The sequence below is a fragment of the Physella acuta genome, unplaced genomic scaffold (genome assembly GCF_028476545.2).
Source record: "Physella acuta isolate Inbredline_101_S28 unplaced genomic scaffold, ASM2847654v3 ptg000975l, whole genome shotgun sequence".
Classification (NCBI taxonomy): Eukaryota; Metazoa; Mollusca; class Gastropoda; family Physidae; genus Physella; species Physella acuta.
Genome location: NW_026732492.1, coordinates 122501 through 187500, shown reverse-complemented (window position 1 = coordinate 187500; position 65000 = coordinate 122501). Strand labels below are relative to the sequence as shown.

Here is a 65000-nt window from a genome sequence, read left to right as displayed (position 1 = left end):
TGTTATATTTGGTTTTGTGTTATATTTGGTTTTGTGTTATATTTGGTTTTGTGTTATATTTGGTTTTGTGTTATATTTGGTTTTGTGTTATATTTGGTTTTGTGTTATATTTGGTTTTGTGTTATATTTGGTTGTGTGTTATATTTGGTTTTGTGTTATATTTGGTTTTGTGTTATATTTGGTTTTGTGTTATATTTGATTGTGTGTTATATTTTGTTTTGTGTTATATTTGGTTTTGTGTTATATTTGGTTTTGTGTTATATTTGGTTGTGTGTTATATTTGGTTTTGTGTTATATTTGGTTTTGTGTTATATTTAGTTTCTTGGCTAAGCCAGACATTGCTTAAATCGATTTCAAACTATTTTAATTATTTTTTTTATAATTAAGAATTTATTTTGCTTTAAAATATTGCAACTTATTTTGCTTTGTATTTTAAGTTAATATGCAGATTTCAATACACGAAATTTGAAAATAGAAAATCAATAATTTACATTTTAAATTCTGCATCTGATATTGTTGCATCCCATCTAACTTTGACTCCTGGTTGTAGAGTGTGGTGTAACACAAGTTCTTGACTCTTAACAGATGTTAAAAAAATCATTAAAATATAATTAAGGACATAAAGTCATAATAAACATAAATAAAACTGTTACGATTCATACCATTCATTTGATCTAAACAACGAAATTCGCGATCAGTATAACCGTTTGATATTTTTAAAAAAGTGATTAGTTAATGAATCATGCTTCATTATACAGAAAATGGTATAAATTAATATTTATTCTATACATTATGTTTTCTTGAACATTTTCAACATTTTTTCATCAAACCTCATGAAAATTGCTGTATTAGGTTTCCTTTTTTAAATGAAGATGCAATCCAACGCTCATCCCTTAGATACACTTACTAATTGTAGAGTAGAAAGATTCAACCGATGATTTCAAATATAGACACCCCAATTATATTTTCGCAGTTCATAAAGTTGCGTCCGCACAGTATCGACTTTCAGCCATCCGCTTCGACTGTTTTTTACTTTCTCGTATAAATCGTGCAAAAGAAAATCGAGATTTTTACAAATCTCGACGTTTTACACCTCACTGATACGGAAAAACATAATTTTGCAATCTTGTCCGTATGTCTGTGTGTGTGTGTGTGTGTCTGTGTGTCTGTGTGTCTGTGTGTCTGTCTGTGTGTAAACACGATTACTTGAGTACCGTTACAGCTAGGTTGATGAAATTTCATATATAAGTATTATATCAAAATCGTAGATCCGTATCAACTTTTGAGCGATTTCCGATAACCGGAAGTGGTACTTTTTCTACTTTGAATTTTTCAAAAGCCTATAACTTGAGTACTAATTCAGATAGATAAATGAAATTTCACATGTGAGTAAAAGATCTAATTCTCTACCTTCTATCAAATTTTGAGTAATTTCCGTTGACCGGAAGTACTAATTTACGCTATTTCCGATTTCTCAAAAAACGCATGTAAATTTATAAAGTACTAATAATATTGCGCACTATTACGCACATTTGGTTTTGGTGCTCGCTTGGTGCGCAATTTTTTTTTCTACGAGATTTTATTCTATTTTAAAAAGTTTAAGTATTAAAAATGGATTAAAATTCATGTCTAAATCCCGAGTTCCCATCCTTCTGTTTTTTTATATAAAAATATTCGTGAAAGTTTAGGGGAGATCACTCCCGGTTCATTTATTTTTATGATCAGAAAGCTTTGTCAGAATCCATATTTACTTCACTTTAAAGCTCTTGATCTAGGCGTAATATAATGCAATCAATGAAAAATCTCTTCTCTCTCTCGCTCCTAATTTGAGTGAAAGGTAGCTTGTAAATATTTAAAACCATTTGCGTTGTCTTTCAAAAAACTGATTTGAGAAATCGTTTATTATGTGTGTGCTTCTTTTCTTTAAACAAATTGTTAGAGCAGGTTTTAAAGAAATAAAAATTAAATTATTATGACTGATACATTTTTTAAATGGCTGTAATCTCCTACAACCAGCCAAAACTGCGTTCACACATAAATATATAAAATAAATATATAACTTTACAAATACAAGACAAAAGCATTGTAACATTTACCAGGAGTAATAACATTTGCTAATAAGGCTTACAAAATATAATTGTAAGCAGAAAATCAGTTTTAAAACCAATTGTTATTGGTTACACTTTTATCAAAAGGTATCTCATTCAATTGCTCGTGACATACATTAATTTCTAAAAATACTTACGCTAATAAATATAAAAAAGTAAAAATAAAAATACCTTTGAAACTATACTTACATAATCGGGATACTGCGAAAATATTATTTTAAGATTTTTAGAGCAGTCAAATTGCATTAAATACAGTTTATTAAAAAGATAATGAGAAATTTGTAATTAATATTGAGTGCTGTTTTTTTTCCAATTTTAAATATTCGGTAATCTCAATGTTGCTTTTACTTTGAAAAGCAGATAATCAAAAAGAAACTAATGATTTTTATAAAACATTAAAAACATTCAATCTTGAGCTACTTACAATTTCCTGGATCTCATCTATAGTAACATCCTCACGCACGTTGATGTATCCGATTTCCCAGTGGAGATAATTTTGCGGGTATTTGGCGAAATACTTGTTGTTAATATATATCTTAGCATGCGTTGAATTTAAAACCGAAGTGAAAAATAAAAATCGAATTTAAAATCAAAACTGATATAAAATATTCAATTGCAACGGTGTATATATATATATATATATATATATATATATATATATATATATATATATATATATATATATATATATATATATATATATATATATATATATATATATATATATATATATATATATATATATATATATATATATATATATATATGGTGACAGGACAAATGATCTCAGGACAAATGATCTCAGACAAAATATCTCAGACAAAATATCTCAAGGACAAATGATCTCAACGACAAATGATCTCATGGACAAAAGATACCAGGACAAAATATATCAAGACAAATGATATCATGGACAAGTGATCTCAGACAAAATATCTCAGACAAAATATCTCACAGCAAAATTTTAATAATATGTACAATGATTTTTAGTTGATTTGAACTTTTTTTGTATTAACTGTCAATATGGTTTTGTTTACTCCTTTTACGCATAATAATTGATTGTTATAAAATGAATTTGTTAAACTTAACAAACAAATATAAATGGGTCTTCAGGTTCGTAACTTAAAACTGTTGTTTTTACTGCATCATCAAAACAAAAAAAAGTGTACGTTTCATTGCTGGCATGTACATCGTTATGATCACACATTTCCAATACTATGTGATTATGTATTGTGTGAGCTTTCGCTGTTGCCTACATGTTCTCACTTCACATTTCCAAATCTCTTTGCCTTCTGCACTACTTATGGCTTTTATAAACAGAAATTCATTAGAAACTAATGCCCTATACCCTATTTGCGAGGTAACGAAAGAGGCCTTAGCTGAGTAATCACCACTAATACTGCTTTGTTAGCATGCACACCATGAAAAGCTTCGCTCCGCGATGACCGCTGTCGTTTAAATAAGCATTTGTCACCTGATCACTAAGGTGTGAACGACGCATAACAATTGACATCGGATGCTAGTTGTATTGTCCATGGAGGGCGGATGTCTTTCCCTTAAGGCATGTCTCTGCTATCATAGCGGGCGGCCACCTTGATACAAAGGTGTGTCTTTATTGTTATTTCATCCTCTTGGATCTAGTTTCGTCCACCTGACATGGTAGGATTGTTTCATGTTTGTCAAGCCAACCTACACTTTCTATCGAAACAAACTCTTTAATCTTCGCATTCTTTATTGGTAATCTCTATTTTAAAATGCTTAGTACAATATGGCAAATTTATACGCAAACATTTCGTACAGTTATTATATAGGCCTATAAACAATATTAAACATAGTAAACAAAACCATATGACAGTCAATAAAAAAAACTGTTCAGATCAACTAAAAGTATCCAATACACTTTTGAAATTTTTCTGTGAGATATTTTGTCTGAGATATTTTGTCTGGGATCATTTGTACATGGTATCTTTTGTCCTGATATATTTTGTACTGGTATCTTTTGTCCGTGAGATCATTTGTCCTTGAGATCATTTGTCCTGAGATCATTTGTCCTAAGATCATTTGTCCTGAGATAATTTGTCCGTGAGATATTTTGTCTGAGATATTTTGTCTGAGATCATTTGTCCTTAGATCATTTGTCCTGTCAATATATATATATATATATATATATATATATATATATATATATATATATATATATATAATTTTATATATATGGGAAAATAGTCTAGCTGCAGTACAAGTACAAGTACAAGTACAAAATTAAGCATTGCTTTAAGTTGTGTGTTTGCATCTACATGGTAAGCATATTTATTTTAGAAAACAACTGTGCTACTAAAATAAACGAGCTTTTATTATTACATTAAAACTAGAAGATTACCAACTTCATAGTCAAGAGTCCTGATATTAATCACCATTTGAAATCTTTGACCCTTGCTAAAAGGATTTACTTTCTCAACTTGTATGTTTGACCAACTCTGACCCATTTTTCGTGCCATTACTGTTTTCCTTTCAATGAATCTTGGGTTAAACAATAAAGCAACATTTGGTATACAGTCCTTTTTTACACACAGTCGGATGCTAAATCTAGAAGGATTAAAAAATCGGTCTGTTAAGTTAGAAGAATTTAAAATATCAAATCACTTGTATGTGTAAGAATAAAAATGATTATGTTCAATATATAGGAAAATACGTTTATTTTGAAACATTTTGTGATCATGTAATGTAAATGATCAATATATTGCTACAAACCTATTTGCGTTGTGTGGAACTTGTCCAAGAATAACAATCGACCTCATGCGAAATAAATCTGAATAAAATCTTTTATGGAAAGGTACTTTGTGCTCAAAAAAAAAAGAGATAATGTTGGTATATTAATTAATGCGAGTGACAGATGGTAGACTTGGACATACGTAGTAAAAAAAATTTTGTTTTATTTTTGTTTTAATCTAAATACTAATTTGTGAAAATAAAAACATGCTGAGTAAATTAGGAAAAATTATATTTAAAACTAATTTTTACATAATTTAAATTTCAAAGTAGGTAATAAACAGATATTAACATTAAATTTCCGCGTAAAATGCTACGGCTCTAAACCAAATGATATATATTATTTACACACTACTTCTGGTGAGCAGCCTGTTACCTTTTTGGTGGTGTTTTCTGTATAAACAAGAGCACCATACAACAACAAACACAAGCTGAATGGCGATTTCATGTTAAAAGTACCAGGGAAATTTAGTCGTCTGATACAATGGCTAAAGTCTGGTAAAAAAATTTAACATTGACAGTTATGTGCTCAAATAGTGTCAGTAATTAAATTATTTCCACATTTTAAGGACAATAATACATTACATGATAATTTAATGTAAATTTAAATAAACCGGGAGTGATCTCACCTAAACTTTCTCGAATATTCTTATATAACTCGGAATATGGACATGATTTTTAATTACTTAAACTTTTAAAAATAGAATAGAATCTCGTAGAAAAAAAGAATTGCGCACCCAGCGAACGCCAAACAAAATGTGCATAATAGTTCGCAATATTATTAGTACTTTATAAATTTACATGCGTTTTTTGAGAAATCGGAAATAGCGTAAATTAGTTCTACTTCCGGTCAACGGAAATTACTCAACATTTGACAGAAGGTAGAGAATTAGATCTTTTACTTACATGTGAAATTTCATTTATCTATCTGAAATAGAACTCAAGTAATAGGCTTTTGAAAAATTCAAGGTAAAAACAGTACCACTTCCGGTTATCGGAAATCGCTCAAAAGTTGATACGGATCTACGATTTTGATAAAATACTTGTATAAGAAATCTCATCAACCTATCCGTAACGGTACTCAAGTTATCGTGTTTACACAATCACAGAGACACACACACACACACAGAGACACACAGACATACGGACAAGATTGCAAAATTATGTTTTTCCGTAACAGTAAGGTGTAAAACGTCGAGATTTGTAAAAATCTCGTTTTTTTTTGTTGTTTTTTTGCAAGATTACAAGATTTTATCTATACTTCGTATATACGAGAACGTAAAAATACGAGCGACTTCCGCTTTCGACTGATCGTTTTCATCTTCTTATTATATACTTAATGTCTCGATCAATTAGCATATCTTGGAAGTGTAGTAAGCTTAGGTAGGGAGCAGATGAGGACACACAGCTAAAAAGGGCAAATGTATGGGCAAATCATTATGTGTTTATTGAGACACGGATACACAATCAGGAGCCTCAACCAGGAGTCTCAATAACGAATCTCAATCAGGAGCCACGAATAGGAGCCACAACCAGAATGTCTGTGTGTGTATGTGTGTCTGTGTGTGTATTTGTGTGTGTGTCTCTGTGTGTGTAAACACGATAACTTGAGTACTGTTACAGCTAGGATGATGAAATTTTATATAGAAGTATTAAATATCAACTTTTGAGCGGTTTCCGATTACCAGAAGCGGTACTTTTTCTACTTTGAATTTTTCAAAAGCCTATAACTTGAGTACTATTTCCGATAGATAAATGAAATTTCACATGTAAGTAAAAGAGCTAATTCTCTACCTTCTATCGAATTTTGAGTAATTTCCGTTGACCGGAAGTAGTAAGTTACGCTATTTCAAATTTCTCAAAAAAGTAATGTACATTTATAAAGTACTAATAATTTTGCACACTATTATGCACATTTTATTTGGCGTTCACTTGGTGTGCAATTCTTTTTTCTACGCGATTTTATTCTATTTTAAAAAGGTTAAATATTTAAAATGGATTAAAATTCATGTCTATATCCCGAGTTCATATATCCTGTTGTTTTATATAAGAATATTTGAGAAATTTTAGGTTTATTTTTTACATAATAATAATAATTGTTATTGAAAACCAATATTTGCCCATAGAACACCGGCGCAAATATAAGCTTTGGGCCCAACTTGGTATAGTCACCAAGGGTTTCGATTACCTTACAAACAACTGATTAGGATTAGTTGTAATTTACATCATCGGGCTGTTAAGTAAGTAGCTTGGCTAGAAGACATAACATTGATTTTTTTAAGTTTGTGATAACCGATTTGTGGTAAGGTTTAATTAGGAATTAGGATAAATGACGTGTCTTATTTCTATCATAAGCTAACAGAAAAAAAGTTTTCTGTGGTAAACAGCTGCCACGTCTTGTCTTTATATCTAAGACGTTGTCCTCCTTACAAAACATGGAGCATGATGCCACATAATTTAAATATAGCTTTGTCAGGTCCCCGGCTATGTATGTTGTTATCACACAACAAATGTCTTAGTGAAAGCTCTTTGTTAAAAGCTCTTTGTTAAAAGCTCTTTGTTAAAAGCTCTTTGTTCAAAGCTCTTTGTAAAAAGCTCTTTGTTAAAAGCTCTTTGTTAAAATCTCTTTGTTAAAAGCTCTTTGTTTAAGCTCTTTGTTTAAAGCTCTTTGTTAAAACTCCGCTTCACGATCTGGCGCCCTCTCTTTCGCCCCCACTGTGGGTTCCACTCAAGCGCCCGATGTCTATGCACATTTAGCTACGTGTACAACACCCATCATCGATTCCCTCATTATGGGATTTACTGCTTTATACTTTTGCATTCTCGTTTACACAGAAAAATATTAGGCACTTTGTCTTGTCCTGTCGATCACAGCATCTGTCGGAAATAATTTGTGAAGTCTGTGTTAAGTAGGGGCTGGGCCTGGAGAATCTCTAACTTTTCATATGGTTTTTCACAGAGGCTAGTGCAGGGCCTGGCTAGTTTTAACTAAGTTCTAAAGTAAAGCTTTAGCGATACCTTTTTAAGTGTTCAGCAACAAAGAGTACCATTCAAAATCACCATCACATCTCTAAAATAAAATACACTTACCCTTTTCTTCAAATAAAAAACTGTTTTAAGCCGGTATTTCTACCCTGTGTACACGTATGAGTGATCTACGTGTGTCGTTTCAAATTAAAACCCCAAACACACAAGCTTAAACAGATATGGATCGCAAGTAGTTGTATTTATTTACTGAAGCTCTGTAAATTAGATTTGTAAACTAAAGCTGCGTTCATAATGGCCTGTAATTTAGGGTCTGCTTATTAAATCATTACAAAATGGAAATTAAATGAAATTAATTATAATTCATTTTACAGTTTAATATTTATTATGTAAATTTGAATCTAATTTATTTGTATTTTTACAGCCTATAAAATGTATCTTTAAACATTGTTATATTGTTATTAGTGTTTTAATATATTCTATATATGTTCTAACTACAGTTGTCACTTAGCAGTAGGTTCGTAACACAGCAATATAATCAAACGGTTGAAACATTGTAAGGTTAGAAGAAATAAATTATTTAAAAAAAAATAAGGTTAAAGAAAAAGCTATTAAAATGCACACAAAAAAACCATAGTTCACAAAAATTATGCACATTTTAACAGAAATAACCCTATGTACAAAGCTAATACAAATTCTAAAAACAAATTAACAAATTTAAAAACGATAATAAATTCTAACGGAATTAAGTTAATCTACAAAGCAACACACATTTTCCAACTGTAATATTCAAATACATACTGAAGAGTTAGTATATCATTGATCAAAACGTTCATGCAATGAAATATTCATATTCATCAGGAAGATTTAGTGCGTCATTAATGAGGACAAGAGCTGAGCAGTAACTACATCTGTTTCTATAAAAACAAAGTCGATTCTGTCCGCATGTTTTCACGCCTATTAGATCGAATATTTGCAAGCAAGTACCAGAGGAACCTTTCGTACCTCATTGTGGTGTTTAAGGGAAAACTCTAGCCGTTTCAATAAACTTGTCTGAATTCACAGAAACCTGATGTAGATTGACCTCAGCCTTAGATGAACTACATTTTCAAAGTGCTTAAACTCGAGTCCTTAACAACCACATCTCTCCCCACGGATAACCCAGAGGGGCTGGGCTGGGGTCTGGGTCTAAGAAAAAAGCCTGTGGGGTGAAGAGATTTTTTTGGGGGGTGAGTTGGACTAAGTGGGAGATTAGTTAGTGCAGGCGATAGTCCGTTTTCCAAAGATTCAATTTTATATGTTGCGAATCCAATAAATTTTTATTCAATATGTTAATTGTATCACAAGTTGAGAAAATCATGGACATTATGTGAGCTGTAAGAAAGGTGGCATACTGGAACAGTGTGTACCACAGTGTAGTTGAATGTTTCAGAAATGTTCAAACTGCAAGATAATATTTACATGATCCCTTATAATTTTGTTTTGTGATTCACGGGCTTATTAATTCATTTAAATTTGCTTTAAGGTACATAACACAGCCTTTAGTCCGAGTTTCAGATTATATTTATGATTAGATTTAGTGCTTCAGTTATACCTACTATTTATTGCCTCTACTTAAAAATTGTATGACAGTTCATCTACAACTTGCTATGATTTATAGCCTCTCTTCATGTCAGGTTCAATATTGATTTTTTTTTTTTGCACGATGACAATACTTTTTCTATACTTCGTATATACGAGAAAGTAAAAATTGGGAAGGCTCTCAATCAGGCTGTGCACATCTGGCGAATCATTTGGATGGACCTTGGTAATTTACTCGGCCATATGGAACGTGGGATCTAAACTGACCGACCCTGACTAGCGACTTATATCATCTTTCTATGGAATAATAAATTCCTAAGTCAAAACCCTTCTAATGTGTAAGGTCGATTAAACCTCTAAAGCAATATCTTTTCTGCATATTAAAGCTAATAATTGGGGATAGTTTGTTTCTCATCCCTAAATTAAATCGGACATTTGTAGGCAAATATAAGAGGAATAATCGTGTAAATGTTACCGCAAACTGAACTAGACTGAGCGTCTTTTAAAAAAATATACATTTTTAAAAGAGCTTGAATAGGATCGAACACTTACAGATGCGACATGAATTGGATATTTGGTAAAGAGTTAGCTCTTGCGCTGTTGACACATGGAAAACTACCAGGTGTTCAGAAATTTACAATTAAAAGGTATAAAAATGACCGCTCAATTTTATCTATTTAAGGGACAATACTTCCGAAAAGAAAAAAGAAATTCAAAGTTTTTACACAGAATTGATTTATTGATGTATACATTATTATATGAAACATTTTTTGCTTATTTAGTTGTTGACAATTTAATTATTATACTCTATTTAACTTGAACCTAATTTATTGTTATTTTACACATGTTTTACTAATACATTTACTCTACTACTTTTTAGGTCATCAGTTTAACACTTTCATTAACAGCTTCTGTATTTTTCTCTTCTGAATTGTTAAAAAATTCATCCACAACTTGCTATGATTTATAGCCTCTCTTGATGTCAGGTTCAATATCGAGCTGGGTGGCTTCAGGTGTCAGACCACACCTTCTTCTCAATGTGTTGCCGTAAGTCCAGATCCATTTTGTACAGACTGAAATAAGGAAATATATTTTCTCCGTTTATTGTCAATAATTTTCTTAAATCTTACTTAATACTTTTATCATTGACTTCAATTCTGGTCTTTATTGCGGCGTCTAAGCCACCTAACACAACTCAGAAATGGCCATTTGACCATTGCTCAGACTTTACCCAGTTGTGTCAGTCTTAATATCTTGAAGCCAGGTGTTTTGATAAGCTTTATTTAACTTGCTTCCTCTGTCTGTATGTCGACAGTCTGTCTAGATCGAAACACTCTAGCGAAATTTCGGGGTTTTCTAACTGACAGATTCGTTTCAAAGTTGGCACGTGGGTCAAGATATGAAGACAATGCAATCTGACGGTAAATTTGACGTAATTGGATACCTAATTAATTTTTTATAAATTAATTTAATGTGTGTCAAATTAGTAAGCATTCTTATTCAACTATTCCACACTATTATACGCGCGTTATCATGTTCAATAGGTGCGCAATAGTTTTTAGTCATGCAACTCTATTTAAAATTTTTTTTAAATGTAGCCAAAAAAATAAAAATAAATAAATTCTTTAAAAAAAACGGTTTAATAAAAGTTTTCATTAGATGATATAGTTACTCGATTCTGTGTTTATAGTAATTTAAATAGTAATGTATTATACTACATATTTAAAGAAAATAATTTCTTTTTTTTTCATTTTTAGTGTATTATTACATAAAATATTGTTATTAAAACGTTTTTTTTGCAATTTGTTAATGGTCTATTTCTTAACCGCTACCTGGAGGTATTTTTTTCATCAATAATGAAACTACCTGGTATTTATCCTTTTTTCGTTTTAGTCTGATTACTAATTTATGATTTCTTACCCTGAAAGGATTACAAACTTAATTCAGTGCATTTAATAAGGCTAAAGTTGAATTAGGCAAGAAATGCATTGCGAAAGGCTCACTCTAACATGACTCAAGTGAAACCGTCCGTTAAAAAGAAAGAGGGTACCTAAGACAGGCATTAAGCAGGGGTCTTCTTGAAGAACTAAAGACAGTAGGAATGTTTTGGGAGATTGCTAAATGAACAGCATGTAAAGTAAGTAAAGTTTCCCTTTCAAACCTGAAGTAGAGTTCATTTGTTTCTGTGACTTCGGCATATGAAGAGATAGTGTGGTCAACACTATGCCCAGCCGCCTTAGCTTTCCCTAACGTGAGTTCGGTACTCATCAGAGTTGGGTGGACTCAGGGACGGTCTACTGACTTAAACCCGGATTCGAACTCGAGACTTACGGGTTAGCAGGCCAGCTCTCTACCGCTAGACCACTCAAAATGGGACCAGACAAAATTTAGGTTATGGTTGAGGCCTTATGCTCTCTAAATTGTAAAGGATTAAGTCAAGTAAGTGAGGTTATGGTTGAGACCCTAAGCTCACCAAGTTGTAAAGTAAAGGATTAAGTCACGTAAGTGAGTCAAGTATTAATTGATAGAGTTGCTACAACCATGGGCAGCTATCCTTCCAAAACATAAAGGTATAGTTCAGTTTCGCCACTAGAAATTTATATTTATAAATTCAAATTAACTAAACGGAAAAACTATTGAACTTGCTTTACGATTGTTTGCAATTTGAACTTACTCCATTTATGTCCATAGAGTACGGGACATCCGCCATGTTTTGTCAATAGATCCACCTCATATGCAGGATCAAAATTATACCAAAACAGCGCCATGTTCTGTTAGCGTCAAGAGAATTTTAAAAACTTTAAACATTGACTTTGTGTGGAGTACATTAAAATGTTAAGTACATGGAAGATAGGCGAAGATAGGCGAAGATAGGCGAAGATAGGTTTAAACTACCTTGACAGGTGCTACTGCAATCCCAATCTTAGGGAAGACGGTAGATCCGCCTCGCTGGACATCACTGAGCTACGATTCAAATAAAACATCTACAATACATAACTTTTTTATTGCCATTTTTGTCTACATCATTTTTTTACTTTAAGAATGGACTGACTGCATCAGTAAATGATTTTTCACTTAAAGGATTTTGCTCGAATTTTTTCGGTGAGATTTTGACTTTTTTATAATTAATATAAGAGTTGTATGTTGGGCACAGTATGAAAACAATAGGTTGTTTTAAACTGGAAAGTCTGACTATTGAGAGAGACAGGTGAGTACAATGGTGAATACATGCAAAAGAATAAAAAATTAAAATGTAAATTAATAGCTATTGTTGTTTTATGTGAATGATTGACGTAGATAGTTAAACCTGAATAACATTGTAACTACAAGTCACCTGATCGTCTAGCATGTGCCATAGTATAAAAATACATGCATGGGTTCTTTAATGTTTTTAATAGCTGTTAGTTACGTTCATTGAAAGGAATTTTTTTTTTAAATATAGATAAAAGAAATAAAGAAAAACAAGCTTCTTATGAGATCTAACTTACATGAAAATATTTCGCTTTTCAGATAAGCAAACTTACATAAAAATGTGAGTTATGAATATCATTTAACCTCTATTAAAACTAACATTAAAGATTAGCTTACTTACGTAAATAAGAAACGTGGCTAATCTATGTCCTGACCGTTTCACCCAAGGCGGCGGATTCTAAGAATAAATATTATTATTAATTTTTTTTTTGTAAGTAAAGATACAACTACTCTATGGGGCTATTTTTCAGCTAACTTAAGAGTAAAACATAAATAGACGAGTTAATAAATTACATTTGATCACAAAATTTAAAAATAATGTTTTTAAAAAATAATTTTAATTGAAACTAACACTTCATTTGCATTAAAACCGGACAAGTAGCTTGTAATTTCTACAAGACATTCATCTGCTCTCAACTAGTTTGTGATTTACGCTTTGCCAAGAAATCAACAGATCATTAGTATTTTTAAAATATATAATCCTACATCTAATTATGTTAATAAATAGATATTCTTCCATTGTATTTGAAGACGAGTTTACCTAAACGTTTGAATTAAGTGCCTGCATGAAAAGTGGGTGAAAAAATAATGTACAAGTTTTGCCCCACACCGTTAACAACAAGCAACTAGACGTTGTCAACTACATTAAATGTTATAAAAACTTTTTCTGACCATCACAGGATCGGTGTGCGGTTCGTAACGTCCACCCAGTCCATAGTTGACCACCTGATTCAAAGAAAATTGTTTCTTGTGTAATCGTCTTTATGCTACTCTCGTAAACTAGCTCTCAACAAAAAAAGTAACTAATATGTATTTTAACCCCAACCACACATATAGCTGTCCAGTTTTAATGACATTTTCTAACCTGAAAATCTTCCGCAGAAGTTAGACCGTCCGGTTTTCTCTGTGACGTGTCCAGACCTGTGATGTATCCGATTCTTTTGGAGATGTTCGATACCTGTCCCGACATTTGGTCACCAATCCATGCCCTGTCACGTGACGGAAACAGACGTAAATAAACATGTCTCGTGTTGTAAATGGACACATCATTTGTCCTACTATCTGGTACTGACAAATCGCAGGTGCTAGCGTACTTACAAATCACTGGTTCTAATGTCCGAAGCAATGGCCTTGATTCCTTGAATTTGTCCTCTTTGAAGCTGAAAAAAATATTTTACATTAGTAATAATTGCTCATTTTAAGTTCTATTTTTTCTAAATGTTGTAGTCATCAAACATTGAAGGACATTGGTTTTTTAGAAACGTATCTTTATTTGAGAGCCAGTAAAAATGTTTTGGGGAAAAGTGTAGAGTAATGAAAGATTCTTTTCTATATAAGTTAGTAACTGATTTTGATAGAGAATAAGTTTTTTTAGTGGGGGTGAGGGGGTAGTGGTGGGGGGTAGACTTTAGCATAAAACAATAAGACATCTATCAAGAAAATTAAAAAGTTGAGAGAATCAAAGATAGCAAAACAACATGCAGGACATGTGCCAAATAGACACATAGACTATTATAATACTTGACAGCAGAAATCACATACATTTACTGAAAGGTTTCAATTAATACATTAAATCTTCTGATCAGTTAAACATACGTTTATTACTTAATTATCCAGTTAAGTTTAATGGTGATTAGCTTGTCAATAATAAACGAACTAACTGACCTTATCGCTGACAAAACCCTTGAGGTGGTCGCCCTCAGCGTCACTGATGACGTTGTAGATGACGGAAACAAACGGGGCAACAGACAGGATCTCTTCTTTAAACCTGTAGTAGGGCAGTAGAGTCTCTCTGTACCGGCACACAAGTCTCGGGTTGTTCGGGTCCTGGGTCACGTGGCAGATACACAAACATCTTTAAGATAATTAGATGACAGGCCAACACATAACACGTGACAGATACACAAACATCTTTAAGATAATTAGATGACAGGCCAACACATAACACGTGACAGATACACAAACATCTTTAAGATAATTAGATGACAGGCCAACACATAACACGTGACAGATACACAAACATCTTTAAGATAATTAGATGACAGGCCAACACATAACACGTGACAGATACACAAACATCTTTAAGATAATTAGATGACAGGCCAACACATAACACGTGACAGATACACAAACATCTTTAAGATAATTAGATGACAGGCCAACACATAACACGTGACAGATACACAAACATCTTTAATATAATTAGATGACACATAGGCCGACACATAACACGTGACAGATACACAAACATCTTTAAGATATTTAAACGGTAAACAAATCATACGTTATTTCATTAAAACATGCACCGTTTAATTTACAGACACACAGCAAATATTATATCGTTTATTTGACAGATACACAACATACGCTGTGTTATTTACAAGACTTAATACTATGGCAACAAAATGAGCAAAAGTATTGAAATCGTTTATTTCCTCTATAGTTAACTTGGGACCGTTCGAAGCCACACTTAGAGTTCTACAAAACGTGACACTGCACACAACGTGTAAAGTTTGTGACCTACTTAGGTCTTATTTTTTATAATTTAGCTTATGTAATCGACCTTGGGAGAGTTGTACAATCACTAGTACTTTTCCGTCACGTTATGTGATGAAATTTTAATTGGTTATTTCGAACTTTGGTAAAATTCCCAAGCAATAGTCTTATGATTTTGGAGTGACCTCCCCTGGTTCTGCGCTGATTTAAAACGAAGTGTCTACTCGGAAGAAGATTTTTCTCCCCAACGTCTCCACTTAGTCGGCAAAAGATAGCTCTGCGCATGCGCAGTGACCTATGGCTAGGGTTAGGGCTAGAATGAGGGTTAGGGGTAAGATTAGGATAGGGTTAGGGACAGTGGCGTAGCGAGGTCGGGTGTTACCCGGTGCGGCACTTAATGGTGTCACCCCCCCCCCAGAGGCGTTGCGACCAGTGTTTCTTCCAGACTTTTTTCTCCGGGGGGGGGCACTTGAAATTTTCGGGGGGGGGGGGCGGTAAACTATCTTCGGGGGGGGGGGGGGGCGGACACTGTTAAAAGTATATATTTTCTATACAAATTATATAAATTTCATGTCGTTCGGGGGGGGGGGGGCGGTAAAAATTTTTCGGGGGGGCTTCGCACCCCCGAAGAGATGCCTGGAAGAAACTCTGGTTGCGACCCTTCCCGGGGACAAACTTTCAAGTTTTCGATTTGCACCCCCCCCCTTTCAAACTTTCGATTTACACCCCTCCCCCCTCAAGTACTCGATTTGCACCCCCCCCCCCCCTCAAACTTTCGATTTGCACCCCCCCTCAAGTTTTTCTCTCTATATTTTGCTATTTTTTGCCTTGGTGTCACCCCCCTAAATGGTGTCACCCGGTGCGATCCGCACCCCCGCCCCCCCCCCTCGCTACGCCCCTGGTTAGGGATTAGGATTAGGATTAGGATTAGGATTAGGATTAGGATTAGGATTAGGATTAGGATTAGGATTAGGATTAGGATTAGGATTAGGATTAGGATTAGGATTAGGATTAGGATTAGGATTAGGATTAGGATTAGGATTAGGATTAGGATTAGGATTAGGATTAGGATTAGGATTAGGATTAGGATTAGGATTAGGATTAGGATTAGGATTAGGATTAGGATTAGGATTAGGATTAGGATTAGGATTAGGATTAGGATTAGGATTAGGATTAGGATTAGGATTAGGATTAGGATTAGGATTAGGATTAGGATTAGGATTAGGATTAGGATTAGGATTAGGATTAGGATTAGGATTAGGATTAGGATTAGGATTAGGATTAGGATTAGGATTAGGATTAGGATTAGGATTAGGATTAGGATTAGGATTAGGATTAGGATTAGGATTAGGATTAGGATTAGGATTAGGATTAGGGCTAGGGTTAGGGTTAGGGTTAGGGTTAGGGTTAGGGTTAGGGTTAGGGTTAGGGTTAGGGTTAGGGTTAGGGTTAGGGTTAGGGTTAGGGTTAGGGTTAGGGTTAGGGTTAGGGTTAGGGTTAGGGTTAGGGTTAGGGTTAGGGTTAGGGTTAGGGATAGGGTTAAGTATAGGATTAAGGTTGGTGTTAGGTTTCTGCGGTTTACCATAGATCTCGAGAGAGTGTGTCATGTGTGTGACGCCATTTTGTGTTACATAGTTTGTAGCGGTAACTTTTCCCCTATTATTGGTGATTCTAGTGCGATTCAGTATTTTCAGTAATTTTCCTTAAGCTGTGTTCATTATCCAATGCCATATCTGTGATATTTGTAATCTAGACTAGTGATTTTTCATCAACTGTAAGTTGGATTTTGGTTTATTTTGTACTCTTAGGTTCTGTGTTATTTTGTACAGACCTAGTGTCCCTTTTTATTCATGTACGCATATTAAACGGTTGTTGACAGATTTGAACAGACCTAGTGTCCCTTTTTATTCATGTACGCATATTAAACGGTTGTTGACAGATTCAAGTTGTTGTAAGTCACATCAGTTCAGCGTGTTATTCCCCTAGATTTTATTCACGAGCAAACGTTGAGTTGTTTTTTGTGTGTCTGACACTCCATAGCAGTTGATATCTGTCATTAGCCATCTCAAAACGAGCCAGGGGCGTTCGCTAGCTCTGCGACTGACAGAATAGCGTTCGTAATAAGTTCAACCACTAAACTGCACTAACCCCCTGCGTGCCAACACGACAAATGATATGTGGAACGTTTAATCTTTATGGACCAAAGCATAAAAAATAAAACTGATCCTTACAGGTATGTGGTGCCGGTTCTCCAGTCTACAGAGGCGACTATAGTTCTGGAATGTTTCATCTGGTGGCTCAAATTCAAATTCAAACTCGACTTGATTGTTTAGTTCATGGCCCAAAGCACCGACTTCATCACCTGCTGGCTCTACAGACAAATGTAGAAAAATCGTGTCAGGTATTGCCCCAAAATGTTAAATCATCTAATGAGACATACATACTCACGTCATAGTACTATTGAAACGAAGTAAATAATAGTCTTTCTGGGACGATATGTATGAACAGGATAATACACATATAATCGTGAGGATTAGTAATAGTTAGATAACATAATATCTTTAGAAAATTTTAAATAATTCATAAAAGATTGCATTGTCTTCAAGTATTGATCCTCGTGTCATCCTTGAAAAGAATCTGAAAGAAGTGCCCAAAATTTCGTACGCTCGTTTCGATCTATGACAACAGACAGACTGACGACAGACAGACGATAGACAGATGAAGCGAGTTAACTAAAAGCCTGTAAAAACTTATAATAATCAATGAAAATGATAAAATCATCAAAACCAACCTCAATCATACGAATGTTTATTTGAGACATCTAGTCTGTGTGTGTGTACGCGTGTGTACATGTGTCTTTGTATGTGTGTATGTCTGTTAACACGATACTTAAGTAATGTAACAGCTATATTGATGAAACGGGAAGTAGATTATTCTACTTTCAACTTTTCAAAAGCCTATAACTTGAGTACTGTTTCAGATAGATACATGAAATTTCCAATGAAAATAGAAGATATAACTCTCTGCCTTCAGTTAAAATGTGAGTAATTTAGTTGAAGTAGTAATTTGCGCTTTTTACGATTTCTGAAAAAAAACGCTCATGAATGAAAAATGGATTCAAAATCATGTATATATCTATATCCAAAGTTGTCATCACCCGTAGTGTTATATAAGAATATTTGAGAAAGTTTAAGGGAGCTCATTCTCGCTTTATTTAATGATGGAAAAAATGAACGATTTAAATGTATGTTGCTTTCCCTTGTCTCGACTACAATGTGTTTAAGTTAAAATATTTATGGTGTAAGGTTTAACATTTGTGTCAACGATCACGTGTTACCTAATAGTTTAACCTCATCGTAGATTTGCTCGGCTCTCGCACGATCACCCAACTGTGGAGTAAATAATTCGTTAAAATTTTACATCACGACGTTGGTGAAAAATATACGATGTAACATCATTGAAATGGCGACATTAATGAAAGAAAAACATCAATACAAACAAATTTTGGGTTCTTGATAGAAATATTGTTACAAAATAGCATCGAGATGTCAATAAAAGCATCGATTTGATAATTTTGCCAGAAATGGGCTATAAAAATACTTATTTTAACAATTTAATTAAGTTAGTACATTTTGTGTTCAGTCTACTTAGGGGCAATATGGTGAATCGTAACTTACATTAAACACTGTAACCAAGAAAATTTAGAAAAGAACGAGTAAACATTTGACTTGTGCCATATTGGATGTTTATCTTGGCTGAATGGGGAAACCATTGTTGTGAAGTTTTACATGATAAATTGCTTGTACATATTTATACTTTTATTACATTTTTAATTACATCTCTTTGTGGGCTGAGTTATGATGGTTAACTGTATGGTTAATCGCACTTATATTTCCTTTAACCATTTTAAATTTTGGATTAACCAAATTATATATTAATTCCAAACAATATTTCTTTCCCATTTAAGATTAGTGAGAATCTTTACGCCATTACATAGAGGGTTTTAGTTTAAAACAAGAATAGACTCGATACGTTCACAATACCAATCTTGACTTACTCTTAAGTAAGCACGTCCCATAACTGCTGTTATTTCTGGGATTGTTGCTAACGACGTACTGTCCGTACTGTTGTATAAAGTAATCGAGGCGTTCATCCACTCAATACATTCGTTAAAATGTTCTTCTGGTAATTTAAAAAACAATAATTTAATCATAATAACTAATAATTGGTTAAATCGCATTATAAGTCAGAAAGTCTGCATCTTATATAATAAAAACTATTTTAAAAAATAATGACATCATTATAACTGTTACAATATTCGATTCAAAATGACCATTCCTGTCTATTGTTGTTCCGTCTATATTTTACGTTTAAAGATAACCAAAGTATTATTTTACATTATGTAACTGTTTTATCTACTAACAATAAATATTTTACACGGCGATTTCCAGCTGTCATATATATATATATATATATATATATATATATATATATATATATATATATATATATATATATATATATATATATATATATATATATATATATATATAATATCTTTTCTTAAAAATAATTGTATCAATAAATTACAAGAACTATATTTAGAAAAGTATTTCTATAGCTTCTGGGAAAGAAAAGATGCATAATATTCTGTTAAATTTATCAAGTTACTCTAAAGATTAAAAAAAATGAATGCATCTGAAGCAACTATTAAAAAAAAACAAAAAAAAAATAAATAAAAGTTTGATATTTAATACCATCGACAGCCCCACACAAAATCGAAGAGCAAACTGATCTACCGCTGCTTCTCATTTTTGTGCAATTTAAAATTTCATGAACGTTTGAATAAGTAGTCTCAGGAAACAAAGTCACAATATAGATAATAAACGCAAAACCTGAAAAGGCTCTAGCCCCAATGAGTATAGCATCGTTTGATTTAAGTGGAGGCCCTTGAAATCCAAGATAGTCTCCCCTTGCCATGTCCAAGGCACTCATTTTGAATACCACCTGATTATACAAGAAAACAATTAATTGATAAAATTAAAATAAAAAAACACAGTTATTCAACAGAGTTGACAGATTTAGATTACAAAAATGTGTCAACATATGAATACGAAATTTAGGTAATAAACTTACATTGCCTTTCCAGATTTTTACAAAGAATATAGGTTTAAAATGAAATATTACAGGAGGGCCTAATTTCTTCTTCAAATTAGATTGTAATCAAAACGTTATTTTATTTAACACAATGAGTCGTACATTCAAAGTACTAAGATGTATGACCCAGAGGCGTAGCAAGGGGGGAGGGCGGGGGTGCGGACCGCACCGGGTGACACCATTTAGGGTCGTGACAACAAGGCAAAAATAGCAAAATATATAGAAAAAATTACAATTCCACTTAAGAGTGATAAATAGTGTTTTAAGAGGTGGAAATCGAAAGATTGAGGGGGGGGGGGTGGAGGTGCAAATCGAAAGTTTTAGGGGGAGGGTGCAATTCAAAACTTGTCCCCGGGAAGGGTGACACCCGACGTCGCTACGCCACGGATAGTTTATACATGAAGAATTATGTAATCTGTTTTAAAACAAATACATACAGCCAAAATAATTGTTTATACCTGAAGAATCACCAACGACTTTCTGGCCCCTGCAATATCGTCCTTATCGGCCAGAAAAATTTGTCCAGACTCTCTTTGAATGTTGAGGAAGTTTTCTGTTAGAGAAAATAAAATGTCCAAATATGTGAATTTCTCTTAGCAGTGGAGATTTGTTTATTTGATGAATTGATCATCCATATATAGTACACAATTATTTAGGTACATTTGATTACATTTGAGAATAACAAATAACTTAAACGTTACTTGTAATATGATTACTTACTACAACATACTCCTTAAACCAGACTAAATTTTTCCTAAAAAGTGATTTTTGTTTAATTTTTCTTATACAGAGTATACAGAAAGTATTGTAATCGTGCAAAAACATCGAAATCGAGATTTTGACAGTTAGGTTATGGCCATTTTATACTTCCCTTACGTTATTTGAAATTAAATATGTAGGATCTATTGCAATCGATCGAAAAATCTAAATCGAGATTTAAATTTTTTTTATAACCATTGAGCCACTGAAAAATTGTGTTTGTACATGCAAACATGATAGATTAAGTAGCGTTTTAGTTAGGCTGACAAAATTTCATATCTATGTATCATATCAAATTTGTAGTTTGCATCTAAGTTTTGAGCGAATTCGCATAAAGCAAGTGGTAATTATTCTAATTCCATTATCTCAAAATCCTACAACTTGAGTACAATTTAAATTTAAAGGACGAAAATACATTGTTGCGCGTTTTTCTTTCAACTTGTATTTAATTTCCAGTAAAAGAAGACATAACCTACTTTATTTTATTTCCATTTGAACATGTCAAAAAGACTATTTTCAGTATAGAATCTTGAACTAGGAATTAATCAAAGGAAGAGGTATTTCACTGTATTATTTCTAGTTTCTTAAATACCGGTAATACAGTTTGAGGAATGTGCATTAAATTTTATACATAAGATCTTATTTGCGTGATTTCTTTAATTCTCTAAATCACAAAGATAATCTACTACAGAATGTAATGAGCTAAACCTACGTAAATTGTTGCCCAGAACCGGCGAGTAATCATTGGCAAACTTTTGGATGGCCAGGTACATGGTGTTTGGATGATACAAATCATGTCCTTCTAGCGAGTCATCACGAAATTTGACATCACGCAGTCGGTCAAAATAGAAGCTGGCAAGAAATAGAGATGCAAACAAAATTTAAATTTTCATATAAAATAATATTTGGTTATTTTTGCACATGACTGGCTTAAATACATACTTTTAAAAATTATTATTTTTTTTGCAATTAAAAAAAACTAAAAAAAAAAGGTATGCGTTTAAAAAATTCCCTTGACACGTCCTTTAGCCAGTCTATGTAAACTTACATGGACATCTTCTTTAGCCAATCATACTTCTGGTCTATAAATAGTTTTAATTCACCCAGCATACGTTCCTCATCCATCACCATCCTCTGCACCTTATTAGATGATGTGAACATTTCTGATGACGTCAATGACAGCAAGGCTGACAAGGTAAGAACTGTGACACTGACACAATACATGTCAGTATATGGCAGCAGTAACTGCTGTAAAAATAAACAAGTTTTTGTTAAAAATGAAGAAAAAGCTAGTAATTAAAACCAAAAAACCTTCTAATTCCCACTATGCATTTGAGTCATCATCAAACATTAAATAATTTGATTAAAATTCTTCTCAAATGTACAGTGTAATTAATTTTAGTATGTATTAGAGTACTCGTCATCCTTAAATAACTTTTTGTTTGGGGGAGGGGGGGGGGTCATCCAAAAATAGCATCACGTCTGTCACGAAAAAAACAGACCCCACATTAAAAAAGACATCACACCTCAGACGTTTTTGTCTTTTAAAAACACCGATTTCCGCAGACAATGGGTCTGACCATACTATTCCTTCATATGCTGACGTCACAAGTGAACTCTACACCTACGCAACTCTACTTCACCTGCCCAGTGTTTCGCCAAGTCTCAGACAACGTGTTTTTATCGTTTAAAAAATATTTTGCATGGCTCTGACCACATTATCCCTTCATATGCTGAAAACACATAAACAGGTGAACTCTACTTCTCCTCCCCTGTATCCTGCCAAGTTCCGATAGGTAACTTCATTATTCACATCTTTAAAAAAATTGAAATAAAAATAATATTGACATGTTGTGTCTTGAAGGCGTGCCACCCGCATGGAAACATATTACACAAACGCTTTAGCTACCTAGGCTCTGCATGTAAGACTTGTTTACTGCTATATTTATACTTTTAGTCTGCGTAAGAAACTTGATTTACGCGAATAGGCCCTAGTATTATTTTAATATTAAATTGTATCCTAAATTAAATTAGCCAATTCCATAGCTAAACAAAAAACAAAGATTTATATAAAATAATGAAGATCTAAAATAGTTATGTTTAGACACTCATTATTATCTAGATCTATATCTAGATAGAGTTTTTTAGATCTAGATTCTACGACTTGCTTGGCTTAAGTCTAGCTAGTCGTTTCTAGATCTAGAACCTAAATAGATAAATCCCGTGTATTCATGAATTAGATGATCCGTGAAGCTAAAAAGCAAAGATTTATATGAAATATTTAAGGACTAAAAATGTTTAATAAAGAAACTCAATAATTTATTCTGATTTTAAAAAGATTTTTATTTTTAACTAGATCTAATTCCTTTTGGTTTGACCTAGATCATAGATTTTAGATCTAGGAATATTAATTTTCCATTCCTTTGACAGCTGATCTGTAGATCTAGAGAAACGTTTGTATACTCAAATTAGAAGAACTGTTGAAAATTGATAATAGTGTTGGAACCTAGTAAAAATAGCAAACAGACGTATCGTTTAAGCTATAGCCGACAGAAAATTAGCTTTATAGCGCGTGAAATTTTTGAGTTGGGCCCTAAAATCTTCAATGGAAGCCGCCATTATTGTTATAAAAAGTAAATGTGACGTCACTATAAGTAAAGTCATTGCTCAGAAATTCTATAATAGTGTGGTTAATCTACCAATGAATATATCAATAAATTAATTAACGTCTTTAAATTATTTTGTGATTAACAGTTTGGTTAAAAAGAACATTGTTCTTTACCTAATTACGTATTTTACAGCTCTACACATAGTGCAGATTCTCTCCTATAACCAAACAGAGAAACAAAAAAACAAATATTCAAACATGTAAACAAATTTGCTTTAGTAGCATATAGACAGATATATACAATAAAGCAGGAGTTATATCTCTGTGTCATATATTTATACTAGTAAAAAATGGGATGCTACTTGAAGTTGAATCGGTATATAAACTGCCAGATATATTTAAAATATTTGTGACAAGGTCTCTAGGTTTTATAGGAAACACTGAAGTACAAAGTTCTCAGAATTTGATGTACTATGAGGTAGGGATATAAAAGTATCCAATTCCGATTATTTGTGGGATATCGGTCACCGGAAATCTTTGTTAGCAAACTATACATAGGATATGTGTATTTGAGATTTCATCTAGTAACATCATCATTCATTCTTGTAGAGCCCTTATGGAGTATAGGCACGCAAACACACTTCTCTATCGTACTTGGGTTTTTGGCCGATTTCTTTAAACCGCACCCAGATATATTGATTTTCGGTGCTTTGCGATAAATTCCTTCGAATTTGCCTAACTTATTTTTTGTCTTTCCTTGGGGATTCTAATCTAATGCATTTATTGTTTGTTTTGTTTTTTTGCGGAAAGTATGATTGAAAATTCCATCCACATATTGCATTTCTTTGCCAACAGGGCTCTGCCCAGTTTTTTTCCATATCAGGAAAGAAGAAGAAGAAGGATTCGTTATGGAAATCTGAAGTTCGTTTTTTATTAGTATGTGTATTTCACCACGTCTCAGCACTATAGAGTACATATTTTATGTTACTGCTACAAGTAATGCTGTTCAATCTCTTTTAACTTGCGTTTGTGTATATCTTTGCCAATATAGTAATGCCCATTGTTGTCACAGCAGTAATCTTTTATGAAAGTCTGAAGTTTGTTTTTATTAATTTGTGTTTTTCTCTACGTCTCAGTTATAGAGGTGAAGATACTGTTTAACAGTCGTATTTCTAAACAAGTAGACATTGCTCTTAACGTCCAGATTAACGTAGGGTTTTGAATGCCTACTTGACTTTGCTAATGCGGCATGTCCTAGCCTACTTCCCCACTCTTATTTACTAGTTATATATTGCGATCCACCTTCATAAAAGTCCTTTCTTGAATCTTATTGTATAGCTTATGTTTACTCACATCTTTGTTTTTTTCACTTGATCTTTTAGCTGGTCTTAAACGGTTCTTATAAAAAAATTAGATTAGCTATCACTAGGATTGCTGAAGTAGATGTGAAAGTGAGCTTATTTTCATTCGCAACATTTCTGCTTCAGTAAGGGTTCACTTTGTGTGACCTACTTAGGTCTTCTTTTTATTTATTGTTAATTATATTAATATTTTAAATGGCCTTGAGCTATCTGTTATTCAAACTAAAGAAATTTTCCACCAGACTCATGTGATAGTATTCACCACTGAGTTCGTGTGGCTCGTGCTTTGGCTGCTTCCCCCCAATGGTCCTTGACACTGAGGTCAACATCCCATAATTTCAGAGTGGTATAAAAAGCAGGAATATTCCACACACGAGGCAGCCCACTAGACACCCAGGAGAGAGAGTCACGTACGTCGCCATGTTATATCTTCTAGATTAAGCAGTAATTATCCCTTAGTTCCAGCGTATTCGGTATTTTTCTGTGTCTCATTTTAATAACGTGAGAATTGTGTTGATTACTTAGGTACCTTATCCTGTGTTAGTAGTTTCAGTGTGTTATTCCTAAAATCGTAAGTTGGGTCTTTCATTATTGTATATTTACAGTGGCGTAGCGAGGTCGGGTGTCACCCGGTGCGGCACTTAATGGTGTCACCCCCCCCCCCCCAGAGGCATAGAGACCCTTCCCAGGGACAAACTTTCAAATTTTCGATTTGCACCCCCCCCCCCCCTCAAACTTTCGATTTGCACCCCCCCTCGAGTTTTCGATTTGCACCCCCCCCCCTCAAACTTTCGATTTGCACCCCCCCTCGAGTTTTTCTCTATATATTTTGCTATTTTTTGCCTTGGTGTCACCCCCGTAAATGGTGTCACCCGGTGCGGTCCGCACCCCCCGCCCCCCCCCCCCCCTCGCTACGCCCCTGTATATTTATATTGTTTTTACATAACTATTTATTATTTAGACTTGTTTGCATTTTAGAAGGCTCTAGATTTATTAAAAGTATTATTAGTTGTAGAGGGTCTTCATGTACGTTTTTACCCTAGACATTAGATTCGAGTCCCCGGAGAGTTTTTTTTTCTAGTAGTCTTTTTAGTTTCGTATCCCATCAGTCTAAAACCATCCCAAACGAATCCGGGTATTGCGTAATCTTTACCAGTGGGTTGAGGTACGTAATACTTTGTATCAATGTTTTCGTCTGAGTTGTAACCAATCATAATAGAATCAATGACTGTTAAATAGATAAAAGACGAAAGCATAAAGCCTTATTTCAACTGTTTGTTGATGTGTATCTTCGTTGATGTTGATGAGTTTCGTTGGGTAAAGGAATCCCATAGTGATGTAGTATCGATTTTTTATACTCCTCTATACTTTGTATACGAGAAAGCACAAAGAAAAAATGTTTGAATTCATAAAATGGATAGATCACTTACCAAATAGTCTACAAAGACCTAGCTTGATATTTACCTTTAGACTAAAGATAAAGAAAACAGTATGTTGTTACTTACAACCAAATAATACACACGGCAATGTTCACTCTTTAACACTGGAGCTACTGTAAATCATTTAAACAAAACGATTCGTCTGTGTGCTAATATTGATTTATTTATGCAACACATGGTCGCGATGGTCATATTTATTTGTCACGTAATTAAAATGTACCAGTTTTTAAATACTGTGTTTAAAATGACTACTAGTGCCGATTAAAGAGGCCCTCGTTTAATGGCATCATATGCTGACGGGAGGGTTGATTTTACATTTTATACGGAAGTTTTGAAGAGGGTAAACTAATTTCACCAACAGTCGTGCCGATAAATCAGTAACAAGACACAATTTATCTTTACATTATTATTTTTCAACTTTTAAAGATGTTTTTTTTTTTGCAAATAATTACAACTGCTGTTCGATACTCATTTCATATTTTAAAAAATATATCGCCTTTTCATAAAATGAAAAAGACATCAACAGAGTTTCTTACAGGCATTTTTACCCCCCCCCCCCCCCCCCCCCGCCCCGAACGAAATGAAATTTATATAATTTATATAGAAAATATATACTTTTAACAGTCCGCCCCCCACCCCCCCCGAAGAAAGTTTACCGCCCCCCGAAAATTTCAAGTTCCCCCCCCCCCCCCCCGCAGAAAAAAGTCTGGAAGAAACACTGAACATCAACCATTTATAAAAGGCCACCAGAGATTTTTTACTGTCGTGAAATACTTTCAGTGTGTTCCTTTGGGGTTCTAGAATACGTTCTTCAAAATAAATGTGCTCATAAGAGATCAATTTAATTACCAATGCTTTTTCTGTTGAGTTAGGAGATTGTGGTCTTCTAAAGGCATTGTAAGCCAAGTGATTGTTTTTATAATACTATATGTGTTTATCAAAGTAAATAATTTAAAAATTCATAAAAAAGAACGGTTTAATAAGAAACTTTTTAATAGAAAGAAGAAAAACAAATATTTTCATTATTCCATGTTTGCGCTTCCCTCTCTAACCCTATATCTCGCTCTCTCGTTCTGTCCATCACATATTTCTCCGAGGTTATGAGATCAGTATCTTCAGTAATATATGGAAAACTGGAAGATACAGACTTCTGCTAAAAATAATATGTTGGATATATTAAATGTATAAACAAAATTATATTTAAAGATGGAAAATAAAAATAAAGATATATTCGAATGTAGAAACACATTTTATTATGCAACCGGAAAAGTGTTTATGGTTCTGACAAGAACGATCCAGAGAACGTATAGGTAACACAAAAACTATCACTGGCAAAGAAAATTTCGTCGCATGCAACAAATCGAAAAATATAATTATAAAACTTTTAATAAAAAGTTTAAACTACGGAAAGAACACGACACCAATAATGTCATTGACTGTAAAATAAAATATAAAATAAAAAATGGAATGTCGAAAATTACGCACTATCCTAATGACGTCATCCTCAAAAAGATTCGTGCATCTTCCAATTTTAGAGTATGAAAAAATGAACTATGTAATTTAAATTTGATTTGATCTATAGATCAACCTAGCTGGACATACGCTATGAAATGTATACAATTTTCTCGGCCAAAAAAAAAATTAAAATTAAAAAACGTAAAAAATACTATTGAATAGTCGGGTGTAGTGGAAATATTTACGTTAATTAATCAGTGTGGACATTCAATATGGTGTTGTGAAGAATAATAATCTATATAATTTAATTATTCAAATTCTAATAGGTATTGGTTGTTTATGTTATATAAAATGTGTCGGAGTTTTAGCTATTTAGTTATTTCTTTGCTTTGTCGCTAATATCGTTCAACGTGTAGTAAAGCACATTATGTTTTGACCATAACTATTTTATAAAATACATTTATCAAAACAGTATAACATTTAACAACCATAAGCATATAACTCACGTGTAACTAATTCTAAATTGATTAACACAGCTGTCACGTAGATACCTCTGAAGCAAACATAAAAATAGTTACTTCTACATCGCTACATCGATACATTGTCTAAAATCTAATTAAAATCCGAATCGATACGACGCTCAATTCTTGTTCAGCATCTTTTTATCTATACGATTTTGAGTGTCTTTAAAAAGAAAATAGTATTCACGCACACATGCACACACACATACACACACACACACACACACACACACACATATATATATATATATATATATATATATATATATATATATATATATATATATATATATATATATATATATATATATATAAATTAGGCTTCGCTTAGGTTTTCAAAAACATTGAGAATTTGAATGCTTAATTAATTAGTGATTGGCAGTTATGTGTAGTGCTTAGGTTTAAAAAGTAACGCTAATTTTAGAGAAATTGTTGTTGTTATTGTTGTTTGTTGTTTATAGCCCGTTTTCAGAAAGATTGATGTGATGTTCGCAAAATATGATTCAACATGTAATAAGAACTACAGAGGTTCCCTGAAAGTATAACTCATAATTTATATTACATTGAAATTTAAAATGAATTTCTACAATAAATTGGATACATTTCTTAATTTAGAATTTTTGTTTTACTGAAATGAATGCTATAATTCGTCATTTTCTGTTTATGTTTAAAATAATATAAAATGGTTTTAAAAATAATTATTTTAAAACGTTATCTCCCTTGTAAATTGAACAAATAACGTAGTCTTTGTTTACTTTTTTTCACAGATAGTTGCTATGTTTATATAAGAAAATACGGAAACTAGACAATTTTAAAGACCATAATGGTTTCTTTCCGACGGTAAATAGTTTTTTTGTTACCCTCCAGGGTCGGTCTATGACCTCACAAAATATCAGGGGGATTGCTCGTCAAGTTTTTTTATAGGTCATGTAAGAAGAATTTTAATCGTGGTCACATTTTACATTTTACAAAAGCTGTACTATATTTATATAAGGAAATATGGCATCTGGTCAGTTAAAACATTGTTCTGGAATTTTCCTTCCCGAGGGTAGCACAATTTTTTTCCCTGATCCCCTGGGTCCGATGTACATCTCCAAGAGTTTTCAAACGGTTCCTATGTGGGAAATGTTTTTCGATATATAGCCCATATAAGGCGCCGGTCAGTCCAGGTCTTTTCGGCCAACCCTCACCGACCCTCGTGTTCTATTGACCCAAGGCATGTTCCTGCAAAATTTGACGCGCCTGCGGCACAGGGAAGTGCCGGGCACCCGACCACTTTTCTTTATATATATATATATATATATATATATATATATATATATATATATATATATATATATATATATATATATATATATATATATATATATGATATTAGCGGCCAAATAGTGTGTTAGTCCTTTATTCCTTTAGTCATCACTATATATTTTGGAACCTTAAAAGCAAACACATCACATGTCGTGCTTTTTACTTGCATCGCAGTATCTTATTATAGGTTTAAAAAGTAGGTTTTGTTAAATTTACTTCATAGTTGTCACTGTTTTTACTCTTTTGCATATCGTAAAGAAAATATTAAATACACACACATTGCTAAAACATATCAAAAGGATCCATGTCAAATATTATTTTCGTTTAGATTCCTTGAAAAAGTGGATACATTTTTATAATAATAGGGTCGAAAAAAGAATTAATTAAAATGTTTTAAATTTTCCAAGGCAGTTAATTTTAAAAATAAATTCAACTCACGCTAATAAAAAATTTGAATGAAAAATCCAAAGACCTTCAAGAAAGAATTATTGTTGCAATAATATAATTACCACAATATGAATGCAAATTTATGAATGTTGGCTTTTGTGTTTGTGTGTTGCGTTTGTGTTTTCCTTTGTGTTTGCATTGTGTTTGTTTGCACTGTGTTTGTGTTTTTTTGTGTTTTTTTGTGTTTGTGTAGTAATTGTGTTGCGTTTGTGTTGAGTTTGCGTTGTGCTTATGTTGTGTTTGTTTCGTTTTTGTGTTGTGTTTGTGTTGTGTTTGTGTTGTGTTTGTGTTGTGTTTGTGTTGTGTTGTGTTTGTGTTGTGTTTGTGTTGTTTTTGTGTTGTGTTGTGTTGTGTTTGTGTTGTGTTGTGTTGTGTTGTGTTTGTGTTGTGTTTGTGTTTGTGTTGTGTTTGTGTTGTGTTTGTGTTGTGTTTGTGTTGTGTTTGCGTTGTGTTTGCGTTGTGTTTGTGTTGTGTTTGTGTTGTGTTTGTGTTGTGTTTGTGTTGTGTTTGTGTAGTGTTTGTGTTGCGTTTGTGTTGCGTTTGTGTTGAATTTGCGTTGTGTTTGTTTTGTGTTTGTTTCGTTTTTGTGCTGTGTTTGTGTTGTGTTTGTGTTGTGTTTATTTAGTGTCTATGTTTTGTTTGTATTGAGTTTGTGTTGTGTTTGTGTTTGTGCTTTATTTGTGTTGTGTTTGTGTTGTGTTTGTCCTAGTTTGTTTTGTGTTTGTATTGTGTTTGTGTTGTGTTTATGTTGTATCTGTGTTTTTTTGTGTCTGTGTTGTGTTTGTGTTTTGTTAGTGTTCTATATGTGTTGTGTTTGTGTTGTGTTTGTGTTGTGTTGTGTTTGTGTTGTGTTTGTGTTGTGTTTGCGTTGTGTTTGTGTTGTGTTTGTGTTGTGTTTGTGTTGTGTTTGTGTTGTGTTTGTGTTGTGTTGTGTGTTATGTTTGTGTTGTGTTTGTGTTGTGTGTGTTGTGTGTTACGTTTGTGTTGTGTTTGTGTTGTGTTTGTGTTGTGTTAGAATTGTGTTTGTCTTGTGTTTGTTTTGTGTTGTGTTTATTTTGTGTTGTGTTTGTGTTTGTGTTTGAGCTTTGTTTGTGTTTTGTTTGTGTTGTGTTGTGTTTGTTTTGTGTTTGTTTTGTATTTGTTTTGTGTTGTGTTTGTGTTTTTTGTATTTTTATGTTTTTTGTAGCGTTTCTGTTGTGTTTGTGTAGTGTTTGTGTAGTTTTTGTGTTGCGTTTTTGTTGCGTTTGCGTTGTGTTTGTGTAGTGTTTAGTTTTGTTCCGTTCCCAAGCTGGTACATTTAAAAAGATTTACCATGGCTGAGCATGGATATGCAGCTAGTATATATATATATCTATCTATATATATATATATATATATATATATATATATATATATATATATATATATATATATATATATATATATATATATATATATATATATATATATATATATCTATATATATATATATATATATAACCGTTGTTTTCTAGTATAGCTAATGACGTTTACTAAGGAATGGTTACAGGTGAAGAAATGCACCTGATCATCTGATGAGCAAATAAACAACTAAAATAGCGCCCTGGAGTTTCCGAATGACACCGTCAAATTGAGTCAAGCCAACAGAAGCAGTAAGTGTAATAAAAGGACATAACATATACTTTTTTTTAAATCAGCTCAAATTGTATTTTTTCCAAACCAGATTATAATTAAGACAAGCGATCTTTGTTTCTAACAATAATGGGAAAACCATAAATGCTAACATGCTACGAAAACGTCCTAAAATCACACAACCTATGGTAAAAGAACCATGAATCTATTGGATTTTAGTGTTAGTAGAACACAGTGTCATCTAGTAGTCAGGTTTTAAGCTAGTAAAAAGAGTGTTCTGTTTAGTATATAAGACTATGGAAAGCTGTTTAATATCTATATATAAAAGTAAAGTGGGCATTTTTTTTTTTAATGTTTTTTTTCCTCAAATCAATTATATCGGGTCCTTGCAAGTGTAAGTTGCAGAAAATTGTTCTTGACAAAGCTTGCTGTTCACTCTTATTTTAACGTGTGTGTGTGTGTGTGTGTGTGTGTGTGTGTGTGTGTATTTTTTTCTTTAAATTCAAGAATTTTTTTTTTCAATCCAGTAAAAAAAAAAAATGACACTATGTATATTGAAATAATTTATTTTTGTATACATTGCTATAGAAAAATTTATGATTAATTATCTCTTGTTAACAAGTTAATAATTAAAAGCTATTTAAATAGAATGTATTTTTATATTAGCTACCAGAAAACAATTTAACATACTTGGCCACTAATTTAACACTTTAGTAAACAACACTATAACGAATATGCTTGAAGGTCGACCACCGACTTCCTATTTATAGCCCCTCTTCATGTCAGGTTCAATATCGAGCTGGGTGGCTTCAGGTGTCTGACCACACCTTCTTCTGAATGTGTTGCCGTAAGTCCAGATCCATTTTGTACAGACTGAAAAAAGTTTAAAAAAAACCCTCTTTAATTTCTATCAACTACTATCATGCAAATCACTCTATACTTTAGCCATATTCGTCATGTCTTGTCATAGCTGCCAACATACTAGCAGCCATCTGTATATAATGTTCTCTTTACTTTTTAGTGTTTTACCAAGCAACTTCATTATCTGCTGATTTATTATTCAAACACTATTTGGCGGTCTATTCACCAAATAAATTTTAACTTGTTGTGTTTGGTTAAACGTTCTGGAAAATTAACCCGAGGCAACAATTTGTAACGTCTGAAACGTTGTACAAAAGACTTGAAACATTGGCATTGGTGCAACTGTCCTGGAAGTTCACAAACTATGGAAGAAAAGTTATCTGTGCTCTCAACATCCCCATCTACTTCAGCTTCTCATTCTACCTTTGAACAATAACTTGGCCTGGTACGGCTACCTTTATATCTTTTGCTAGTTAAAAATTTGAAGCTTATTTAATAATCAACCGTTTGTAAAAAAAAAATTTCAATTGCAAAGCTGAGTGGTATTTCTACGGTTTTTATTGATTAGAGCCTTTTAAATAAACAACTCACCTTTTAAAACATAAACTTTTGCTTAGTTTCATCCATCAGAACATTTACAATTTGAATTGGCCTGACTTGTAATATTAAAATTAATCTAAGGCTATATATTGTATGAGCTTACTCCATTTATGTCCGAAGAGAACTGGACATCCACCATGAGTGGTCAATTCATCTTCCTCATATGTTGGATTAAAATTGTACCACAACAGTGCCATGTTCTGTTGGCGTAAAAAAAAAAAAACTTTTTACAAGCTTTTATTTAACTTGCCTCCTCTGTCTGTCTTTCTATCTAGATCGAAAAGCTCGAGCGAAATTTCGGTCTGATGTAATTGACAGATTCGTTTCAATGTTGGCACGTGGATCAATTTATAAAGACAATGCAATCTGACATTAAATTCAACTTAATTGGATGCCTTATTATGTTTTTATAAATTAATTTAAAAATTGTCCAAAATAGAAGGCTGTCATATCCAACTATTTAGAACTATTATAACGCACGTTATCATGCTTATAAGGTGCGCAATGGTTTTTAATCAATGTATTTCTATTGTATATTATAACAAAATTAAAGTACTGAATTTTTTTTTCATAAAAAACGTTTTAATAACAAGCTTTTATGGGATAATGCACTAAAAAGTAGAAAATAAATTATTTTTGTTAAATGTATAAAAACACAACTACTCTTTAAATAACTATAAAGAAAAGCGTGGGTCTCTTCCTAAATATTAGGAAAGGTATCCAACAGATAATAAAGAGAATTATGCTTTTTTATAGTTATTTAAAGAGTAGTGTGTTATCATTTAAATAAAATCATTTATTTTCTACTTTTTAGTGCATTATCATATAAAAGCTTGTTAATAAAATGTTTGTATGAATATGTTTAAACAGCATTTTTACGTGCATTTAAAATGGTGAATACAGGATAGATGAATAGGTTTAAACTACCTTGACAGGTGCTACAGCAATCCCAATCTTTGAGAAGACGGTAGATCCGCCTCGTTGGACGTCAGTCAGCTACGATACAAACAAAACTTCAACATTTGATAACCTTTTCTGGGTCCTTTTTCTATACATAATTATTTACTTTAAGTTTGAACAATATTGGATAGATTGCTACTCTATATTGTTTTTCAAGTAAAGCATTTTGCTGGAATTTTTTAATGCCCTTTTTTTCCTATAGTAAGTAATATCTGAGTTAGATTTTTCGGCACACTATGGAGAAAAAACTGGTTGTTTTAAACCGTAAAGTAGTGATCATTGAGCGGGACAGTTAAGTGGAATAGTGAATTATTGCAAAAACATAATTAATTAAATGTAAAGTAGTATTTATAGTTGTTTTATTTGAATGATTGACGTAAGTAGTTAAACCTGAATAACATTGCAACTCCAACGGTCACCTGATAGTCTAACATGTGACATAGTTTAAAACTACATGCATGGGTTACGTTAATGTTTTTAATGGCTGTTATTTAAGTTCATTCGAATAAAATCTTAAAAAATAAACCGGTAGTGATCTCCCCTAAACTTTCTCGAATATTCTTATATAAAACAACAGGGGATGGTAACTGGGGATATAGTTATGATTTTTAATCCATTTTAAATACTTAAACTTTTAAAAACAGAATATAATCTCATAAAAAAAACATTGCGCACCAAGCAAACGCCGAATAAAAACGCGTATAATAGTGCGCAATATTATTAGTACTTTAAAAATTTACATTAGTTTTTTGAGAAATCGGAAGTAGCGTAAATTACTACTTCCAGTCAACGGAAATTACTCAAAATTTAACAGAAGGTAGAGAATTAGATCTTTTACTTACATGTGAAATTTCATTTATCTATCTGAAATAGTACTCAAGTTATAGGCTTTTAAAAAATTCAAAGTAGGAAAAGTACCACTTCCGGTTATCGGAAATCGCTCAAAAGTTGATACGGATCTACGATTTTGATAAAATACTTATATATGAAATTTCATCAACCTAGCTGTAACGGCACTCAAGTTATCGTGTTTACACACGGACAGACACACACACAGACACACACACAGACATACGGACAGAATTGCAAAGTCCAGTTTTTCAGACTGGATTACGCATAAAACCTCTTAATTTTGATAAATCTGGATTGATAATTTTTGCCCGATTAAAATAAGTCATCTATACTTCGGATGTGATGAAGGACTGAGGTGTAATACGGTGAAAATTGTTAAAATTTCAAATGATTTTTGTGCACGATTACAATACTTTCTCTATACTTCGTATATACGAGAAAGTAAAAATAGATTCATGAAATAAAGTGAAAAAAAGTTTTATATAAGATCTAACTAAATGCGCATGAAAATATTTCGCTTTTTAGATAAGCAAACTTACATACAAAATAAGAGTTATCTCACTTACGTAAATAAGAAAAGTGGCAATTCTATATCCTGAATGTTCCAACTGAGACGGCGGAGCCTAAGCATATATTATTATTATTGAGCAATAACGTGTGTGAATAAAGCTGTAACTAATACATGAGGCTATAATTAACTAACTCAAAATTTAAAAAAATAAAAGATTGTATTGTATTACAAAATTTCTGACCATGATTGGATCCATGTGCGGTTCGTACCGTCCGCCCAATCCATAATTGACCACCTAAATCAAAATTTAAAAATTCAAATTAAACGTAATAGATGAACTTTTTTGTTTGTAAACGTCTGTGTTGTGAAAGGACCTTAGTGTATTGAATGAATTTGAGAGTATGTGTGTAGGGGAATGTATTTAATAAAGATGTTGAGGGTTTTAAAATATGTATGTAGTGGGATTAATAAAATATTCTAAATGCGTGACAAAGTAAATAAGGATGTGACGTAGGAGAGTATGTGCTAGTTGTTAGGAAAAGAGTTGAAGTCAGTCTTAGTCTTGTTGTTGTCGCGTGAGTGAATAGAAATCTTCGGTCCTGTCTGTCGTCGATGTAGTCGTGTATAATTTATGTAATTAAAGATGAAAAATGAAGAACGCCGTCCTGCTTGATTTGTAATTGTATTGGATCGTCGTACGTTGTTCGTCAACTTCCAGCATCGACCCTGCCCAAGATACTCACATCGTAACAGTCTGCTTTAATCTTTTGTACTCGTAAACACGCTTTAAACACAGTTTTATCTGCTAATATCTATTGGCTAAACAATTTCCAACCTGAAAAGGTTCCGCAGAAGCTGGACCGTACGGTTCTCTCATTGACGTGTCCAGACCTGTGATGTGTCCAATTCTCTTGGAGATGGACGATGCCAGGTCCGACTCTGCGTCAGCAATCCAAGCTCTGGTCACATAATAGTAGGAAACTTCAGCAAACAGCTAACGCAATGGTGAAAGAAACATCATTATATATAATATTTTATACTAATAAATCTCATGTTCCTGAATACTTACACATCATTTATTCTCGCCTCCAAAACAATGTCTCCTTCTTCTTCTTCAGTTTTTCCTCTTGTAAGCTGAAAAATAAGACTTACAGTAGTAATGATTGGTCATTAAGTGAACTAGTTTTGTTATTGTTTTATCCATGAAACATTGAATGAATTTTAATTTAAACTACCAATGGATATTTGTAGGGGATAAGTATGTGTGTGTGGGGGGGGGGGGAGGGAAGGAGTGGGTACTCCAAGTAAAGCATACAACACATAAGACATCTATCAAGAAAATTAAAAAGTGGGGAGAATTGAAGAGATAAAAACAAAATTCCGGACATGTGCCAAATAGACACATTGATTAATATACTAGACAGCATAACTGACATACATTTACTGAAAGGTTTCAATTAATACATTAAATCTTCTGATCAGTTAAACATACGTTTATTACTTAATTATCCAGTTAAGTTTAATGGTGATTAGCTTGTCAATAATAAACGAACTAACTGACCTTATCGCTGACAAAACCCTTGAGGTGGTCGCCCTCAGCGTCACTGATGACGTTGTAGATGACGGAAACAAACGGGGCAACAGACAGGATCTCTTCTTTGAACCTGTAGTAGGGCAGTAGAGTCTCTCTGTACCGGCACACAAGTCTCGGGTTGTTCGGGTCCTGGGTAACGTGACAGATACACAAACATCTTTAAGATAATTAGATGACAGGCCAACACATAACACTGACAGATACACAAACATCTTTAAGATATTTAAATGGTAAACACAACATACGTTATTTCATTAAAACATGCACACAGCAAATATTGCATCGTTTATTTGACAGATACACAACATTCGCTGTTATTTACAAGACTTAATACTATGGCAACAAAATGAGCAAAAGTATTGATATCGTTTATTTCCTCTATAGTTAACTTGGGACCTTTTGGGACCACATTCAAAGTTCTACAAAAAGTGACACTGCACACTGTACACAATGTAATGTTCAACCATAGTTTCACGTGTACACTACACTAACCCCTGCATGCCAACACAACGAATATGGAACGTTTAATCTTAATGGACCAAAGCTTAATAAAACTGATCCTTACAGGTATGTGGTGCCGGTTCTCCAGTCTACAGAGGCGGCTATAGTTCTGGAAATTTTCATCTGGTGGCTCAAATTCAAACTCGACTTGTTTGTTTAGTTCATGGCCCAAAGCACCGACTTCATCACCTTCTGGCTCTACAGAAGATTGTAGAAAAATTGTGTCAGGTATTGCCCCAAAAAGTTAAATAGTCTATTGAGACATACTCACATCATCGTACTATTCAAATGAATTAATAGATAGTCTTTTAAGGACGATATGTATGAACAGGATAAAACACGTGTAATAGTGAGGAATAGTAGTAGTTAGACAGGGGAAGGAAGCGAGTTAAATAAAATCCTGTAAAAAATTATAATAATGAATGGAAATGATAAAATCAACAAAATCAACCTTAAACATATGAATGTTTAGTCGAGACATCTTAGTCTGTGTGTGTGTGTATGTGTGTACGCGTGTGTACGTGTGTCTTTGTATGTGTGTATGTCTGTGAACACTGTACGTAAGTACCTTAACAGCTAGATTGATGAAACGGGAAGTCGATGTTATACTATTGTCAATTTTTCAAAAGCCTGTTACTTGAATACTGTTTCAGATAGATAAATGAAATTTCTCATAAAAGTAAAAGATCTAATTATCTGCTTTCAGTCAAATTTTGAGTAATTCAGTTTATCGGAAGTAATAATGTACGCTATTTCCGATTTCTCAAAAAAAAAACTTACGAATTTATCAAATACTAATAATATTCTGTACTATTGTTTGCCGTTCACTTGGTGTGCATCTGCTTTTATCCTACGAGATTCTATTCTATTTTAAAAAGTTCAAGTAATTAAAAATGGATTTAAAATCATGTCCATATCCCGAGTTTTTATCTTTTGTAGTGTTATATAAGAATATTCGAGAAAGTTTAAGGGAGCTTACTCATGCTTTATTTAGTACTGTAAAAACATGAACGATTTAAATGTATGTTGCTTTCCCTTGTCTGGACTCCGATGTGTTTTTATGTTAAAATATTTATGGTGTAAGGTTTAACATTTGTTTCAACGATCACGCGTTACCTAATAGTTTAACCTCATCGTAGATTTTCTCGGCTCTCGCACGATCACCCAACTGTGGAGTAAATAATTCAATAAAATTTTTCATCACGATGTTGGTGAAAAATATATGATTTGGCATTATTGAAAAGGCGACATTATTATGAAAGAAAAACATCATTACAAACAAACTTTGGGTTCTTGATAGAAATGGGCTATAAAAATACTTATTTTAAAAATTTAATCAAGTTAGTTCATTTTGTGTTCAATGTACTTAGGGGCAATGTGGTGAATCGTAATATACTCTAAACACTGTAACTAACAAAATTCAGAAAAGAAGCAGTAAACATTTGACTTGTACCATATTGGAGGTTTATCTTGGCTGAATGGGGAAACCATTGTTGTGAAGTTTTACATGATAAATTGCATGTACATATTTATACTTTTATTAAATTTTTAATTACATCTCTTTGTGGGCTGAGTTATGGTGGTTAACTGTATGGTTAATCGCACGTATATTTCCCTTAACCAGGTTTGTCTCATTTTAAACTTTGGATTTACCAAATTATATATTAACTCCAAATAATATTTCTTTCCCATTTAAGATTAGTGAGAATCTTTAAGCCATTAAATAGAGGGTTTTAGTTTAAAACAAGAATAGACTCGATACGTTCACAATACCAATCTTGACTTACTCTTAAGTAAGCACGTCCCATAACTGCTGTTATTTCTGGGATTGTTGCTAACGACGTACTGTCCGTACTGTTGTATAAAGTAATCGAGGCGTTCATCCACTCAATACATTCGTTAAAATGTTCTTCTGGTAATTTAAAAAACAATAATTTAATCATAATAACTAATTTGTCAGAAAGTTTGCATTTGTATATAAAAATAACTATTTAAAAAAATAATGACATCATTATAACTGTTACAATATTCGATTCAAAATGACCATCCCTGTCTATTGTTGTTCCGTCTATATTTTAAATTGTATACAGAGGCGTAGCGACCCTTCCCAAAATATTGATTTGCGCCCCCCCCTCAAACTGTCAATTTTGCGCCCCCCCCCCCTAAGGTCGGCGCCCGGGGACATATGTTCCCCCCCACCTCGCTACGCCTCTGATTGTATAAATAAATTATGAGAACTATATTTAGAAAAGTCTTTCTATAGCTTCAGGGAAAGAAAAGATGCATGATATTCTGTTAAATTTATCAAGTTACTCTAAAGATAAAAAATGTAGCTTCTTAAACAACTAATAAAACACAAAATAAAAATAACAAGTTTGATATTTAATACTCTGGGCTATCCACAGCCCTCTCGAAGAGCAAACTGATATACCGCCGCTTCACGTTTCTGTGCTATTTAAAATTTTATGAACTTTTGAATAAGTAGTCTCAGGAAACAAACAAAGTCACAATATAGATAATAAACGCAAAACCTGAAGAGGCTGTAGCGCCAATCTGCATAGCATCGTTTGATTTTAGTGGCGGCCCTTGAAATCCAAGATAGTCTCCCCTTGCCATATCCAAGGCACTCATTTTAAATACCACCTGATTATACAAGAAACAATTAATTGATAAAATTAAAATCATGAAAAAAACAACAACAACACAAAGCTATTCAACAGAGTTGACAGTTTTAAATTACAAAAATGTTGTCAACATATGAATACGAAATTTAGGTAATAAACTTACATTGCATTTCCAGATTTCCACAAAAGAATATAGGTTTAAAATGAAATATTACAGGAAGGTCTATCATAACGTCAGTTTATTTAACACAACAAGTCGTACATTCAGTGTACCAAGATGTAAGACCTCAACATACAATCCAGAAAACTAAACTGATGCATACAACGTAAGATTTATCAAACGAGTTATATCTCTAGGTGATCTGTTTTAAAACAAAATCATACAATTAAATAAATTGTTTATACCTGAAGAATCAACAACGACCTTCTGGCCCCTGCAATGTCGTCCTTATCGGCCAGAAAAATTTGTCCAGACCCTCTTTGAATGTTGAGGAAGTTTTCTGTTGGAGAAAAAAAAATCCAAACATGTGACTTTCTAACGTGACTTAACAGTTGAGGCTCGTTTATTTGATCTGTTGATTATCAATATATAGTACACAATTATTTAGGTACATTTGACTAAATTTGAGAATAACAAATAACTTAAACTTTACTTGTAATGTGATTACTAACTACAAAATACCCCATAAACATGATTAACCCTTCCATAAAAAGTGATTTTTGTTAACTTTTTCTTATACAGAGTATAATGCAAATACTGAAAATCGAGATTTTGACATGTATGCTATGGCCATTTTATACCTCCCTTACTTTATTTTAAATAAAACATAAAGGATCTATTGCAATCGTTCGAAAAATCTGAATCGAGATTTTAACAAATTTTATAATTTCATATCTAAGTATTATATCAAATTTGTAGTTTACACCCAACGTTTGAGCGAATTCGCCAAAGCAAATGGTAATTATACTAATTCCATTATCTCTAAAAGCCTACAACTTGAGTACAATTTAAATTTGAAGGACGAAATTACATTGTGTGCACGTTTTTCTTTCAACTTGTATTCAATTTCCAGTAAAAGGAAGAGGTACTTATTTCATTACCATTGAAACATGTCAAAAAGAGTATTTTCAATTTGATAGACGAAATATCATACATGAGTATAGAATCATGAACTTGGATTAATCTAAAATTTTGATCTAGCTTGATTATCAGGAAGTGGCATTTCACTGTATTATTTCTAGTTTCCTAAATACCGGTAACAGAGTTTCAGAGATGTGCATTACATTTCATACATAATGATCTTATTTGCGTGATTTCTTTAATTCTCTAAATCACAAAGGTAATCTAATACAGTATGTAATGAGCTAAACCTACGTAAATTGTCTCCAAGAACAGGCGAGTAATCATTGGCAAACTTTTGGATGGCCAGGTACATGGTGTTTGGATGATAAAAATCATGTCCTTCTTTCGATTCATCACGAAATCTGAGGTCACGAAGTCGGTCAAAATACAACCTGGCAAAAAAAGAGTGCTACATACATAAATATAATCGTTCAAACAAAGTAATATTTGGTAATTTTTCCACAAGGCTGAAATAAATACAGACTGTGAAAAATTATTTTAAATACATTTATTTTTTGCAAATACACGAAAAAAAATGTTGCATGCGTTTTCAAAAAATCCCTTGACATTTCGTTTAGCTAGTCATCCATTTAGCCTATGTAAACTTACACGGTCATGTTCTTTAGCCAATCATACTTCTGGTTTATAAATAGTTTTAATTCACCCAGCATACGTTCCTCATCCATCACCATCCTCTGCAACTTATAAGATGATGTGAACATTTTTGATGACGTCAATGCCAGCAAGGCTGACAAGGTAAGAACTGTGACACTGACACAATACATGTCAGTATATGGCAGCAGTAACTGCTGTAAAAATAAACAAGTTTTTGTTAAAAAAATGAAGAAATATTTAGTAATTAGAAAAACTTCTAATTCCCATTATGCAATTGAGTCATCATCAAACATTAAATAATTTGATTAAAATTCTTATCAAATGTACCGTGTAATTAATTTTAGTATCTATATGTAAAATAAAGCGGGAGCTATATCTCTTTGTCGTATATTTATAATAGTAATGAATGCGATGCTACTTCAAGTTGAATCGGGATATAAACTAGCAGATACATTTAAAATATTTGTGACAAGATCTGTAGTTTTTCTAGAAAACACGCGGAAGCACAAAGTTCTCAGAATATGATGTATTATGAGATAAGGATATAAAAAAAATCTTATTCCGATGATTGTTGGGATATTTGCAACCGGAAATCGTTCAGATGTTGTTAGAAAATTCTATATTGGATAAGTGTATTTGAGATTTCGTCTAGTATCATCATCGTTCATTCTTGTAGAGCCCTTATAGAGTATAGGCAGGCAAACAGACTTCTCAATCTTTCTCGGGTTTTTGCGCGATTTCTTTAAGCCGCACCAAGATATTCCGATTTTCGGTGCTTTAAGATAATTTCTTTCGATTTTGACTAACCTATTTTTCCTCTTTCCTTGGGAATCCCAGCCTAAAGCCTTTATTGTGACATTTTTGTTGTTTTCGAGAAGGTTCTATTGTCCATTCCATCCATATATTATATGTCTCTGCCAACAGGGCTCTGCCCAGTTTTTTTCCATATCAGGATCCGTCATGGAAATCTGAAGTTCGTTTTAATTAGTATGTGTATTTCACCACATCTCAGCACTATAGAGTACATATTTTATGTTACTACTACACGTCATGCTGTTCAATCTCTTTTCATTTTCGTTTTTTGTATATCTTTGCCAATATAGTAAGCCCATTTTTGTCACAGCAGTAATCTTTTATGAAGTTTGTTTTTATTAATTTGTGTTTCTCTCTACATCTCAGTTATAGAGGTGAAGATACTGTTTAACAGTCGTATTTCTAAACAAGCAGACATAGCTCTTAACGTCCAGATTAACGAAGGGTTTTGAATGCCTACTTGACTTTGCTAATGCGGCATGTCCTAGCCTACTTCCCCACTCTTATTTACTAGTTATATATTGCGATCCACCTTCATAAAAGTCCTTTCTTGAATCTCAACGTAGAGCTCATGTTTATTGTTAACTCATATCTTTGTTTTTTTCACTTGATCTTTTAGCTGGTCTTAAACGGTTCTTCCGAGAATTAGTATCAAATTGGTATCAATACTTTTGTCTTAGTTGTCACCAATCATTATAGAATAAATGACTGCTAAATAGATCAAAGCAGAAGGCACAACGTCTTATTTCATCTGGTTGTTGATAACATGTGTGCCTTCGTTGATGTTGATGAGTTTCTCTGGGTGTGGGAATCCCATAGTAATGTTGTATCTTTTTTGGTATACCGATTTTTTATACGAGAAAGCACAATGGAATAATGTTTGAATACATAAAATAGATCACTTACCAAATAGTCTACAAAGACCTAGCTTGATATTTACCTTTAGACTAAAGATAAAGAAAACAGTATGTTAAGTTTGTTACTTACAACTAAATAATACACACGGCAATGTTCACACTTCAACACTGAAGTTACAGTTAATCATTTAAACAAAGCCATACGTCCATGTGTTATTATTGATTTATTTATGTAGCACTTAATCGCGCCGGTCATAGTCACACGTTACAAACAATTTCCGGTTTAACTAATTTGTTTAACATAGTTGCTCCTACCGATCACCGTTCGCTTCATCAGCTCATCTCCTGCGGTTAGACGGTTGTTCTTACTTTTGTTACGAAAGTTTCGAAGTAGATTGCAGTTTTCAAATATATGAAAATTCAGTTGAGGTGTAGCTTTATGTAAGACGAGTAGAAAGGGAGACTCGGAACTATCATATTTTATATGTTGTTCCAATATGAGCGGTTGGGGTGTTAAAAAAGTTAAAAATAAACAATATGATAACAACCATTAATGCAAATCTACAAACTACTTAATAGTGCAGTGTTAAGAGCGAGAGAGAGAGAGAGAGAGAGAGTAATGAATAATCGAAGTCTTATATTTTAGTTGTATATTTTGTATGGGTATTTAGTATGTATGTTTAAACTTTTCAAACGTAATAACATTGCGCTACATTTCTACTTACATGAACTTATACTAACCAAACACAGATGTCACATATTTATCGCTTCAGCAAGCTTAATATGATTACTGTTGCATCCCTACACTAAGACACAAAACACAATATACAAATGTAAATGAGTAAAATCTAATAAAAAAATCAATACGACGCTCAGTTCACGTTCCTCATCGAATAATCTACACACACACACACACACACACACACACACACATATATATATATATATATATATATATATATATATATATATATATATATATATATATCACCAGATCAACGTAACCAGGACTCTCGCTAATAGCTAGTCCAAAACAAAAAGTACGATTAAATTAGGACTCGCAACTTTACCCCATAAAATATAGTTGCGAACAACCATAACCTCGATCATTAAATTAACGAGAGCTTCAAAAAGAACACTCATCTCAAGTATATCGTTGGCTAATGGACGGCAACTTCTGGTCTTCTGACGAGCCAAGCAAAAACTCAAATGGTGCATCAGAATATGAAACAATTAAACCAACAGAAACAGTTAAGGAAATGATAAGACATAACATTAAGCTACGATACAATCTGAAATCTGCGCCAATAGTATTGGCCAAACAGTTTTATGGTTAAGATATGCGTTTATTTTTTTCTTACCTCGAAGAACCTTTTATTGGAAAACAGAGATTACTATCAAGCAACGTAAACTGGATAATTTGGGGAAGTGTGACCTCTAAACGACGTTATCAATAGTGTTTGGGTGCACAGTACAAGATCCTGCTGAAATCATTCATTGACACGCCAGGCAAAACACGTCATAAATTTAGCGTTAAGGTCTTGATATCTTTGACAGATGGCTACAGAAGACGAGATATAGATGAAATAAAGAAAGCTTAACATACCATCTAACTACTGGCTTCCTTAAACATTCAATGTTGTCAAGTGCACGCTGTAAACAATATGTTGTCATAGGTGCGGTGTGGTCAAAACGACATAGTTCAAACGTCAAATGCTCAAAGCACCTGTGTTCAGAACCTTGCTGAAAGGCCACCTGGGGACAATTCAACAGCGGACAAAGCACCAGTGGTTAAAGACCCACTGTGTTTAAACTACTTATGGCCAAATGTCTTAAGATGACACCACCTATGGCCAAATGTCCTAAGATGACACCTCCTATGGCCAAATGTCATAAGATGACACCACCTATGGCCAAATGTCTTAAGATGACACCACCTATGGCCAAATGTCCTAAGATGACACCTCCTATGGCCAAATGTCATAAGATGCCACCTCCTATGGCCAAATGTCCTAAGATGACACCACCGATGGCCACATATCCTAAGATGATCACATTACCAATGGTCAAACGTCTTAGGATCTATTCTTTGTAACTGTTTTAATTAGTCAGCTTTTGCTAATTACAGCAAATGTCCTTTATGCTCTGTTAATATGGCTTTGGGAATCTCTTTATTATCTAATGCAGGGGTCTTCAAAATTTTCAGTCCGAGGGCTGCATTAACTATCAAATTTCAGTTCGGGGGCCAGTTTCCGGGCATGTCTGATTTTTCTGGGCAAAGTTCCTCAGCCATCACCAACAAACGATTTTTCCTTTGACAAAAAGATCTCCGCGGGCCGGATGAAATACTTCGCGGACCGGATGCGGCCCGCGGGCCGAAATTTGGAGACCCCTGATCTAATGTATAAAGGTGAAATAGACTCCGTTGCTCTTCATCTGGCGAATAGCGGTCAGACATACATATAGCAAAGTAAAAAGCTCGACTTGATCGCCATTGTGTAATCCTGTTCAAGTATTTGTTATCTAAATATATGTTTTTAAAAAATATTGATAGTTTTGTTAAACAAGTTTAATTTTCCAAAATTAACATTTTAATTAACGTCATATGGAATGAACAAACTAAAAGAAAAAGTACCACCTTTCAAAAGAATTCTAGTTGTGTCTGAAATTACTTCTCTTTATTCCTTTAGTACCAATGACATTACTTGATAGTCCACACACAAAATTACTTCCCTTTAAAAAAAACATTGCCTCGGAGGAAAAAAAACAACTTTTTATTTGTTTGTTTTGATGTTGAAAAAAAATTATATATTTAGCATGGATTGATTAAGTGCAGTGTGGTAGTTAAATTACGGATATTTTAAATACTGCCTTTTGTTTATTTTATACACTGAACGTACTGTTTACTAATTGCTATTTTTAATCAATAACAGTTTAGAAGCAGCTCCTAAATGACTCTATGTTAACTTTTTTTTTTCGTTTGCGGACAAGCTGGGGTTATAATAGTCGTTCACTAAATTGAATTAGGCGAGTGCACCAGCCCCCCCCCCCCCCCCGACAGGGTTCAAGTCGGTGCCCTGGGTTATTCTGTCAGCGCTATGGTACATACTTTCATTTTAAAGAGTGTGATAAGCTGCTGGTTAAAACGGTCACTATAGTCATTTACTAAATCGAAACAGGACGTCATCCAGCGCTCCAACATGGTGCTATTTGGCGCCCCGGGCCTTCTTGTGAGAGCTATGGCGCCTACGTTAGTTTTCAACAGTGCGATAGACTATGGAAAAGAAGGGTAACTATAATCTTCCGTTAAATCGAATCCAGGGCATCCCCCGGCGCCCCAATAGAGTGATATTTGGCGCCCTGGGCCTTCCAGTCAGCGATATGGCGGCTACGTTAGTTTAAATAAGTACAATAGACTAAGGATAAGTTTGAGTATTTGGTTGAATCAGGCGTGATTAGGTGTGATTAGGCGCCCGAACTAAGCTGCGAGCACCGTGCATTTATGTTTGCGTTTAAGTTTGTGTTATGTTAGTGTTTAATTTGACATTATTTTCTTTCTCACTCTATCTCTCAGTCTCTCTCTTTCTCTCCCCCCCCCCCACTCTCCCTCTCTCTCTCTCTCTCTCTCTCTCTTTAAAGAGATGTTTGTTTACATTGCATTAAAACAATTACAAACGCGAAACACCCTCAACGAACACTCTGTTCACGTAGGCAGACAAGCTAATTTAATTTTTCGACATTTGCGTAATTATTTAGTGTTAAGTAGAATTCAAGAAACAAATTGCAAGTGTGTATACAGAAATAATTTATTGTTATATACATTGTTACAACAAACGTTATGATTAACCATCTGTTGTTGACAATTTAATACTAAAAATATTATTTAATTAAAATTTACTTCATGATAGTTATAAGCACACAATAAAACGCATTCGGCCTGTAAAAACTGTTTTGTTGTTAGATTCATTCTACTACTTTTTTATCACTACTTTAACACTTTGATAAACAACATCTTTAATTCTGTACTAAACTGCTTGAAGGTCCACCACCAACTTCCTATTTATAGCCTCTCTTCATGTCAGGTTCAATATCGAGCTGGGTGGCTTCAGGTGTCAGACCACACCTTCTTCTGAATGTGTTGCCGTAAGTCCAGATCCATTTTGTACAGACTGAAAAAAAAGTTAAAAATAAACCTTTTTCGATTTCTATACACTACTATCATACAATCCACTCAATACTTTAAGCCATATTCATTATGTCATGTCAAACCCCCATCTACGATTCAAATCTTGTAACAGTGTTCTCTCCATTGGCTTATTTTCTACAAATTTCTCCAAGTATTAGTCATTCAAGTTGGGTTAGTCTCAACATCAGGAAGCCAGGTATGTTTTGGTCAGCCACAGTGTCCAGCTTTGTAGTGATTTGAAGACAGGTAAATTTCTGTCAGCCACAGTGTCCAGCTTTGTAGTGATTTGAAGACAGGTAAATTTCTGTCAGTCACAGTGTCCAGCTTTGTAGTGATTTGAAGACAGGTAAGTTTCTGTCAGTCACAGTGTCCAGCTTTGTAGTGATTTGAAGACAGGTAAATTTCTGTCAGTCACAGTGTCCAGCTTCGTAGTGACTTGAAGACAGGTAAATTTCTGTCAGTCACAGTGTCCAGCTTTGTAGTGATTTGAAGACAGGTATGTTTCTGTCAGCTATTGTACGACTGACTGTCGGATGATACGTTTTAGGGATTAACGCCGAAAGTGTTAACAACAACATCATTATCTGCTGATTTATTAGTCTAATACGATTTGGAGTTCTATTCACCAAAAAAATTTTAATGTTTAGTGTTTGGTTACACATTTCGAAAAATTAATCCAACCGAGGTAAAGTTGAAACTAATTTAAAAATAAATCGTTTGTTAAATGATTTTTAGTTGCAAAGCTGTATTTATATTGTCATTTACTGTGATTTTACTATCACAACCAACTCTCCTTCCAAAACAATTCTTTTGTTCAGTATCACCTATCAAAGCGCTGGGTTTACACATTGAAAGTAAATACTATTGAAATTAATCTAACTGTAGATCTATATTGTATGGACTTACTCCATTTATGTCCGAAGAGAACTGGACATCCACCATGTTTGGTCAAATCATCCCCATCCTCATATGCAGGTTTAAAATTATACCACAACAGTGCCATGTTCTGTAAGCGTTGAGAGGAATTTTTTTTTTAAACATCGCCTTTACGTGGAGTGTATTTCAAATGGTGAATACAGGATAGATGAATAGGTTTAAACTACCTTGACAGGTGCTACAGCAATCCCAATATTAGTGAAGACGGTAGATCCGCCTCGCTGTACGTCAGTCAGCTACGATACAAACAAAATGTCAACATTAAATAAATTTTTGGTGTAATTTTGTCTCTACATTATTTGTAACTTTTGGACAGTTATGTTTTGACTGCTTCTCTATAACATATTTCAGATGACCGGTTTTTTCTGGAATTATGTCAGTGACATTTTTGAATTTTTTACAAGCTTTTATTTAATTCTCAACTTCTGTTTGTTTGTTCGTTGGTTTGTTTGTTTGTTTATCGGTTGTGGCAAATCTTGTAACTCAATTTTGACTACTAATACAGCGATTTCGTTCAAACTTTCAGATACATCCCACTTCCATGAGAGTACATTTATTTTTTTAATTAATTAGATATTTAATTAGTCATTAAAAATTAGTTAAACGAGTTTGAAAGACGAATCTTTTCAATCGTAGAGCTGGTCGATCTAGTAAAGGCTATTAGGGGCAGATAATAAAGTTTTAAAAGATTTGAAACAAAGGGGAGGTAACAATGTTAGGAGCTTGCTGTCGTCTGTAAAATGTTGTCACAGACGGCCGCATTCACGGGCAGATAATCGTCTTTCAGATATCGCGAGCTACTGATGGTGTTTTAAAGCAAATATTTTTAGTCGTGTCGACTTGATACATTAGGAATAACAAAAAAGTAGAAAATAAAACTAATTAAAAAAAAACCTTTGCAAATAGCAATCTATTAATTTGCGCTGAAAATAAGAAAGTTAAAAAAATCTTTTTCTTTCATAAAAGCTTTTGTCGCTTATTAGGTCTTTCACATATTTTAGCGCAAAATGTTTTATGAAAGAAAGCAGCTTGTCGCTATAAAGGTTTTTATTTTTATTTTATTTACAACTAATACAATAGCTGAGTTTGTCCGACACATATGGAAACAAGTTTAGCTGAGTTGTGTCCGGCATATTTGGAAACAAGTTGAACAGTTGTAAACTTTAAAGTATCGAAGATTGATAGAGACGGGTGAGTGAAAAGATGAATACATGCTAAAGAATAATAAATTAAATGTAAATTAGTATTTATAGTTGTTTTATTTGAAAGCTTGATGTAACTAGTTAAACCTGAACAACATTGTAACTCCAACGATCAACTGCTCGTCTAGCATGTGCCATAGTGTAAAATTACATGCATGGGTTACTTTAATGTTTTTAATGCCCGTTCATTCCACTAAAATATTTTAACAAATACTAAACGAAATAAAGAAAAGCTTTATATAAGATCAAACTACATGCACATGAAAATATTTCGCTAATGAAATAATCAACCTTACATAAAAAAATGTAGTAATGAATACCATTTAACCTCTATTAAAACTAACGTTAAGGTTTAGCTTACTTACGTAAATAAGAAACGTGGCGACTCTATTTCCTGACCGTTTCATATGAGGCGGCAGATCCTAAAAACAAAGTATTATTTAACGTAATTTTTTTTTAAGTAAAGATATTACGTCTCTTTTGGGGCTATAACAACTAACCAGGACTACACGTCAACTTTAAATTGTGTGAGTAAAGCTGTTACTGAAGTATGTGACTAATCTAAGAGATCTAATCAAATCAAATTTTACCCGCAATGCATCCACGTGCGGTTCGTAACGACCACCCAATCCATAGTTGACCACCTGGTTTAGACAAAACATCGTAAGCTAAAGATTACATTTACTTACAAATTATGAACTTTTAATGGTTCTCTTGTAAGCCAGCTTTAAACATAATCGTAACTAATTTCTGTTAACCACACATATAGCTGAACAGTTTTAATGACATTTTCTAACCTGAAAATTTTCCGCAGACGTAGGACCGTCCGGTACTCTCTGTGACGTGTCCAGACCTGTGATGTGTCCAATTCTCTTGGAAATGGACGATGCCAGGTCTGAATGTTTGTCAGCAATCCAAGCCCTGGTCACGTGAGAGTTACAAACTTTGGCGAACAGGTCAATTAGTCCGGAAAACACGTTGCTAGTTCTATTATCTAATACTTATCACAGGTTCGATACTTACACATCACACGTACGATACTTACACATCACAGGTACGATACTAACACATCACAGATTCGATACTTACACATCACAGGCACGACACTTACACATCACAGGTACGATACTTACACATCACAGGTACGATACTTACACATCACAAGGACGATACTTACACATCACAGGTACGATACTTACACATCACAGGTACAATACTTACACATCACAGGTACGATACTTACACATCACAAGTACGATACTTACACATCACAGGTACGATACTTACACAACATAGGTACGATACTTACACATCACAGGCACGACACTTACACATTACAGGTACGATACTTACACATCCCAGGTACGATACTTACACCTCACAGTTACGATACTTACACATCACAGGTACGATACTTACACATCACAGTTACGATACTAACACATCACAGGTACGATACTTACACATCACAAGTACGATACTTACGCATCAGAGGTACGATTAGGTACGATACTTACACATCACAGGTACGATACTTACACATCACAGGTACGTTTCTTACACATCACAGTTACAATACTAACACATCACAGGTACGATACTTACACATTACAAGTACGATACTTACGCATCAAAGGTACGATACAGGTACGATACTTACACATCACAGGTACGATACTTACACATCACAGGTACGATACTTACACATCACAGTTACGATACTAACACATCACAGGTACGATACTTACACATCACAGGTTCTCGAGTCTTCAAGAGTTTCTTCATCGACGTAAAATTCTCCTCTTTTAAGCTGAAAAGCAATAAGTTACGCAAGTTATGACTGTTCTTTTTATGATTAATGTATCCTATTTGATTTCGTCAGCAAACATTTGAGGAAAGGGGAAAGGTAGAAGCTCATATCTAAAATTACATGTATAAATATGCTGAAGCAAATTATGAGTTTGTGAGAATCGAAGTAAGTAAAACAACATGCAAGACAGTAGATGTGCCAAAAAAATTACAAATAGATTATTTTAATACTTGACAGTAGGAGTAAATGTTTTAAAAAAATAAATTTAAATCGTTCTAAATTTCCGATTAAGGGAAATTGTGAATAGTTTGTCAATAATAAACGAACTCACTGACCTTATTGCTGACAAAACCCTTGAGGTGGTCGCCCTCAGCGTCACTGATGACGTTGTAGATGACGGAAACAAACGGGCCAACAGACAGGATCTCTTCTTTAAACCTGTAGTAGGGCAGTAGAGTCTCTCTGTACCGGCACACAAGTCTCGGGTTGTTCGGGTCCTGGGTCATGTGACAGATACACAAACATCTTTAAGATAATTATATGACAGGCCAACACATAATACGTGACATTGTTTACATGAAAGATACACGACAATCTTTAAGATATTCAGATGACAAATTACTACATAACATAAGTTATTTGATTTACAACAACACAACACGTGTGATGTTGTTTATGTGGCAGATACCCAGTTTTACTAGTACACTACACAAACGTTCTCCTTAACGGAACCCTACTCGCATTTAGAATATCCGGTGTCCTGAAAAAATTACCAATGCCAAACTGTTGAGGGAAACTAGGCTACAGAATTATTTTTTTTACAAAAATTGCGAATGAGTATTGATTGGACACACCTTGCGTAAACCAACTAAACAAGCAAAAACACCTTACACGAATTATATTGAAATCTATAAGCAAAGATGAAATTCGTTAAGTCAAAACAAACTTTAAAAAGATCAGCTGTCAGTGAAGCAGTAGCAGGCGGAATGACGTGGGCACAACTTGGATATTCGTCCAAAACCAAGCACGACGCGGAACGTTTAATCTTTAGGAACTAGTAAAAAAATATTTTAAAAAATCAAATGATCCTTACAGGTATGTGGTGTCGATTCTCCAGTCTACAGAGGCTGCTATAGTTCTGGAAATTTTCATTTAGTGGTTTCAGTTCAAACTCTATTGGATTGTTTAGTTCCTGGCCCAAAGCACCGACTTCATCGCCTGCAGGCTCTACAGAAGAATGTAGAAAAATTGTGTCAAGTATTGCCCCAAAAAGTTAAATCATCTATTAAGAAGTTAACTGATATCATACTATAAATCACATCAAACATGTCAACCATATCAGTGTAAATTCACATCATAGTACAAATGTCAACAATACTAACAAACAAAGGTACAAGGTGAATAAACCGGGAGTGATCTCCCCTAAACTTTCTCGAATATTCTTATATAAAATAACAGGGGATGGGAACTCGGGCTATAGAAATGATTTTTAATCCATTTTAAATACTTAAAGTTTTAAAAATAGAATAAAATCTCGTAGACAAATTAATTGCACACCAAGTAACGCTAAATAAAAAACGCATAATAGTGCGCAATATTATTAGTACTTTTAAAATTTACATTAGTTTTTTGAGAAATCGAAAGTAGCGTAAAGTACTACTTGCAGTCAACGTAAATTACTCAAAATTTTACAGAAGGTAGAGAATTAGATATTTTACTTACATGTGAAATATCATTTATCTATCTAAAATAGTACTTAAGTTATAGGCTTTTGAAAAATTCAAAGTAGAAAAAGTACCACTTCCGGTTGTCGGAAATCGCTCAAAAGTTGATACGGATCTACGATTTTGATATAATACTTATATATGAAATTTCATCAACCTAGCTGTAACGGTACTCAAGTAATCGTGTTTACACACGGACAGACACACACACACACACAGAGACATACGGACAAGATTGCAAAATTATGTTTTTCCGTATCAGTGAGGTGTAAAACGTCGAGATTTGTAAAAATCTCGATTTTTTTTTTTTGCACGATTACAATACTTTCTCTATACTTCGTATATACGAGAAAGTAAAAAAAAAACAACAAGATACTGTAGAATAGATAAATATATGCCAAAAAGGACGTACATTTTTATTTTGCTTTGTTTTTGAGTAAGTAACAAGTTCAATTTTTTACTTTCTCGTATATACGAAGTAAAGAGAAAGTCTTGTAATCGTGCAAAAAAAAATCGAGATTTTTGCAAATCTCGACCTTTTACACCTCACTGATACGGAAAAACATAATTTTGCAATCTTGTCCGTATGTCTGTGTGTCTGTCTGTCTGTCTGTCTGTCTGTGTGTCTGTGTGTAAACACGATTACTTGAGTACCGTTACAGCTAGGTTGATGAAATTTCATATATAAGTATTTTATCAAAATCGTAGATCCGTATCAACTTTTTAGCGATTTTCGATAACCGGAAGTGGTACTTTTTCAACTTTGAATTTTTCAAAAGCCTATAACGTGAGTACTATTTCAGATAGATAAATGAAATTTCACATGTAAGTAATAGATCTAATTCTCTACCTTCTATCAAATTTTGAGTAATTTTCGTTGACCGGAAGTACTAATTTACGCTATTTCCGATTTCTCAAAAAACACAAGTAAATTTATAAAGTACTAATAATATTGCGCACTATTATGCACATTTTGTTTCGGCGTTTGTTTGGTGCGCAATGTTTTTTTCTATGAGATTCTATTCTATTTTTAAAAGTTTAAGTAATTAAAAATCCTGTCTAAATTCCAAGTTATATAAGAATATTCGAGAAAGTTTAGGGGAGATCACTCCCGGTTTATTTATCTTAATATTTAGTTTTTACTCTTTACTAAAAAGAGTATTTAAAAAAAAAGTGTAATCGTGCAAAAAATTGGCGTACTTTTACACAAAAGAATGCTAATGTGTGTAAAGTGAGAATGTGTAAATACAGCACACATTCTTTTGTAATTGTTACCCTATTGAGTGGAGGGAAAAATACATAATTTTCTATGTAGCTTTATTCTGGTTGGATAGAAATGTGTATAAGTTCATGATGGAATAAAAACATTTTAGGATAATGATTTTGGGTATATTTCCCACACCAAAACTATTACAAAAGAAATTGGTGAAAGAAAGTTGAACAAAACAACAGTAAAGTGTTACCTATTAGTTTAACCTCGTCGTAAATTTGCTCGGCTCTCGCTCGTTCACCCAACTTTGGAGAAAAAATATCAGTAAAATTTTATATCACGATGTACGTGACAGTATTAGCTTGTGCCATTTTATAAGTTGACATCATTATGCAAGGAAAACATCGCTATAACAAAACATAACGATGTAAATGAGAACAGTTTTACGCGATTGCATAACGATGGCAATAAAAACATCGATTGTATAAGCAACCAGAAACGGGCTATGAAAACACTTTTTAATAAAAACAAGTAGTTAACATTGAACAGGAGGTAAAGCTAGACACGGCAGTAAAGGTTAGAAAAGAAGCAGTTACGATTGGTTAAGTGCTACATTAGATGTTTATCTTGGCTGAAGGATGGAACAAATTGTTGGGGACTTTTTCATAATAAACTTTTCTGTAAACCTAACTGATATAAATACTTGTTAAAACATCCCAGGGCAGGGTTACTTATTGCAAGTTTATTATTAATGACATGTAGCTCTCATTTGACAGCAGGTATGTCTCATTTTACTGCAGGTGTTTCTAAATTTATTGCAGGTATGTTTTATTTGACGCAGGCGTGTCACTGTTAATAGCAGGTATGTCTCACTTTTAAGATTTAGATGAAAACACTTTGTACATTTATTGCTGACATATTAAGCCTTAATTTTTTTTTGCGGGAGTGTCTAAATCACAATTAAATTAGTGATACAGACATGACATTGATTGAGAGTATAGTATAAAATAAACCGGGAGTGGTCTCCCCTAAACTTTCTCGAATATTCTTATACGAGAAAAATGGCCCGTTGAGGAAGGATACACCGGGCGCTAGGCTGATAGTGCTGTCTCTTTTCTCTAAACTAAAACCACCCCCCCCACACACCACCCCACCCCCCCACACACACCACCCCCCCACCCCCACACACACCACCCCCCCACCCACCCACACACCACCCCCACCCCCACCCCCCACCCCCCCCCCCCCCCACCCCCACCTCCCCTTAAAAACATGTCTACCGTCCCATTCAACGAAATATAATTATATACTTGTTCCAGTGTCCGCCCCCTCCCCGAAAATTCTACCCCCGCCACCGAAAATTTCAAGTACCCCCCACCCCTCTCCGGGGAGGAAAAAGTCTAAATTAAAACCACCCCACCCCCCCCCCCCACACACACCCCACCCCCCCCCCCCTCCCCCCCCCCCCTCCCCCCCCCCCACCCCCCCTAAAAAAACATGTCTACCGTCCCATTCAACGAAATATAATTATATACTTTTTCCAGTGTCCGCCCCCTCCCCGAAAATTCTACCCCCGCCCCCGAAAATTTCAAGTACCCTCACCCCTCTCCGTGGAGGAAAAAGTCTGAAAGAAACACTGGTGTCGCGCTTAGCCACTACCCGAAGAATTGCATTAAAGAAATTGCAAGAAAACCACTTTTTAGATTAGACACATTAATTAGGCGGTAATTTTATTATAGAGTATCGATGAGGAAATTTCTTTTGAGTTGGGGAGAGGGGGGGGGGCTCAGACGTTCTTACGTGGGGGTGGGGCTTCGCCCCTACCCGAAGAATTGTATGAAAGAAACTCTTCACGCAAACCACTTAGATTAGACCAAATTGCCTTTGTATTGAATAATACTCGATAATCAATGACGTCATATCAATGTGTGCACTATCCGGCTTGAGATTATTTTCTACTCTGTGCGCTAAATGTGTCGACGTCATACTTCGTTTTTCGAATTACTATGCATGTTTTTATTTTCCTTGTGTTTTCTCTAGAGCGTTCTTGTCAGACAGATAGATAGATAGATAGATAGATAGATAGATAGATAGATAGATAGATAGATAGATAGATAGATAGATAGATAGATAGATAGATAGATAGATAGATAGATAGATAGATAGATAGATAGATAGATAGATAGATAGATAGATAGATAGATAGATAGATAGATAGATAGATAGATAGATAGATAGATAGATAGATAGATAGATAGATAGATAGATAGATAGATAGATAGATAGATAGATAGATAGATAGATAGATAGATAGATAGATAGATAGATAGATAGATAGATAGATAGATAGATAGATAGATAGATAGATAGATAGATAGATAGATAGATAGATAGATAGATAGATAGATAGATAGATAGATAGATAGATAGATAGATAGATAGATAGATAGATAGATAGATAGATAGATAGATAGATAGATAGATAGATAGATAGATAGATAGATAGATAGATAGATAGATAGATAGATAGATAGATAGATAGATAGATAGATAGATAGATAGATAGATAGATAGACAGACAGCGAAACTAATATTATAGATAAAACAAAAGGGGATGGGAACTCGGGATATAGTTATGATTTTTAATCCATTTTAAATACTTAAACTTTTTAAAATAGAATAGAATCTCATCGAAAAATGAATTGCGCACCAAGCGAACGCCAAAACAACATGTGCATAACAGTGCGGAATATTATTAGTACTTTATAAATTTACAAGCGTTTTTTGAGAAATCGGAAATAGCGTAAATTACTTCTTCCGGTTAACGGAAATTACTTAACATTTGATAGAAGGTAGAGGATTAGATCTTTTACTTACGTGTGAAATTTCATTTATGTATCTGAAATAGTACTCAAGTCATAGGCTTTTGAAAAATTCAAAGTGAAAAAAGTACCACTTCCGGTTATCGGAAATCGCTCAAATTTGATACGGATCTACGATTTTTATATAATATTTATATATGAAATTTCATCAACCTAGCTGTAACGGTATTCAAGTTATCGAGTTTACACACACACACACACACACACACAGATACACAGTCAGACACACAGACATACGGACAATATTGCAAAATTATGTTTTTCCGTATCAGTGAGGTGTAAAACGTCGAGATTTGTAAAAAAACTCGATTTTTCTTTGCACGATAACAAGACTTTCTCTATACTTCGTATATACGAGAAAGTAAAAAGCTCTGAGTTGCTACCTTAACTAAACAAATCTTGACACACTTAAACAACATTTTCTTAGCATTTGGATTAGTGATACACCTAACGCCTTTAGATAGCGGGTATCATTTTAAAACAAGACTAGACTTTTTACCTTGACAAACCTTGACTTACACGTAAGTAAGCAGTTCCCATAACGGCTCTTATTTCTGGGATTGTAGTTAACGACGTACTGTCCGTACTGTTGTATAAAGTAATCGAGACGTTCATCCACTCAATACATTCGTTGAATAGACTTTCTGGAAATTAAAAACACAAACAATAATTACTTCAGAATAACTATGACAGTAATTAATGTAAAACCATAATCCATGTCTATAATTGTTCTGAGTTTAATTCAACTCAAAGCTATTAAAATGTTCACGAATTATTTCTACTCTCGTTCACACATTGTAGAACTTGTGTGTTTTTTTACTCATAACTAACACAGAAATATTTAATACAACGATCTCCATCCATCATTTACATAACAAGATTTGTCAATACTGCATGACGTTTGTGTTAGACATCCAGTAGATAGAACAGTAGAAGTTACGCACATAGAAAGTAAAAACAGCACAAAACAATAGCTAGTTTTTTTATTTTATTTTAGCAGCTCTTTACTGTCTTCTCTCTCAAATACTATGAAGGATCAAATTCATAGACCGCCCATTCTCTTCTTAGTTTTTTAATACTTACAAAAATAAAATTATTTTAGTTTATGAGTTAGTTTGTTTGTCATTTATCCATTACTACACCCTTCATCGCTTTTGACAATGCCCAGGGAAAGGTTTCTGCAAGCAAACCTTTTTTAGATTTAAAAGGGGCGACGCTTTCGCAGAGTGCGATTTGGCACTTCGGGCTTTATCGTGAGCACTGTGGCGCCTACATTCGTTTTGAACAGCACCCTACAATAGGAACACGATGGCACGCGACATTCGATGTTTAAACTAAATTTAAATCAGCATACATGGGACGGAGTGGTCTAGCGGTAGAGAGCTGGACTGCTAACCCGTAAGTCTCGAGTTCGAATCCGGGTTCAAGTCAGTAGACCGTCCCTGAGTTCACCCAACTCTGATGGGTACCTAACTCACGTTAGGGAAAGTAAAGGCGGCTGGGCATAGTGCTGACCACACTATCTCTTCATATGCCGAGGTCACAGAAACAAGTGAACTCTACTTCACTTGCCCCATAGACCGCCAGGTTTGAAAGGGAATCTTTACTTTTTTTACTTAAATCAGCATACGCCCCCCCCCCCCTCCCCCACTCCACAGTGGTCCCTGAAAACGCCCAGCGACTCATGTATATGTTACGGTCAAAGCCAGAAGTGCGGCCAAAGCGCAGATTGGCCGGCTCTCTTGGCCAAAGCCCGAAGAACTTAGCACTGAGATCGTATTTCGTACATTGGCCGGCCAATATATGAAAATGTGTCTGTTAGTTTGTTGGTCATTTCGCGTTACTACACCAAGCGGCATGAAACAATGAAAAGTTTTTGAAATTAATCCTGGGATAATTTCTGCGAGAAAAAAAAATTAACGTTGTGAGGGATATTGCCCTATTAGGGTGTTTTGTGCGCCACACGGGCTGCATTTTCATAACTATACGTTCGTTTAAAGCAATGAGATACACTATGAATATGATGGGTGAATCATTAACTAATTCGAATAAAGGAGATATCTAACGTCCCTGCTGAGTTTGATTCGGCTTCCTTCGCACTATTTTGAGCCCCACGGCACCTACATTCGTTTTAAGGAGTTGGATAAACTATGGACACGGTGGGCTACTATAATAATTACTAAATCGAATAACATGTTACCTCCAGCGTCTCGGCAGACTCGATATGGCGCCCCTGGCTCCTAAACAGCAATATGTATAGAGTTTCTTCCGGGCATCTCTTCCCTCAGAAAATTTCAAGTGCCCTCCCCCCCCCCGGAGAAAAAAGTCTCGAAGAAACACTGAATACGTCGCAATAATTCGTCTTAAAGAACACCACACAATAGGTACACGGATGCACATGAGATGAATACACCAAATCAGTTGCCGTTAAAGTTCTCTGTGGGTAATGTGGGTAACAGAGTTTCTTCCAGGCATCTCTTTGCCCCCCCCCCCCCGAAATTTTTTTACCGCTCCCCCCCCCCCCCCCCCCCCCCGAACGAAATGAAATTTATATAATTTATATAGAAAATATATATTTTTAACAGTGTCCGCCCCCCCCCCCCCCCTGAAGAAAGTCTACCGCCCCCCCCCCCCGAAAATTTCAAGTGCCCCCCGGAGAAAAAAGTCTGAAAGAAACACTGGTGGGTAACTGGTGGCCCCAGAGAGTGCCCAGCGACGCCCAGCGGTATGAGACGCCTCACTGTTAAGACTTTCATACAGTATGCCTTAGAGCTTCTCGGTGGTAGTTTGGACAAACCCGCTTCCTAACAACCACGATCAAAGAAATATAGCACCTGCTATTTAAAAACTAAATGTCAGGAAACAATGTTAAGCGTCTAAACATCCAAATGTTAATGCACTGATCAAATCTTCTTAAAAATATTGCTTTAGCTTTTTGTCTGAGAACGCATCAACGCGCGGGGCGGGCGCGCTAGTCGTTTTTATAAAAGTTTGTAGTATCAGATGTACAAGATAAGCAACCTTCGATGGCTTTAATTCCAATAAGAAATGCATCGTTTGATGACAGTGGTGGTCCTTGAAATCCAAGATAGTCTCCCCTTGCCATGTCTATGGCTTTTAGCTCATAGAATCTCTGAAAATCATTGAAGACAATAGTTTAAAAAATTAATAATAAAACAAGCAATTTTTCAAGTTAATCAACTGATTCAAAGCATAAAAGTTTTAAATTACAAATGTCTAAATCTTGCCTGCTTATCAAGGAGTATTTCATATAATATAACCTAAATGCTTTTCCATATTACAAGTAAAGAATATGGTTTAGTGTGAAATAATATTGAAAGGCCATATTAAGTGGAATAAATTTATGATTAAACATTCTTTTTTTGAGGTAAGTTGATCTAAATTCTCTTTTGTATTTGTTACAGCAGAAAATTGGTTTATTTACTGTTTGGATACGAACCAGACTTAGAACAAAGTTATTTCATAGAACGCAATAGCCTACATCTAACAGACAACACAAAATTCCACCGAGACCTTAGACTACAAGGACAAACATAAAAAACGATATGTCAATAGCATACTACTTAAAGCACATACATAATACTGTAGGGGATCTCTTTTGCATACATCTAAAATAGCATATCACACCTGAAGAATTAGCAACGACTTTCTCGACCCTTGAATGTCGTCTTGCTCAGGCAAAAAAATTTGTTCAGACTGTCTTTGAACATTGAGGAAGTTTCCTGTTGAAGAAAGAAAAAACATCCAGACACCAGACTTTCTCGCACCACTTGAATGTGGAAGTTTGTTTATTTAGCGCAATTTAGTTATGTTGTGGGTGTTAGGTTTTTGATACACAGTATTTTTTAAATTTATCACAAACTCGTCAATAGAATAAAAGGTGGTGTTTTCATTATTTTTATACTTAAAAATTACCGTTAGTTTTCTTTTTAAGTTAAGTTTTTTTTTCCTCTAAACAAAGCTAGACGGGCAGAATGTAATGAGCTAAACCTACGTAAATTGTTGCCCAGAACCGGCGAGTAATCATTGGCAAACTTTTGGATGGCCAGGTACATGGTGTTTGGGTGATAAAAATCATGTCCTTCTAGCGATTCATCACGAAATCTGAGGTCACGCAGTCGGTCAGAATAAAAACTAAAAAAAAATGCATATTCATACGCGTCAAATAAGATATTTAAATAAATAATGTTTGAACGATTATTAAAGAGAATGAATAAAATGTAGACTTCTAAAAACTTTAATATAAATTTTGTTTTTGTTAAATAATTGTTTCGCAACAGTTTTCTATTGTTTCTTTTTTAGTGAATGTGTATATTGTCTCTAGTCAGACATACCTCTGGTCAAGGCACACTTACATGGACATGTTCTTTAGCCAATCGTAATTCTGGACTATAAATAGTTTTAATTCACCCAGCATACGTTCCTCATCCATCACCATCCGCTGCACCTTATGAGATGATGTGAACACTTCTGATGACGTCAATGTCAGCAAGGCTGACAAGGTAAGAACTGTGACACTGACACAATACATGTCAGTATATGTCAGAAGTAACTGATGAGATAATGAAACATGTATCGTTAAAAATGTAGGTTCGGCTAATCACATTTTTTTTCTTACTAAGGTATTGGAGGCCGCAAACACTATTACAATAATGAAAATTGTAATTAAAATTGGAAATGGAGCTCCTATAAACTTTTTTTCGCATATTGATTTATAATAGCAAGTAACTACAAGTGGAACGGGATTTAAAAATTATCCTTTCTTCTCTTGATAGTCCGAATTGGCGCCTCACTTTCCAGTGGATTTCACAACGATGAGTATCTTGGTGTTAAATCTCTTTGATGTGGCATCTTCTAATTTTCGACAGTTTAACTGTAACGGTTCTTACGTTTTCGTTAACGTGGATGTAGAATAAAATATCATTTGCGTTTCCTCAAAAGCAGACAGTGAGCGTAAACTAACTAATGTGTGTTTGTCCACTTAACTACATGGGTATCGTGTTCACACACTCACAGAATCAAAGAAAACGCAGACATACAAACACGATTGCAAAACTAACTTTTTCCGACTCATGAAGTTGTAAAAATCTCGGTTGTTTTTCATGTTACAATATTTTATCTAAGCTCCATATAAAAAATCATAAAAAACGGTTTAATAACAAGATTGTATATAATAATGCACTAAAGATGAGAAAATAAATGATTTTCGTTAAATATTAAACACACAACTCTTTAAATAACTATAAGGAAAAGCATGTCGACAGACAGAGGAAGCAAATTAAATAAAAGCTTGTAAAAATAAATAATATTAGAATACACAAAACATACTGTTATAGTATTCCTAAACTTATCTACACAAACAAAATTAGATATACATATCGATAGGCAAGAGATCCAGAAACCAACTGTTTTACTTGAATTAACCTGCTAGTCGGCTTGAGCTATAAATGTTTCACAAAAGATATTAACCAAATAGTCCTCACGGACTTATCACTCTTCACTACTGGAGTTGCTGTTCATGAAGTGAACAAAACGACACGTGTATGTGTTATTATTGATTGAGTCGCGAGTAATGGCGCTGGTCATATTTAGTTGACACGTTACACACATTATGCGGTTTAGATCGTTTGCTTACAATTGCTTCCCTTTGAAGGGACCTTCCGTTTAATCACGCCATCTCCTTGGTTGTTTCATTTTTCCCATGTAATAGTTTTTTCCAAAACATTATAACATTTGATTAGTAGAGATTTTGCTAAATTTTACATTGATCTAATTTCAATTAATAATTAAAAAAAAAAACAAATTGCTTTTTGTATGGTTTTTGTAAATTTGTGAGCACGTTGGCATGATTGGGGAGAGGGAGGGTAAGAGTCTGAAATTTGAGAATTCCGACAAGAATCTGAATTTTGAGCATTTGTGTGCCGATTGAACATCAATCACTTACGTTTCGTCTAAAGATTGCTTTGAGTAGAGATTGAAATAGTGCATCGATATTAATAAGTGAAATAGGAAATTAAAGTATTCTTTTGTGAATTAGTGAAAAAGATTGAGTAAGGGAAATATTGAAAACCGAAATCCGAATGTACGTGCTAGCATTGCTGATCTACCTTTTAAGACAAGCAAATTTAAAAACAACTCAATACAAATCCGCTTCAATAAATTGAGTTTTATATTGATGCTCATGCGGTAATTGCTGAAGTTAGAGTCGTTCTTCTTCTAATACAGAGGGAAACAAGATATATATATATATATATATATAATTCTCTTCTGGGAGACGTTAGAAAACAAGCTGCAAGCGCGCCATGCAGTCCCCTCTCTTTCTCTCTATAACTACCACCCCCAACCCCCACATGGTCTGGTGAGCGGTGGCTCCCTCTAAATGTTTACAATCATATATCCGGGTTTAGTGACTGACGGCTATTAGGGGCAGATAATTTAGTTTGAAACGATTTTAAACTTAGAGGAGGTAACTAAGAGGAGGCTGCTTTTACGTCACGGGTGGGGGGGGGGGGGGTTAGGGTTGGGGTTGGGGAAAAGGGTGGGGGGGGGGGGGGGGGTAATGTTTTAAAGCAAATATTTTCAGTGGCAGCATTGGTACACAAATATAAAAATTACTGAAAAGTAGAAAAATAAAACAACTTAATAGCGGCGTACGATACGCCGCGGGTCGGCTCGTCTATTATAATACACCATGGCTCTATCAATGTAAAGTAGAAAATAAATGTATAGTCGATCGAAATATCATACTTTAGTTTTAGAATACTTTGCAAGTGTCCTTAGTATGTGATGTTTTTCGAAAATTTTAATCGTACTGAAACTAATATATTTCTATAGGTACACCTGTCACATCTCTGTCTCACCAATAACATTAAAATATCGCATGGTTAAATCGATACAGAGAGACAATGGACAAATGTACCGTGTGTAAAATTTAATTAATATCGAAATCAATACGACGCTCAATTCATGTTCAGCATCTATTTATCTACGCGATTTGAGTGTCTTTAATAAGACACACTACACACTACACACTACACACACA

General features: G+C 33.9%; 3 protein-coding genes across 5 annotated transcripts; all 3 read right to left on the bottom strand.

The window, feature by feature from the left end:
* Positions 1-487: 487 nt before the first annotated feature.
* Positions 488-5346, bottom strand: LOC131954136 (32 kDa beta-galactoside-binding lectin-like). Its single transcript, XM_059317666.1, has 5 exons — positions 5254-5346; positions 4860-4951; positions 4493-4694; positions 2533-2643; positions 488-577 (listed from the first exon to the last, which is right to left on the bottom strand). Exons 1-5 carry the CDS (start codon positions 5323-5325, stop codon positions 488-490), a joined length of 567 nt encoding a protein of 188 aa, XP_059173649.1. The 5' UTR covers positions 5326-5346.
* A 4871-nt stretch (positions 5347-10217) lies between these two features.
* On the bottom strand, positions 10218-26881 carry LOC131954141 (prolyl 4-hydroxylase subunit alpha-2). 3 transcript variants are annotated; one of them, XM_059317672.1, is made up of 16 exons: positions 26801-26881; positions 22375-22574; positions 22039-22178; positions 21026-21120; positions 20306-20417; positions 19468-19592; positions 18748-18799; positions 17642-17781; positions 14580-14741; positions 14013-14074; positions 13780-13903; positions 13587-13640; positions 13036-13092; positions 12339-12407; positions 12118-12214; positions 10218-10516 (listed from the first exon to the last, which is right to left on the bottom strand). In XM_059317672.1, the coding sequence occupies exons 2-16, from the start codon at positions 22548-22550 to the stop codon at positions 10401-10403; spliced, it is 1581 nt and encodes a 526-aa protein (XP_059173655.1). In that variant the 5' UTR covers positions 22551-22574; positions 26801-26881; the 3' UTR covers positions 10218-10400. The 3 variants fall into 3 exon arrangements, with proteins under 3 accessions (XP_059173655.1, XP_059173653.1, XP_059173656.1); XM_059317670.1 differs by lacking the exon at positions 26801-26881 and adding an exon at positions 26726-26785; XM_059317673.1 differs by lacking the exons at positions 13587-13640; positions 26801-26881 and adding an exon at positions 26726-26785.
* A 5768-nt stretch (positions 26882-32649) lies between these two features.
* Positions 32650-62493, bottom strand: LOC131954142 (prolyl 4-hydroxylase subunit alpha-3). Its single transcript, XM_059317674.1, has 15 exons — positions 62314-62493; positions 61953-62092; positions 40985-41079; positions 40487-40598; positions 39743-39867; positions 39072-39123; positions 38020-38153; positions 37422-37583; positions 36930-36994; positions 36696-36819; positions 36102-36155; positions 35916-35972; positions 34465-34533; positions 33641-33737; positions 32650-32949 (listed from the first exon to the last, which is right to left on the bottom strand). Exons 1-15 carry the CDS (start codon positions 62487-62489, stop codon positions 32837-32839), a joined length of 1575 nt encoding a protein of 524 aa, XP_059173657.1. The 5' UTR covers positions 62490-62493; the 3' UTR covers positions 32650-32836.
* Between the last annotated feature and the right edge of the window lie 2507 nt (positions 62494-65000).

Bases quoted from the DNA above. Each gene is read 5' to 3' on its own strand.
- LOC131954142 (XM_059317674.1), bottom strand. From the start codon at position 62,489: ATGTATTGTGTCAGTGTCACAGTTCTTACCTTGTCAGCCTTGCTGACA. The intron at 36,156-36,695 runs GTTGGAAATTGT...ATTTTGATTTAG, and splicing joins CTTCTGCGGAACCTTTTCAG to GTGGTCAATTATGGATTGGG. The intron at 32,950-33,640 runs GTAAGCTCATAC...AACTTTTTTCAG, and splicing joins TCTCTTCGGACATAAATGGA to TCTGTACAAAATGGATCTGG.
- LOC131954141 (XM_059317672.1), bottom strand. From the start codon at position 22,550: ATGTATTGTGTCAGTGTCACAGTTCTTACCTTGTCAGCCTTGCTGTCA. The intron at 22,179-22,374 runs GTAAGTTTACAT...ATTTCTTGCCAG, and splicing joins TGGCTAAAGAAGATGTCCAT to CTTCTATTTTGACCGACTGC. The intron at 14,075-14,579 runs GTCAGTTAGTTC...TATTTTTTTCAG, and splicing joins AGGGTTTTGTCAGCGATAAG to CTTCAAAGAGGACAAATTCA.
- LOC131954136 (XM_059317666.1), bottom strand. From the start codon at position 5,325: ATGAAATCGCCATTCAGCTTGTGTTTGTTGTTGTATGGTGCTCTTGTT. The intron at 4,952-5,253 runs GTAACAGGCTGC...TTTTTTTTTGAG, and splicing joins CAGAAAACACCACCAAAAAG to CACAAAGTACCTTTCCATAA. The intron at 578-2,532 runs GTAAGTAGCTCA...ACATCTGTTAAG, and splicing joins TAGATGAGATCCAGGAAATT to AGTCAAGAACTTGTGTTACA.